At 39.1% G+C, this 72,089-nt stretch overlaps 2 protein-coding genes and 2 long non-coding RNA genes across 11 annotated transcripts; 3 read left to right on the top strand and 1 right to left on the bottom strand.

Annotated features, from left to right (window-relative positions):
- The first annotated feature begins 10,399 nt into the window (after positions 1 to 10,399).
- Positions 10,400 to 11,694, top strand: LOC136675445 (uncharacterized). Its single transcript, XR_010796200.1, has 3 exons — positions 10,400 to 10,526; positions 11,260 to 11,394; positions 11,482 to 11,694. It is a non-coding gene; the product is annotated as an uncharacterized lncRNA (long non-coding RNA).
- Positions 11,695 to 17,525: 5,831 nt separating this feature from the next.
- Positions 17,526 to 19,609, top strand: LOC136675433 (salivary glue protein Sgs-3-like). Its single transcript, XM_066651983.1, has 5 exons — positions 17,526 to 17,582; positions 17,776 to 17,856; positions 17,942 to 18,115; positions 18,972 to 19,054; positions 19,474 to 19,609. The coding sequence occupies exons 1-5, from the start codon at positions 17,534 to 17,536 to the stop codon at positions 19,567 to 19,569; spliced, it is 483 nt and encodes a 160-aa protein (XP_066508080.1). The 5' UTR covers positions 17,526 to 17,533; the 3' UTR covers positions 19,570 to 19,609.
- Positions 19,610 to 20,894: 1,285 nt separating this feature from the next.
- Positions 20,895 to 59,023, top strand: LOC136675394 (uncharacterized). 2 transcript variants are annotated; one of them, XR_010796186.1, is made up of 4 exons: positions 20,895 to 20,994; positions 21,925 to 21,969; positions 22,446 to 22,725; positions 58,685 to 59,023. It is a non-coding gene; the product is annotated as an uncharacterized lncRNA (long non-coding RNA). The 2 variants fall into 2 exon arrangements; XR_010796185.1 differs by lacking the exon at positions 58,685 to 59,023 and adding an exon at positions 49,802 to 50,019.
- LOC136675393 (paired box protein Pax-3-like) lies at positions 29,240 to 63,318 on the bottom strand. Of its 7 annotated transcripts, none has more exons than XM_066651910.1 (10): positions 63,234 to 63,318; positions 61,251 to 61,486; positions 60,057 to 60,186; positions 57,668 to 57,815; positions 48,597 to 48,602; positions 40,294 to 40,489; positions 38,699 to 38,864; positions 38,172 to 38,395; positions 32,824 to 33,082; positions 30,886 to 30,920 (listed from the first exon to the last, which is right to left on the bottom strand). In XM_066651910.1, the coding sequence occupies exons 1-10, from the start codon at positions 63,316 to 63,318 to the stop codon at positions 30,886 to 30,888; spliced, it is 1,485 nt and encodes a 494-aa protein (XP_066508007.1). The 7 variants fall into 7 exon arrangements, with proteins under 7 accessions (XP_066508004.1, XP_066508002.1, XP_066508007.1 ...); XM_066651911.1 differs by having other exon boundaries at positions 60,057 to 60,183; XM_066651907.1 differs by lacking the exon at positions 48,597 to 48,602 and having other exon boundaries at positions 29,240 to 30,920; positions 32,819 to 33,082; positions 40,294 to 40,493; positions 57,672 to 57,815.
- Between the last annotated feature and the right edge of the window lie 8,771 nt (positions 63,319 to 72,089).

Raw genomic sequence — 72,089 nt, 5'->3', positions numbered from 1 at the left:
GTAGAACATACTTGTAGGAGTCTGTGTTGTGTCCCTGTAATAACTACTGAGATAGCTGAAAAAGACATACATTCTATTAGGAATTTAGTTCCACTTTAATCTGTTTTGCTTATATCTCTCTAATATTTCTTGGACTGTATGCAAGCTGCTCTAATGCAGTAATAATCCTGTGGGCATTCAAGACAATCAACACAATGTAACAGTGTTTTTCTGAGAGTGCATCATAATGTTTTTCCGACGAAAACACAGTGTAATTGCTAAATAATCGTTTATTCTTTAGAAATGCAATGACACTTACAACACAGCCTCTTATTTGTTAGTTCAAAAACATCATTTCAAACATAAATATTAAACAGAATTGAAGGTGAACACTAAGTGCTAGTTCTGTTACATCGCTCTACACATGCATCGTGTTGGAAAGAATTGTTTTTACTGATGGGGGCATTGATACTCTTTACTTCATAAAAAATTTATTCTCATTCATATGCAGTGAAGTTGCCTTAATAATGATTTATGTTTTTTGTTTTTATTCCGTTTTCTATTTTTTAATCAATTTGTCAGATGTATCAACAAATGCAACGACACGGTCACCTACAGCAGAGACTTCTACTGGTAAGTTTTTATGACTGATCTATCTATCGTTACACTTATATAGCGCCTTTCTAGATACCCATGACGCTTTACAATCCACACTGCTCAGAACACTCAATCCAAACACTGGGTACAGGACTGCATCGGGTACTAAGATTTCACCCAGGACAGAGTGCCAATCCATATCTGGGTGCACACACATTCACAGCAGGACAGAAGCTACCCTCCATGTTTTTGGACTGTGGGAGGAAACCAGAGACCCCAGAGGAAATGCACGCAGACACGGGAAACTCATGGAAATTCCACCCAGATGGGACTTGAACCCAAGATACCAGCGCTGGGAGGCGAACGTGCTAACCACTAAGCCACAGTGCCGTCCAAATGGAAATGTTCATAGTTCATAGTGCTACGATGTGGGCTCTTGTTGAATGAAGCTAGGACAGCCACTGATGTTTCTTCATTAGTGAGAGTTTTCATGCGTCCACATTTTGGCAAATCCGACACTGAACCAGTTTCATGAAACTTGGCAAGCAGTTTGTTAACTGTACCATGGGAGATGGGTGGTCTCGTAGGGTGTCTTGCATTGAAATCTGCTGCAATGACCCGGTTACTGCATTCACTAGACAACCTCTGTGACACGTCAATGGCTGTAAACAAAGAGAAACTTGTAAATAACTCATGAAAGAATAAAGTTTTGTTAACACCAAGAACACCATTGTTTTTCTTGTGAAATTCCAAATAAGTTTGATGTGTCACATGACCATCTTCCCATTGAAAAACCAAAAGTTTGATCTAAAACGGCCGACTTCAAAATGGTTACCATTGTCACCACCCATCTTGAAAAGTTTTCCCCCTCACATATACTAATGTGCCATGAACAGGAAATTAATATCACCAACCATTCCCATTTTATTAAGGTGTAACCATATAAATAGCCCACCCTGTATAGTCAAATATATTTTCTAGAGTAAAGAACTGGAATGGGGTATATTTCAGTGAGTTTGTTTTTAATAAATTAAATGTAACTTCTATTAAATAATGCACTCTTGAACTCCTAGCCACATATGGCTGCAGCATCATTCTGTCAGGTGGGGTGCAGTGGTGACCAGGGGGTGGAAGCATGTGTAGAAAATGTTTAGTGAATACAAAAAGAGCAAACATGAGAAAATAAAAGCGTAACAAAGGGAACTGGAATAACACTGAGCAAAAGTAAATACAGGAATATAAACACAGCAAATACAACAAAACACAAAGAAAATGGCTAGGGAACAGACTGAGACATGGCATGACAGGAAACAGAATTGAAACATGATCAAAAACTTAAGGACAAAACACAGGAGAACAGGCAAAGAACATGACACATTCTTTCATTTTCTTCACTAAATATTTCATTCTAATTTTTAGACTAATGTTTGATTGATTTTTCATGCTTTTTAATTCAACTTCTCAGATACAAAAACAAAAATGACTACAATTATAACAACACCATCTCCTACTGGTAAGTTCTAAAATATAATTTAATTTCAAAATGTTCTACACACTTGGAGAAGAATACTTGCCAGTTCTGGTACATCAGATAAGCAAATGCTCAGGATGATGGTCTTTGTCACGCACTCGTCCTGTCATGCCTGTTTTCCCCGCCATGTGCTCTCTCAGCACATGGCTCTGTTTGTTGTTGCCCTAGTCCCGCCTTTGTTCCACCTCCTTGTCTGTGTCTCATTTGTTACCCTGCCCCCTCGTTATCTGTACAGGTGTATCTTGTCTGTGACTTGTATTTAAGTTCCCTTGTGTTTCTCCTGTTTGTCGGACATTTCTCCTTTGTACTGTTTCTGGTCTGTCATGTTATCAAGTCTGTCTGTCTCTGCAGTTTCCCCGTCATTGTTTTCCACGTCGTCGTTTCATGTTGTCGTTTCATTTCCTTTGTCATTGTTTCGTTTTGTAGTCTGGTTGTCTTTTTAGTCTGTCTGTCCCGTTTGCCCTGTTTAGTTCCTCGTATCCAGTTTAGCCTGTTTGGCTCCCTGTTTGTTGTCTTTGTTTTGTTATATTTCGTATTATAGTACTGTGTTTTATCGAGTGCGTCCGCCTCCGTCAGTCCGCCCTCCACGAGTCCATGACAGTCTTCACTTTATGAGATTTTTTTCAGTAAGACCCTGTCCTGCGTAGTTTCTACACTAGCGATTCATTTAAGTGTTTACTTCGGTTTTTAATGATTTGCTAGATGCATTAGTTCAGTTCAAAACAGGTTGTAGAACATACTTGTAGGAGTCTATGAGGTGTCCCTGTGATAACTACTGAGACAGCTGAAAAAGACATACATTCTATTAGGAATTTAATTCCACTTTAATCTGTTTTGCTTATATCTCTCTAATATTTCTTGGACTGTATGCAAGCTGCTCTAATGCAGTAATAATCCTGCGAGGATTCAAGACAATCAACACAATGTAACAGTGTTTTTCTGAGAGTGCATCATAATGTTTTTCCGACAAAAAACACAGGGTAATCGCTAAATAATCATTTATTCTTTAGAAATGCAATGACACTTACAACACAGCCTCTTATTTGTTAGTTCAAAAACATCATTTCAAACATAAATATTAAACAGAATTGAAGGTGAAAACCAAGTGCTAGTTCTGTTACATCACTCTACACATGCATCGTGTTGGAAAGAATTGTTTTTATTGATGGGGGCATTGATAATCTTCGCTTCATAATTTCATTCTCACTCATATGCAGTGAAGTTGCCTTAATAATGATTTATTTTTTTTTGTTTTTATTCCGTTTTCTATTTTTTAATCAATTTGTCAGATTTATCAACAAATGCGACTACACTGTCGACTACAGCAGGTATTTCTACTGGTAAGATATTAAGGTTGATATTAAATGTAAATGTTCTGTTCTGTTTATATTCCTCTTTGGTTGCATCAGCCGACACATGCTGGTTTTAGCGATGAGGCAGTGGGAAATTATACAGCTTAGTTTATAGTATTTTGCTCAATAAAATACAGATTCATTGCTAAACAAGTAATCCATTAATGTTTTGGGTTTTTTGTTTCAATTTGTACGAAAAGTAGTTCACTACATACTGAATATAAATTCAATTATTAGATCATTCATGCAAAATAATTTCAGTGTCACCCAAATAAATAAAGTGTGTTGCCATTCTTACCCAATAATACCCCCTCTGTAACATGACACTTCAAGGGCAGCCTTGAAGGAATAGTTAGAGGTAACTGAAAAGTCAGTTGTTGTGAATAAGTGGACACAGGTTGGTTGGAGTAGTTCAGTAAGTGATTGTGTATGTGTAGTATGGTGGGTAATAATTAGATATGATATATCAGAAATGATAAGGAGTAAGTGCTAAAAGCTGACTTTGAATTAACAAACTAAAAAACATAATTCACATATGATCTTCAGTTTTATAAATTAATATTGAAGCACACCCCACATCATCATTTTCTTCATAAAATAAAATATTATTTATGGAGTATTACTCAATTGTATTCATCTCTATTCATAAGAAACAACCTGATTTTCCCCATTCATTTTCTACTGTAATGTTTTGTGTTTTTGTTTTCTTACGCTTTATAACAACTTATTAGATACATAAATAACACTAATGCCTACAAGTAAATTCTACGCAGCTTATGTTAAATTCACTTGAACTCATGACCTGGTCATTTTCATGCCTTTGTTTATTAACACACTTTTATTGTTACAGAAATAATTTACTCATGTCTTTTTTTCCCTTTTTTCAAAATTTTAACTAATTTTAAATAATTTCTGATATTTCTGATAAGCAAATGCTCGTGGTTTGACCAGCATTGTTATAATTTAAAGTGGGGGGATGATAGTCTTCAGATTATGTCTACAGTATTCTACCCAAGAACAGACCTAACTGATGGACGTGCTTTTCCAGGGCTTTTTCCTTAAAGGAACTCATAACAAATGCAGCAAGAAATATTTTCTTCTCATATGCTATTTTCAAATTTTTAGATTATATTTTGAAGAAAATACAATTAAACATATCAGAGTCAATACAGTTACTACAAAATGACGAGTGGGAGAATGCTTGATTTCTGAATTACAGTTATATATTACACAAAACCACTTTAATAGATATTTATACATGTAATATTTGCTAGAGTATGAATGAATGGTTTGGTTTAAAATTTGTTGTAATCTATTTGTTTGATACACCATCTGTTGTTCCTACAGTAACATCTACACCATCAACTCCTGGTAAGCTCTTAAACCTGCTCATTCAATTTTCATTTTGTTCCAGAGTTGTCATGATTAAATTCTCAGATTTATGAGAAATTAAATGATTAATACTGCAGATCATGTGAAATAAAATCAGCAGGAGAGTGTTTGAATTTTTAATTACAATTTTATGTTACACAAATTTAAGCTTTTTTACATGTAATTATTGTTAGAATAATAATCAGTTGATGTTTTGTGTTTTATTTTTTATTTTTTTGTCATTAATTTGTTAGGAACATCAGCAGTTAGTACTACACCTACCCCACTGACTCCTACTGGTAAGTTCCAAAGCCTGGTTTTACATAAATATATTGAAACGCATAAGGTACATAAAATCTTCACAACTGATCACTGTAATTTTTTACGTTTTATAGGTTTGAGGCCTGTTGTGGTTTACGGGGAAATTACAAAAAAAAAAACTAATCTAAAACAATAAAGAATTGAATGCTGATTTGTTGTCTCTACTCACAAATATATATTTTATGAATGAATTAATAAAATGCACCTTCATATTCATTATCTGTAACCCTTAGCAGTTCAGGTTCTCAGTGGGTCCAGAGCCTACCCGAAATCATCAGGGGGCGCCAGTCCTTCACAGGGCATCAAACACACACACACACACACTTTTGATTCGCCAATCCACCTACTAAGGTGTTTTGTTTTTTTTTTGGAGCGTGGGAGGAAATCAGAGCTGAATGAAATTCAAAATAATCAGTAACAGCTGAACAACTGGTTTATGTTTTTGTGATGTTGTCTGTGTGTTTTACAGGTAGTACAATTTATATAATTCAAGTACGTGTTTTATCTGGAGCTGAAAAAGATATGGTACTCCAGGATCTAAATACAGTAAGTGTCTTCTACTGATAGTGTTACAAGACTGGAAATAATAGTATACTATTCTCATAACTTAAAAATTTGATTGTCACTCATTTGCAAAATTACAATTTCATTTGTGAATATTCATGTTTCTTATTATTCTCATAATTTCTTGTTTGCATAAACGAAAGCTTTTTTCAAAATATTGCTTTAAAAACATCTTTGAATTCAGTTTTTAAAAATAAACTACAAACCGGATTCCAAAAAAGTTGGGACACTAAACAAATTGTGAATAAAAACTGAATGCAATGATGTGGAGGTGCCAACATCTAATATTATATTCAGAATAGAGTACAAATCACAGATCAAAAGTTTAAACTGAGAGAATGTATCATTTTAAGGGAAAAATATGTTGTTTTAAAATTTCATGGCGTCAACAAATCCCAAAAAAGTTGGTACGAGGCCATTTTTTACCACTGTGTGGCATCCCCCCTTCTTCTTACAACACTCAACAGACGTCTGGGGACAGAGGAGACCAGTTTCTCAAGTTTAGAAATAGGAATGCTCTCCCATTCATGTCTAATACAGGCCTCTAACTGTTCAATCGTTTTGGGCCTTCTTTGTCGCACCTTCCTCTCTATGATGCGCCAAATGTTCTCCATAGGTGAAAGATCTGGACTGCAGGCTGGTCATTTCAGTACCCGGATCCTTCTCCTACGTAGCCATGATGTTGTGATTGCTGCAGAATGTGGTCTGGCATTATCTTGTTAAAAAATGCAGGTTCTTCCCTGAAAGAGATGATGTCTAGATGGGAGCATATGTTGTTCTAGAACCTGAACATAGTTCTCTGCATTAATGGTGCCTTTCCAGACATGCAAGCTGCCCATGCCACAAGCACTCATGCAACCCCATACCATCAGTGATGCAGGCTTCTGAACGAAGCGTTGATAACAACTTGGGTTATCCTTGTCCTCTCTGTTCCGGATGACATGGCGTCCCAGCGTTCCATAAAGAACTTCAAACCGTGATTCATCTGACCACAGAACAGTCTTCCATTTTGCCACACTCCATTTTAAAAGACCCCTGGCCCAGTGCAAACATCTGAGCTTGTGGAGCTTGCTTAGAAATGGCTTCCTCTTTGCACTGTAGAGTTTCAGCTGGCAACGGCAGATGGCACAGTGGATTGTGTTCACTGACAATGCTTTCTGGAAGTATTCCTGAGCCCATTCTGTTATTTCCTTGACAGTGGCATTCCTGTTTGAGGTGCAGTGACGTTTAAGGGCCCAGAGATCACGAGCATCCAGTAGAGTTTTACGTCCTTGACCCTTACGCACAGCAATTGTTCCAGATTCTCTGAATCATTTGATGATGTTATGCACGGTTGATGATGTTATCTTAAAAGTCTTTGCTATTTACGCTGGGTAACACCATTCTGGTATCGCTACACTATCTTTCTCCGCAACAATGGTGGAATTGGTGATCCTCTTACCATCTTGGCTTCAGAGAGACACTGACACTCTAAGAAGCTCTTTTTATACCCAATCATGTTGTCAATTGACCAAATTAGTGTTAATTGGTCTTCCAGCTGTTCATTATATGCTCAATTTCCTTTTTCCAGCCACTTATTGCTACTTGTCCCAACTTTTTTGGGATTTGTTGACACTGTGAAATTTTGAATCAACATATTTTTCCTTTAAAATGTTACATTTACTCAGATTAAACTTTTGATCTGTCATCTATGTTCTATTACGAATAACATATTGACATTTTCCATCTCCACATCATTGCATTCAGTTTTTATTCACAATTTGTTTAGTGTCCCAACTTTTTTGGACTCCGGTTTGTATTTTAGTTTGAAGACCCTAGTTGAAGACATTTTTTAAAAAATATGTAGAAGGTGCATTGTAACTTGCAATAATTAGTTCTATGTAATAAAATATTATTATTATAATATTTTATAATATTATAAAATATTAGTCTATGTAATAAAATCACTGAAGATTAGATGGACACAGTCATGCATCAAACCCACAAAGCTATTAAAAAAATAAAACATTTTCAATTAATATTTACAAATATATTTTCTCTTGTGTTTGTGTGTGTGTGTGTGTGTGTGTGTGTGTGTAATTTCAGTATGCGCAGTATTTGAAAAACGAGTATCTGTCTTCGTTGTGTTCCAGCTGTACACTGAACATAGTAAACATCCAGTAAAACTGATCCAGGTGCTGAAGCATTCCTGAAACTCAAACCTCACTCCTCCTGTTCTGCTTTTTTCTGGATTCATATTAGCATGGGAAATTAATTATTTTAGGGTGCTTTATGTTTAAAATATGGCAGGTGCACTGTATAATCTTATGTATTGTATCTTTTATCACAAAAAATGTTAATAAAGAGTTAATCGAATGCAAAATAAAATGTATTGGTGGGTCCAGTTTACATAACATATGAAAGCTATGTCATATGTTTAAAACATGTGTAGACACCCCATATAATTAATGAAATTGGCTACTTTTAACTGCACAATCTGAACAGTACCAAAGCCCTGAAAGTCAATTGAATAAAAAAGTTCAATGTATGTTCCTGAAACTAAGTTTCACATTAGTTATTTTGTCCTGCTTGTTATACACACCAAAACCATCTGAAAAAAAATAGGGTTAAAAAGTAGGGTCAGAAATAGGAAATAAAATTGTGGAAGGAAAACAAAATTATGCTTCTGATGGCTAAAATTGATACTAGAAATATTTCTTCAAATGTTTTTGGTGTATATCAGGCAGAAAAATATAAATCATGTATAAGAGTATCTCTGCAGGCCGGAGGCACCTCCAGCCTAACCTTTAGGGTTAGGCTGTGAAGACTTTCACAAAGTAATTCCACCTACCAACATATGTGCATTTAACCTCTCATCCAGAGCAACTTACAGAAGTGCCTTATATATATAGAATATATCCTCACAAGAGGCAATAAGTTCCGGTCCAAACTACCCTTGAATTAAGAAATTGCTGAAATCAGGTCCTTGCAGTGAACAGCGAAGTCTGAAATAATGTCATTTAGTGTAATTCTGTAACCGAGGTTCATGAGGGTTCTACTAAACCAATGTATTCCAGGACATTCACTACATCCCCCACATTCAGGAAACTAGTCTGTATAAAAGGCTGTTACACACGCTTTGCGTATGATGTCAATCATAATAGGGTATAAGACCCAGACCACTGTGACGACATACTTTACACTTGTCAGTACATGTGCAGTCGCTACACTAGCGGACTCTGACACATTTAGCATACCTATCAAGATTCAAAGAGGTCAGAGCAGTAGCACTGGGTGGACACACATTAACTAACACCAGCGTCTCATGTATTAGCCAGACAAGTATTACAGCACTCAGGGTTCAATTCTGCACTCTCCACGAGGGGCACGCAGGTGTTCCTCAGCTGTAGCACCCCCAATTCAAAATCTAGCCGAGTGTGATAACTCATTAGGAAATCTAAGCCAAGGAGGACATGAAACGTATTCACCACTGGCATGGTGCCCAGTGTATCCAGCATTTGTGCATTTACAGATGTGACCTAATGTAGGTTTGGTCAAAGGCCTTCACAGGGCAACACAGACACACACACATTCACACCTACGGACACTTTTGAGTCACCAATCCACCTACCAACGTGTGTTTTTGGACTGTGGGAAGAAACCGGAGCACCCGGACGAAACCCACACAGACACAGAGAGAACACACCACACTCCTCACAGACAGTCACCCAGTGAGAGTTGAACCCACAACCTCCAGGCCCCTGGAGCTGTGTGACTGTGACACTACCTGCTGCGCCACCATGCCGCCCACTGTCTTGGCTCATGTTGTTGGATATTTAGTCTAATATTGCTTCTATGTGAAGGCATGCTATCTGGGGAACAGACTCTCAGAGCTTCTAGGTTCACACCAAACTGTCCCACAACAAAAACGCAGCTTTGTATAAGCGAGTAGGTAGAATTCTCACTAGCTCACTGTTATACCCATCGCTGCTACCAGTGAGTGCCTTGACTGGGACTTCATGCTGTCGTGCCCAGCTGAGAAAACTCTGAGAAGATCAACCCTCACTCCACTGCGGGGAGCACCGTCTCTGGTTCCCAGCGAGCCAAACTTGCACGTGTTGTCGTCTTCTAGCCACAGGTTACACAGCTCTCCCATAAGAGCTAATTTCCAATACGGTGCACTTTGGTTTACAAAGAAAATTTAATCCCACCACTGCCACCGATATCACTAAGCTTCACGAAGGTTCTACTAAACAAATGTATTATTGGAGGAGGGAAGTAACACCTGGACACCAGGGTAAGCAGTCAAGAACTCCCTTCCCTTTATCTTCTCTCATGTCTTCCTACAGCGACCCCTCCATGACATTCACTACATCCCTCACATTCAGGAGACTTATAAAAGTCTGTTACAATTCTATATAGAGAGCTCTTTTTAATAACAGGTGTTTTCACAAAGCAGATTTACAGAATTCCAAGAAGCGAGAGTGGCAGGAAAAACTCCATCAAACCATTATGAAGAAACCTTGAGAGGAACCAAGACAAATAAGGGGAATCCATCTTTTTTTTTTTTTTTTTTTTTTTTGTAACAGTTGGCTCTGGCGCTAAACCGTCTGGCCACTAGAGGGAGATGCCGCGCCATCCCCAGAGTTAATCAGGCTCAGGCCCACAGCTGAGCAGAGACCATTATGAGCCCAAAAGACACGGAGCACAATGCTGGATCTTAATGAGAAACAGCTGGTAAAAGTAGTGGACTGAGTGTTCCTGCACTCCCCATAACGTTTCCTCTCCTCAAGCTGTTGAGTCTCTGTTTGTTTAAAAACATAAAATGAAAGGTACATTGAACTCTTGACGGCTCACAGAGAAAGTAAACTGAAGGTTGCTTGAGTCGCTTATGGGTCACTGTTTGTTATATCGAAATGGGGAAAATGATCATAGTGTTTGTCTGTTGCAGGATTAGAGATGGAAACACAGATAATGGACAGTACAAAATTGTGACATGGGACCTCTGTTTTTCTAGGGACATTATAATCTAAACTAAAAAAAATAACAGATGGCACACAGACCATAGACTTAGACCAGTATGATTGAAGGATTATAGGGTTATAGTGAGTGTACAGTAGTCTATAATACCATGTTCTAAGTGTGTAAACTGAGGTGGGTGAACAGTGAGTAGTACTGTTTAAAGCCCAGTCTCATCTCTCATCGGTTAGTTGTTAGGTACACAATGCCAAATAAACACCATACAAACACCAATAAGTGCTGATGAAAACCCACAATTCAACACACTGCCACACTGTTCAGGTCATTGAAATAAGTTCAGAATTAATGATGGTTTAAATATTCTCTCAAAATTCTCCCCTGTATCTTGAAGGATGTTGGTTCGAGTCAAGTCCTGCTTCAAGTCACAGATCAGGTTTGGACCATTGCTACAACATGATCCTTCCTTGAATTCGTAGGTGGACATCCGAGTTTTTGGAACCTGGAAGTCGATTAAAGGAACAGGGTAGTGGAGTAACATGAGTGAACTTCAAAAGGCTGAAGACAAATTGTACTTCTGTGTTCTAGATCTGTTGCAGTAGCTTTCTGGACAATTGTGGAAGACCAGTAAGAGGAAATTACAGTAGGACTGGCACCCCCCCTTCAGTGTGTGTGCCCGCCTGATTCCGGGTAGGCTCCGGATCCACCGCGACCCAGAACTGGGTAAGTGGTTTCAGACAATGAATGAATGAATGAATTATCTCCAGGGAAATTCCTTCTACATGTTTTCCATTACTGTGGTTTTTAAAGGTTTTGCTCCTGGTGTCATTAGACGTCTGCTAAACCACAGTCACCTGGTGGAATGTTGGAAAATGAGCTACAAGGAAATAATGCAGAGGAATATAAGCCGTGTGTTTCTGAAGATGCCTGCATTTTTGGTGACACTCATGCAGGCACTTATTTAACTGTTTGCCAGTTAAAAGAATGAGAGTCATGGGATTTTGGATTCTCTTGCTACTTCTTTTCAAAGAGGGGAACCAGGCAACATCAGGTAAAATTATTATTCTCTTCCAGACATAGCTATAATATATTGGAAGTTCATTTGAAGACATCTGCAAGCATCTGTTTCTGCTGTACAAATAGTGCCAGTCATCATAGTGCAGTATGAGTTATTTTTAAGAAACAATGCATGAATATCAAGGTTCCACCAAAATACACAATAACCAAGTAGCTTCAGATTTCTCATGGAACACAGCAAGTGTTTATCTTTATAGTTATTACAATACTCCTTTTAATTACGCAATTATTGAACTTGACTGTGTTGTATGTGTTGGACCAATATTGTTACACTTTATATCTGTAACACTCAATGTACATCAGTACTTACATTGATTTTGCATGCGTGTTTTTGTACTTTTATAACCTATAAAGTTTTTCCCCTCAACCTTTGAACATATCAAGTGTTATTCATGACATGAGACAAATTCGAAATAGATGGATCAATAAAATATAATTTTAAAGTTAATCAAAACATTAACATTTGACAAGTTTGTTGTATTCTTAAATTCATTCATTATCTGTAAGTGCTTATACAATTCAGGGACGCAGTGGATCCGGAGCATACCTGGAATCATTGGGCGCAAGGCGGGAACACACCCTGGATGGGGCGCCAGTCCTTCACAGGGCGACTCGCACACACTCACTGTTTGAGTCACCAATCCACCTACTGAAGTGTGTTTTTGGACGGTGGGAAGAAACCCACGAGGACACGGCGAGAACACACCAAACTCCTCATAGACAGTCATCCGGAGCGGGACTAGAACCGACAAGTTTCAGGTCCCTGGAGCAGTGTCACTATGACACTACCTGCTGCACCACAATGTCACCTTTTTTGTTTTATTGTTTTTTGCATAATTTTTAAAAATACCAGCTGCTTTTTAGGATCAAATGTTCATTGCAAATTAACCAGGATAATGGTTTGAAATTATTTGAAATAAAATTTCTCTACACAATAACCATTGATCAAATTTAAAAATGTTTTTATCCTAGGTGTGTCTTCTTCCTGTTCTAAGCTGATAGGCTGATAGGCCCTTCTGCACTAACAACACAGTCGAGACCAAACATGAGCAATTAAATTAAACCTGACACCTTTCATCTAGTCACAGACATAGTGTCTAAACTGTCAGGGTCTGCCCACACAGACAAAACATGAAATATGAGTAAAGCAAAAGTGAACACCTCTGACAATGGAAATCATTGTATTGGCCTATGACATATGAGCAACTGGAAATAACAAGAGAAACTATTATGCGGGGGTTGATTTTCTTAGGTATTTGCTTCACCACTAATCATTAACATTTAGATGGAAACTCACTTTAAAGGATTTTTTTCCAAAACTAGTATTATTACAAATACATAATGAATCTGATGCAATGCTAATGTTGACATTAGGTGCCATTCACAACCAGTGACAATGTATATCTTTTAGTTAGAAAATTGATGTGATTTTTAAGGTAAAGTAAAAAGGCAAAGAGCGGCCTTGAGTTACAGTGATTTATTTTTATTTTTTTGCCAACAACTCTGCTGTGTAGTCTATAGCTGTGTTCACCTGTGTTGTGTTGTAGCTGGATGTTCAGACTCTCCAGTACTGTGCTGTAAGGGGTTAAATAGCGCCTGTTTTCGAGGATGCTACTGTGACGAGTCCTGTGTGAACTTTGGAGACTGCTGCCCAGACTACCAACTAACCTGTGTACAAAGTGAGAATAAACTCTTACAAAATACCTCATGCCTTTGGGTGCAAATCCTATTCCTTATATCTAGTGCCTAACACTTTTATCTGTCAAATCAAATTAAAAGGTTTTAAATGAAAATTAAATGGGGAAAAAATAATGAATAAGGTATTGAAGTATGTTTGACTAAAATATATTAGTAAGAAAAAATATTTCCTCAGAAACATCAACTGCTTCAACAAGTTCAACAAGTGTCACTACAACTACAAGTGCAGCAAACCCTAGAACACAGATCACTGTCACCATTCCACCGAATACCAGTACTACTACATCGCCCACTTTAACATCTACTATTACAACAGACCACACTCCACCAAAAACCACATTCACCCACACTACTGAAACATCTAAAATTACAACAGGCAACACTTCTCCAACCGTTACATCCACTGATACTACAACGTCCTTAACAGCTACGAGTTCAACACGCAACACTTCTCCAACAGTTACATCCACTGGTACTACATCGTCATTAACAGCTACGAGTTCAACACGCAACCCTTCTCCAACAGTTACATCCACTGGTACTACAACGTCCTTAACAGCTACGAGTTCAACAGGCAACACTTCTCCAACAGTTACATCCACTGGTACTACAACGTCCTTAACAGCTACTAGCTCAACACGCAACCCTTCTCCAACAGTTACATCCACTGGTACTACAACGTCCTTAACAGCTACGAGTTCAACACACAACACTTCTCCAACAGTTACATCCACTGGTACTGCAACGTCCTTAACAGCTATGAGTTCAACACGCAACACTTCTCCAACAGTTACATCCACTGGTACTACATTGTCCTTAACAGCTACGAGTTCAACACACAACACTTCTCCAACAGTTACATTCACTGGTACTACAACATCCTTAACAGCTACGACTTCAACAGGCAACACTTCTGCAACAGTTACATCCACTGGTACTACAACTTCCTTAACAGCTACGAGTTCAACACGCAACCCTTCTCCAACAGTTACATCCACTGGTACTACAACGTCCTTAACAGCTACGAGTTCAACAGGCAACACTTCTCCAACAGTTACATCCACTGGTACTACAACGTCCTTAACAGCTACTAGCTCAACACGCAACCCTTCTCCAACAGTTACATCCACTGGTACTACAACGTCCTTAACAGCTACGAGTTCAACACACAACACTTCTCCAACAGTTACATCCACTGGTACTGCAACGTCCTTAACAGCTATGAGTTCAACACGCAACACTTCTCCAACAGTTACATCCACTGGTACTACATTGTCCTTAACAGCTACGAGTTCAACACACAACACTTCTCCAACAGTTACATTCACTGGTACTACAACATCCTTAACAGCTACGACTTCAACAGGCAACACTTCTGCAACAGTTACATCCACTGGTACTACAACTTCCTTAACAGCTACGAGTTCAACACGCAACACTTCTCCAACAGTTACATCCACTGGTACTACAACGTACTTAACAGCTACGAGTTCAACAGGCAACACTTCTCCAAAAGTTACATCCACTGGTACTACAACGTCCTTAACAGCTACGACTTCAACAGGCAACACTTCTCCAAAAGTTACATCCACTGGTACTACAACGTCCTTAACAGCTACGACTTCAACACGCAACACTTCTCCAACAGTTACATCCACTGGTACTACAACGTACTTAACAGCTACGAGTTCAACACGCAACACTTCTCCAAAAGTTACATCCACTGGTACTACAACGTCCTTAACAGCTACGACTTCAACAGGCAACACTTCTCCAACAGTTACATCCACTGGTACTACAACGTCCTTAACAGCTACGACTTCAACAGGCAACACTTCTCCAACAGTTACATCCACTGGTACTATATTGTCCTTAACAGATACGAGTTCAACACACAACACTTCTCCAACAGTTACATCCACTGGTACTACAACGTCCTTAACAGCTACGACTTCAACAAGCAACACTTCTCCAACAGTTACATCCACTGGTACTACAACGTCCTTAACAGCTACGACTTCAACAGGCAACACTTCTCCAACCGTTACATCCACTGGTACTACAACGTCCTTAACAGCTACGACTTCAACAGACCACACTTCTCCAACAGTTACATTCACTGGTACTACAACATCCTTAACAGCTACGAGTTCAACACGCAACACTTCTCCAACAGTTACATCCACTGGTACTACAACGTCCTTAACAGGTACGAGTTCAACAGGCAACACTTCTCCAACTGTTACATCCACTGGTACTACAACGTCCTTAACAGCTACGAGTTCAACACACAACACTTCTCCAACAGTTACATCCACTGGTACTGCAACGTCCTTAACAGCTACGAGTTCAACACACAACACTTCTCCAACAGTTACATCCACTGGTACTACAACGTCCTTAACAGCTACGAGTTCAACAGGCAACACTTCTCCAACTGTTACATCCACTGGTACTACAATGTCCTTAACAGCTATGAGTTCAACAGGCAACACTTCTCCAACAGTTACATCCACTGGTACTACATCGTCCTTAACAGCTACGAGTTCAACACGCAACACTTCTCCAACAGTTACATACACTGGTACTACAATGTCCTTAACAGCTATGAGTTCAACAGGCAACACCAGCCCTACATCAACAACCCTGACATCTATAGTTATAACAGACAGCACTCCACCAAATACCACATTCTCCGGTACTACTGCAACAACTTTATCATCTACAAATACAAAAACAGGTAAGAATAATAACTACTGTTTTATAGTAGTAATGTCTTACATGTGTTAGGGTTATTTTTTAATACCCAGTGTTACGCCCCTACTATTGGGCTTCAGAATCTAGGGTGGTAGTAGTAAGGGAAACGTAACAATATGTGCAAGTGAAAAAGAGAAGCCAGCCAACAGCTAGAGACCAAGTAGTTCAGGGACTACAAACATTACTTTAATACAAAAGATCATACCACAATAACACATAACAGGTAGACAAACCTTAGGAGGGAGGAACATGGACAGTACCAAAGAAATTAAAATAACAAAACCAGACTAACACCTAAGCTATGTCAATATCCTCTGTAACTATATTCTGTAAAGAAAATACAATGGGTGGTACCTGCCCTCTACTCTGGTGTATCTATACAATACAGAAACTATGTGTGCACCATGTAAGTGTGCGCACGTCTAGCACGACAGAAACAATTGGACAACTTGACAGGACTAGGACACGGGTTCAAACACAACTCCAAGACAAAACAAAACTAACATAAGGTAGACATCATTAAACTAGTTTTAAGACAGTCCAACACACAAGATCATAAAACTGGACAGAGTCAAACATTGGCCAACCAAAAAAGTGAGCCAAAAGATGGCTGCTTTTCTGACTTCTTGGTGTCGCTTAAAACATTTAAGCCCCACCCTTTTAGGAGCAGTAAGCTGTTGTGAGAAAAAGAAAGAACCAGGAAAGAAAACAAGATAACAAACACATGCACAAAATTGTTACATGTAACACCCAGTATTATGTTTAGACTAGTACACACTGTACCAGTGAGCATACTGATCACACCTGAGACCACTATCAGCATTATACCCTCGACCATTACCAAGAATGTTACAGACAAATCCTCAGCCTCTAGACTCCCGTGTGTCCTTGGGTCTTTGATAGCTGTTTATGTAGTAAATACATGTTCACTGTAAATCAAATCCTTTAACGTTACAGTAATATTCTTGCAGATGATATACCAATAAATTATTAATATACTGTAATGTAGTGTACAACATTTTACAGTAGCTTACTCTAATTGTATAACATTGAAATCAGTGTCAGCCGTGACTACTATCAGGCTCTAAGACTACCCCAGCAACACTGACCCAATTTCAGCTTCACTCTGTATATACTGTAGTCCCCCACAACCGCCAATGTACATTTTGTTAAAATTAATTTCCTCTGTTAATGCTGAATGTTTTAACTGGTTTTATTAAATTACTAAACATATAGTGTAATATCTATCTTGATTTTACATACATTAACAGCAGCATCAACTAAAGCACCTACTCTAGCTACTTCCCCAAGTACCCTGATGACATCAAGGATGACTACAAGCACATCAGTGAAAACTAGCACCATTACAGATGCCCTTGGTAATTTGCACTTCTTATTAAAATGAAGTGGAATGCAATTAATGAGGTAGAATTTTTATGAAATATACTGATGAATAATTATAATTTCTACATTTCTTCACAATTTGCTTTGACTGCATATGGACTTATGAAATGTTGTTGTTTTTTTCCTTTTCTGTCTTTAAAATATCAACAGTCAGTTTCTCCTTTACAGTGATAACTGCACTAAGGACAACTCCAGCAGTTGATTTTACTACAGATAAAAGTTCAACATTCAGACCTCCTAACAACCTTGGTGAGTGATAATTTGTGTATATGTGTAATAGATAAAAACATTATGTTCACAAGCTCCAGTCAATTTGAATCCATTTTCACATCAGAAACCAGTTCCAGCTCAACAGAACCCAAGGACACCAGCAGAAGTGCATCAAACCCACAACTGTCTACAACCTCATCACTGAGTACTGGCCACACACCTGTCCACAGTACAGCAACCACAGATCAAACATCACGCCAGAAACCCACGTCAGACAAAGCAACAACTCAGGATAGAGGTACAATCCCACCGTGCTGATTCAAGTCTATTTTATTGCTAATATATATATATATTAGCACTATACAGAATCTTTCAGAAGAATATTTTACAGAGGTGCCCAAGAATACTCAAGGTTTTTCTTCAACTTTAACCACGAGTGAAGAGATTCCAAATTACCTTAGATCTTAGATATTCCTCCAGAGGGCAGCGTTCACAAGCCTATGTTCACCACAAAGTCATCCATCTCTGATATGAATGAAAGGTACTGAATAATGCGGAACTGTGTAACACAGACACCTTATTGGTTAATAATAATGATTTATACAAATATCTGTGCATGTTAATACAGATAGGAAAATAAAGGTGAAAATAAGAGTATATCTTTAAATATTATTTGCATTATAGGCTTCACATAGAGTTTGACTTAGGCCAGAACATCCAGCAGAAAAGTTTGTAAGATCAAACAGTACTTACCTCTTTTTTTTAACACAACGCTCCCCAGTTTAGTCTACAACACACAAACTGATCAAAAATCAATGTCAATAAAAACCTGAATGATGTGTAATAATAATGTGTGCAAATTGTACACCACTGGTCGACTGATGAGTTAACGTGTTCTTTTAAGTGAACAATCTTTTTAAAATAGTATTTTCCTGCTCATTTTACTGCCTGGATAAAATAAAAAGTGGAAGGTAAAATGTGCCATACATTTATCACCACGGTTACGTATTATACCTTTCACTTTTTGCTGTATTTTGAATTACAATATTCAGTAGTAGGATATTAATTAATATTCAGTCAAAAAATTGTGCACATGATATCTTCCGTTAATATCTTAACTACAACAATCTAACGCCATTCTGTTTCATTCACAGACACAAAAACACTGATATTAGACTTAAAGGTATGTACAATGTTCACAGCAAGTAAGGCGGAGACACTGGAAAGTTTACAGAAGGTGAGTGAATTCTGATCAACAGTTTCACACCAACAGAATCAACCAATTGAGTTACATTTGGACAAAATTAGCTATTTTAGTCCAACAAAAATGCAAGAGATTGCTGGAGTCAGGTTAGAATAATTGCTGTCCTAATAAAAGATTTAAGGACACAAATCAAAACTCATATAATGTGTTTAAATAATAACTTGATTCAGTTCACTTCAAAGTTATTAAAATGTTTTTTACAACTGCCATTGTCACAAATTTCTTACAAAATCATAAAAATACAAAAAAAAAGATTCCATAATATACAAGAAATACAAGGTGAGGCAGGTAAGCTGGTAAACAATTCCCATGAATAAAAAATTATATCGATATAAAGTGTATAGGCACAAAAACTAAAGTAATAAATAAAAAATGTCTCCTTCCGATTTCAGATTTTTCAGCAGGTCGAGGAGATGTTAAGGGAGAAACACTGCAGTGACTGCACACTGAAGATCATAAACATCCAAATGAAAACACAGAAACCCTAACTTCTACCACATAATGAAATCTACCCAATCTAATCAGTTCATCACATCTTTATTTACTCCGTGATTTGATATAACACATTTACCAGAGCTGGCATCACATCTCTTGGATTGGCGGCTAAATGCTTTTTTAAATTCTTGTGGTTTAAAAAAATACCTCTTACTGTAAGGCAAAACAATTTGTGGAAAGATTGTAAAATTTTATTTGCTAATTATTTTTAGATTATTGTTGACTATTGATTATTTGTTCATTACATTTTCACAGAAAGCTTAGTGCTCTAATCATGTAGGAAAATGAAAAATTTATTTTGTTTTTGTTTTGGAAAGCAGTGATATCAATGATATGAGAAGAATGACGGTTTACAAGTTATCTCATATGGCAAAATATATACAATACTATGCAGGATCTATATTTGCACGTTATATATATAAGGAGACATGATGAATTTACTTAATACTAACTGATTGCAGACAGGTAATTTTCGATTGTGGGTATACAGCAAGTGAAGTGAAAGATAAATTTTATACTACACTATTGTAATCTATTAATATTCATTTTTGTATATTTTTTTCACATATCTGCCTTGGTATTTTACCACCAATTTTTAAATATAATGTGCATTGGATATTCATTTATATTATTCTCATGATTGCACACATTTTTAACAAGAGGTTCTTCAAGGGTTCTTTAGTAAGGGCAGTTTCCCAATTTAGAACCATGAATTAATTTGCACTGTAAAAAATATTTCATCAGATTTGGTTCTGTATAGCACCAAAAATTAATTTGCTTGTTGTTACAAGCTGGATATTGTAACAATTCAGGAGCCCATTTTTGTCCTGTATAGAATTCAGCATATTCTCCATCGGCATAAAGAAACAGTTTACCATGCAACAAAGTTAGAACCATTGCCTATACTACAATACCCTGAAAAACATTTGTTAAAGAGTCTTCATCGTCTCAATATTGAGAAATAAAATTGACGTTTTAGAAAAAAAATGTGTTTATGTCATCGAAAACAGTGACAGTGATTACAAACATTTTAACTGTATATAAAGGCAGAAAGTCTGGCTGTTTTTTTTTTTGTTTTTGTTTTTGTTTGTTTGTTTTTTGTATTTTTCACCCTTATCTATAACTTTTATTTATGTGATTATTCCTTATCCCATTCCTTTCTAATCTTTACTTCACATTAAAATAACACAATAATTTTCATTCGTATGTTTTGTTTTCTTTTTTACGAAAAAAACCTGCATTGTTTCCTTTCCCGCCTATTTTCCGACAATCCCCACTTTCTAAACTAGGATTGGCTAAGACATCATACTTGCATGTGAACGATCTAAGAATTAACCAATCACAGCGCAGTGATAGCGGCCTACCTGAATACAGCCGGATTGAACTAAACGTCCAACACGGAGGGACTCGATAAGCACGTACGAGTTTGCCCATCAGTGTTCTGGCCTGTAAATACACATATTCGTCTTCCAAAATCTTATTTTAAAGTTCTGGACACTCACCGGATCAGTCTGGTAAATGTAAACGTGAAAAACTCGAGTATGCCTCGTGCCAGTCCGTCAGCAGGCTAATTTTGTAGTTTTAATGTTGCCAGAATGCAACATTAGTATATGGAAATTAGTAGAAAATTGTTGTATGTTTCTCACGACGTAAATAATGTGCATACTATTTTTTTTAAAGTTAGCACCACAGAGTTATGTTGTTGAGGCTGTTTGAGTTAAAAAACTGAAATCTTTATTATGTGAAAATAAACATTCATAGAAGCGTATGAATTAAAAGAGTACAAAACAAATATGTGTTTTACCTAGAACTTTATTATATTCTGTAAATATAAGCTAATTCTGAAATTGATGTCTTCTGCACCTTCCCAAAAAAACAGCTAATTTAGTACTAGGAATACTGTTCAGACAGCATTTTAAGCATGTAGTCTAGTCATGGCTAGGCATAAATTAAATATCCATAAAAAGTGTAATAGTGTTAGAAAAGATGAAGCAACAAAGTGGCATTGTGTGTCTTAAGACAAGACTTTTGTCACATTTGGCGAATACATGCATTAGCTGTTGAACAGTGACAGATCACAAAAAAATTGCAAGAATTAGTTGTATCCTCAGAAGTTTCAGGCAGGAATCTCTGAGTGTAAAATGCAAGCTTGGAAGCCCCAGCTAAATGCCAATGAACTTCAAATTCTCAAATGGCACTGCATTAAAAACTGGCACATGAATGTGATGAATATCAAAACACAGGCAGCTTTCAGAATTAGTTGGTGTCTCCATTCCCCAAAATATTATTCCCACAGCAAGCATGTTGCGGTTTTTTCCCCTCTTTTTTGTGTCTTGCAGTTCTTGCAGTCACATTAGAGTGCACCTATATTTCCAGGAAATTCAGCATCCAAGGTGAGATATCAAATATCATGTTTTCATATTGCTTGTACTGCTCCAGGTAAATTCTCAAGACAGGATTTACAAAGCAGTCCTTGCTGTTTCTCTTAGCAATTTACATGCTGTCTCTTTTTGGATGATAGTCACAATAACAAAATGTATGATGATGATAAACTATTTTCAACTCATATGTGGTTGACTTGTACTTTATGTTGCGTTGAAGTAGGCTGAACACTACTTTTGTCTTAGTGTAAAATATAAGCTGTCTTCCTCTTTGAGCTATTCAGTTTAATCAGTTCATATTTTGAAATGATTCCTGAAAGGGCTAAGCTGTTTAATTTAGGCTCCTGGTTTTAGGAATGAGAAACAGGCTATGGATGTGTCAGGTTTTATATTGGAATTTGTGCTTTAACGAATCAGACAGGAGAATTTTGGTTTTTCATCGTGCTTCATCTGGTTTGTAAGTGACTCCGTGTGGTTCTGTGTTACAGGTGTTTCATTCCAGTCAGAGGGAGATTTGATCCCATCTGTCATTATGCGCCAATCATTCGGAAGCGCAGTGAGCTGCACGCGTGTCTGCTGGACCCATTCCAGGAGCCTGGTTTGACGTACTGGCCCCAGAGGAGCTTCGACCCCAGGTTTCTTCCCCCCCAACTGCTACTATCAAGGAGCAGGCGCAACCATCGCTTGATTTGCTACAACTCCATGAAAGGAGATACTTGCACAACACTCTGGGGAAAGAGGAGGGGGAGTTACATCCATTCAACCCAAGTAAGTTACCTCAGATTACGCCGTCTTATTTGCTTTCTTCTCCTTCTCTGTCTTCAGCCTCTGTTGCGTGAGCTCAGCGGCAGAATATCGTTGAAATGAAAAGCGCATGTTCTCATTAGAGACATCTCTGAGATCCTGCTCCGTGCAATTGACGTTAAATCACAAGGCCGATAAAGTCTAGGGTTTGCTCTCTCTCTTCCCCCACCACAGCCCTGCTTCATTTCTCCAACCTGAGATCACGCGGGGTCAACGACAGGCCAAAATCGGAATAGCCTTTTTTATTTTTTGCTTTACATATTGGTCGTGAGCACGGTTAGTCATAAAGGGAATGACCTCCTGGCCCATGGCCCAGTGTTCTGACTCCCCCCGATTAAATCTACCCGCCTCCACATCAAAGCCACAGAGAGGCCACCGTATTACTTTACTTTGTAATTCCGATTTTTTTCCCCCAAACAAACGAGGCTCCGTTTGTTAATTTGTAAATTTACCTTGCAATTGCATGGAACACAGCAGCCATGTGAAGGTCACCAAGTGCAAAACTGAAAAAGTGCTCTCACATTTGCACAAATAAACTTCGGCCTCAAGCATGTTAAGCATAAGCTGTAGGCCTCAAACTTAAGGAGCGTCACTGAAACGTTGGCAAGGGTTTTAAAATGTTTTGCTTTAATAAATTAATTTACATTTTTGTATATGTTTGACATTAGAGACATTCAGGAGTTCCAAAATGTTGGGACATGTTTAATATCTTGTGATATTACCTTTCCTTTAACATTTAATAATGGTTTACAGAGGGATGACGCCAGATTACATGCTCTGTTACGCATCTTCTGCTGCCCTGTGACATTTATGTAGCATGGTTTCTCTAGATTAGGTTTCTCTCATCAGGTTAAGTTTTATATCGCAGAGCGTGTTCCTCCACCCACCCACCATTTTGCAGTACTTGCCACTGTCCAAACATTTTGGTTTGTGTCAAAATGGATTTGCCAAATAATTTTTGACTAATTTTTTCCCAACATTTTGTGTTTTTATGATAAACATCATGGAAACTTAAAAAATGACAACCCAGTTACATATTTTTACATATATTTACAAAGATATTGCCTATTATAAATTTAAAGCTGTGTAACATGCCTTAAGTTATGTGAACAAGCACAAAAAAAAGCACTGCAAACGTTATGTGACATTGTGGGTCCCTTGAACTGGAGTTGAAACCCCCTGCTGTGAAGCATGACATAACATGCAATGGCATTTTCCATATGGAAACAAACTGTCTTCTGTAGTTTGTCCAAAAAGAACATACACAAGACATGATCTAACAAATTCAGGACTAGGCTTAAATAGCTGCTAGCTGAAAAATCATTAAAAACAAACACAAAAAAGAGAGTAATTATGATAATCTATGTTTAATCTATGTTCTATCTATCTTCTGCTGAGGAGCTTATTTGACCTTATTGGTATTGTAGGATCAGAAGCCAATGTCATAGGAGGCAGGTCTTCATTCAGGCCAATAATGGATAGTAGTCTATATTAACCTTTTGTTGCCCAAAAATTGGTTTGATATTTTTTGCTTAAAACTACTGTGTTGTAATCTGGGATGGAACAAAATGTATGTCGCCCTCGGGTTCCAACAAGTAATGAAAATGACATAATCCAATATAATAAAAATAAGAAATGTGCACTGGTAAACTTAACATATTAAACTTTTGTGTCAGCAGTAGGTGCACCTTAAATAAAGGGAATTCGCACATTATAAAGGTGGAAATATATAGGAAATATAAACAAACACCCAAAGAAACAGTGCTTCTCTGACTAAATAGAACATCTATGATGTTAATGGTTCTTTGAGAAGGGTTCCATTATTATGAATCAAAGAAAGCCTTTTGGTAGTAAATACAACCATTTTTGTTAAACGTGTAGATTTTTCCCGTTTACACAGCAAAAGTAGGACAAAGTTCTAGTTATACTGAGGGCTTATACATTACGTAAGGCTTGAAAAGAATTGTTACTGATTTTCCTGTTCTGTTTTTCCACTGAAACCCAGATTTCTGGCACAAGGTCTCCTGTTGACATGTTTGCATCAGGTTTCATTTCTTACTGCAATAGAAGGTCAAAAACAGAGCAATTTTAACTTGAAAGTAAGAATTGAAATGAACAGTTTCCAGTGCGTAGCGTTCAGCATAATCACGCTTCTGTGGTTCTTTTCGGATTTGGTGTTTCTACGTCTTTCAGATAATGTTCTCATCGTCAAATTCAAACTTATCTGTTGCAGATCCTTCACTGTATTTATGTGCAGTGGCGTCAGACGTGCCCATAAACTCCTCATATGGATCCTTCTTGGGTTTATCGTAATGAGCAAAGCTCCGGAAAAGCGTGAGAGCCAGGAAGGAATAGAAGAACATCACAAATAAGATATAGAAGTAAGCGTTGTCGTATGTTTTCCTGGCCGAGTTGTGCCCACTGAAGGTTGTCTGGGTTGGGGCGATAGTTGTTGTGTTGCCGCTGGTGTTCTGATGGTCGTATTCAAGTTCATCCAAAAGAACATTCCTGCACCTTGTTAGCAGAGCAAGTAAGATAGTCTTATTCATGGTCGTCCCACCTATAGACCAGAATGGAGTTGTTGACATAGGACTCAAGCACTTTTTAGCAGCTTCTTCCTCTTTTCAGTTAGACAAGAGTCATTTGGAGTTGAAGATCCTTTCAAGAATCAGTCTGCATACAGATGCACCCATCATTTGTCAACAGTCACAGAGCTTCTATAACACATAGAGGGAGGGTGAAGAAAAAAAGTCCCTTTCTCGTGTTATCGCATCCAAATCAAACATGTAAGGGGTCCTTACTCCAGTACGCATAGGTCATATTAAAAATCACACTATAGTCCAAGTATCTATGGTGAAGCCAGTAGTAGAGTAGATTTTCAGTCTTTGTCCTGAGCACATAGTCTCTCTGGGAAATAAAAAAAAGTATTTGCAGAGACTGTTTTGGAAAGGAATGCTGTCCCTGCCTGTAGCCCCTCTCCAACACCCAAGATAAAGTAACATTTCTGAGATAGTCATGCGCCAGCCTTTCAAAAAACAAATGGGTCACCCGCACTACTCTGTTGTCTTCAAGGCCCACATTTGAGACCTGTATGCAATGCTAATTGCAGACATAAGATATAAGAAGTGAAGTATGTTAAAGGGGATGTGTCGTATCCCTTTTTTCCACAAGTGAACACAGTTCTGGGGTCTTAATGAAGCGTCTGTGACATGCTTTGGTCAATATACCACAAGGATCAAACAGCGCAGCACTTTTCTTACTCTATTATAACAGCCCTGTTCAGAGCGACCGGTTTCAGCACCTGTTGAGAATGAGAGGTGCCCAGAAGTGAGGCAAAAGGAGCACTTTATCTTGTCCTAATTTTTCTCCATATTTTACCAGTGATCTTATTTCTCTGCAATCATTGTTTTTGTTTTGCTTCGTATTAACCTCGTCTTTGCGCTTTTATTTGGGTAATGTGGGTCCACGGCTGTGATTGGAGAGATTCAGAAGGCGAGGCATGACATCCCTGAAGTGCCTGCTATCTACGTAAGATGAAGCACAAAATCAGAATCACTTTGTGTGTTGGTATAGTTTCAGATCCCCAAAGTAATATGCTAATGCGCCCCAAAAAAAATGTCCCCTTTTAAGTAAAATTTATTTTGACATTGAAATCCTTTGTGGGTTTTTTATTTTATTTTATTTTTAGGTTTAAAGGAGTTCTATAGCAAAATTCCAGTTTTAAACTCTCAAGAGCCATGATTTTTATATGTTTTAAGGTGGAGAGTCAATCCTAATAAGACAGAAATTGTTCACGACCCTGAAAGACTGGATATGTTTATTTCCTATGGAATAGGACTTTGAGCCCCCTCCAGGGTGTATTCCCCGCCTTGTGCCCAATGATTCCAGGTAGGCTCTGGACCCACTGCGACCCTGAATTGGATAAGGGTTACAGATAATGAATGAATGAATAGGACTTGAGTTGCAATTGCAGTTATTATATTGGTGAGGAAATAAAATGCAATTAGACATTTTTAACAAATATTCCAGCCATAACATTAATGGATTAGACAATAAATTAGAGGCTACGTTTCTGGATTAGAAGCTAAAATGTCGAGCTGCTCACTGGCTTGTGGCAGATGCAATTCTACAGTTACATGAACCCAGAAGCCTTTCTGTCTTTGGCTTTTCTCTCCCAGACTTTCAGTCTCCTCTTTAGGTGGCATTTTCTTCTCAAGACTCCGATACAGTCCTTCTCTCAACTACTGGAGCCTGTTTATTCTGTTCTTGTGAACTCTTGAAAGAGATTCTCTGGTCTCCACTCTCATTCTTTTGTACATCCTATCTCTTTCACTCTCCTTTTTCTCTTCTCATGTCCCCCCTTCATTCTCTTTCCACCTCCCCACGCTCCCCTTTCACCTCTCTCCGTCTTTCGGTGATGTGGAAGCCCCCGTAACTCTTGCTCTGTCATCTCTGTTGGAGAGCTCTACAGATTTCAAAGAGTGTGGAGGTCAAAAGTTAAGTTGTCTCCAATGTGTGTTAATCTAGCTGCCACTCACATCGCTGCCAGAAGACAGAGTGAACACTCACTGTTTTCCACTGTTGTTTTTGTAATGTACTTCAGCTCAGAATAACAGAAATATGACCAAATGGGCATATCACTGTATTTCGTTGTCTCAAGATATTCGTAACCATGGGGAGCTGGCGAAAACTAATGATACAAACAAGTGTGGGAGTGCACAGTATTAGCGACACGAAAACACGTTAGAGTGACAGGACCAGCTGCAGGCACCTGATCTAAGAACAAGAAAAAATGTAAAAAAGGGAGGGCACAGACCGAGGGGAGCAACAAATTCTTTCACATATCGGTGTTTGAAGTCTTTAACTACTGTGTGTGTGTGTGTTTGGATTTGTACATTCTCAGGACTTAACATTGTACAGTAAATACAGGGGCTAAATACATTATCTATAAAGTATTTCATTGTGTAAACAACAGACAAAACAGTTTCTTCTTTAGGTTATAGTTAGGTTAGGCTTTAAAAATCTCATTAAATATACACGAGTACAAAACTCAAACACCACTTATTACATTTCTGTTACTCAAGTAAGTAACTCACATACAGACTTCACTAGAAGACTGCACTGATCCTACAGACTCCTTTCTTTATCGTTTGTCCTCTGAATTGTTTGACCAGAGGAGCACGGATCCCACATTTGAACCCTGGTTCTTCCCAAGGTTTCTTGCTCCAGCTTCGACGGAGATTTACCTTGTCGCCTATGACTCACTCACTTTTGTTTTAATATTTGAGTTCTCTAAAGCCACTTTGTGACACCACCAACTTGTAAAACATTAAAACAATGAAATTAATATGACTTGACTTGATTTATCAGTAATTTACACCGAAGCCTTTACATCTGAACCTTCTACGTGTGGCTGCTATGATCAGTATTGTATGTATATGTATTTGTATTTGTGTGTGTGTGGGTGGGTGGGTGGACTATGGACTATGGACTATGGACTATGGACTATGCAGTGGACAGTGCATTGAATCTGAAAACTGCAGCATATTTTTTATTTATTTTTTTTTGTTCAGTTGTATTTTACATATGTTGTTTTTCTCAGTAATGGATTCCTAATAGCTCCACATACTTTCAGACTCAGAATTGAATTGTTTTCTCACAGTGTAAAGGTGGATAAAAACCTAGGAGTTGTGTTTTCATTTATAAAGTCAAATTTATTTTGACTTTCCTCTTCCTTATGAAAATAGATTTTATTGTCGCTAATATTCAGAATTGCTTTTTCTTTTCTTTTTTTTTTAAAAGGATGTTTCTGACTTTTGCATCATGTGTGTGTATGTGTGTGTGTGCTGTAGGGGAGCAGTATATAATGTCACCTCATGAACCACAGAGCACAGTTCTCAGTGGGGAGTGTCTCCCCATCCACTTTGTGTTTAGGAGGCTTTTTACAGGTCTCTGCTTTACTCATTAAGCACATTAAACGCTCCCCTGAGAAGAGGAATTTGTCAAGAAAGAGTGTTTATGAAAAGAGATATATTTATGTATTCTCCTTAACATTTGGAGGCTCGGTGGTTTCAGGCGGTACAAACCTGATAGCTATTGTTCTAGGTCATGCCAGTTCTCGGTTAATTCGCAGTACAATGACAACAAAGAAGAAATTTCATACGCAACCAATCTGGACTTGGGAGCTAATCGATGTTGATGTGAAACAAGATCCAACAAAACTAAAGCAATGTGTTGTTTATTCTGAACAGAAAGCCACAGGTCGGTGAGGGAGGGAGGGGGAGAAAAGGAAAATAAATGCATAAAATAAAATAAAAAATAAATAAATAAATAAATAAAACCAAGCTTGAATGCATTTCAGTTTTTTATTTTTTCTTATAAATAGTAAATAGTGCTGCATTTGACACAGGATATTTTTACACCAACAATTGTATGCAATCGTCAAGGGAAAAAAAAAACAATACAGGTATAAAAAAACATGTAAAAAATAACTGGTTCAGCATGGCATGTAAGACCTAAGTATAGATGGGCATCATGTTCCAGATGAAACATAACATATAACATTCTTATTTTCATGATCAATGAAGAAAAGTAAATGAACATTATTTATTTTGCATGTCTCTCTTGTCGAAAGACACATACGGGGCTAAGGTTTTGACATTTTGGGTTCTTTATCTACATTAGAATAAGTGAATGCATAATTTCCATGTTGGAAAGATGACAGTTTATTGTAAGTTTGAGAAACAACAAGCTCGTGATATGCATTTTTGTTTCAACCACTGCGTATGGTTTTGCGTATTACAGCTCACGTGGAATTCCTCATACTACAGTTTGTTTGATTTAATCCATTGCTCCCAATACTTTGAAGAAGTTATGATTCAAATACTGAATATATTATAAGAGATATGCTTTTTTTAATTCTAAAAGTCGTTTTCGAACACTGAACACTGTTGAGTTGTGTAGTCTGAAAAGTAGCATATGTCAAAAGGGCTTTAGGATGTAAACTGCATTGTGGACCTAACCACACTCAGACTGAAAGACAGAATGTAATTTTTCCAGTTCACAACCCAAATCCAACATCTACTACCACTGTGATGTGTTTTGTAATCGTTGCCTCCTTTACAAGTTGTGTGTTAATTTTTAAGTTCAAGAGATGAGTGTGTATGAGGTATAGATTGTGTATATTGCACTTTCTTTGGGTTTCAGTTTGTATCCTTTCCTTCTGTCTCCCTTTTCTCCAATGTTGAAAGTTTTGTTCTCCTCAGCCTCATAGAGATGGTGTCATGCTATCGGAAATATTGCTGTCCAAAGGAAACCATGTATCTCAACTATTAGATGGAAAATATAGGACAGTGACAATATTATATAATTTTTTTTTTCAGGTATTTGTCTGTGCTTTAGTTTTCTCTCTCACTCACACTTTTCCTCTCATTCTGGCTTTCACTTCTGAAGCAACGCAGAGATGTTTTGAAATGTAGGCTTCTTTCAATATTGCTATAAATCAATTATCGCGACATGGATGACAGTGAGATTGCACCTCAGCAGAGCCCTGTCCCCAAATGCACCAATGAAAGAAATGAAATACTCCTATGGTGACATCACGTGATGCCACACACAAAAAGTGTCTGCTGTCTGGCGGCATCCGTGTGGGAAGTGGTGCTTCTGAAGTGTCATGACTGAAAGGTAAAGGCAGGTGTTCTATGTTTCCCTGTTGTTCATTACAGGTTACATACATAAGTTCATCTCTCATCCTTTTTGTCCTTTTTATTTTCCCCCTTTCCACCTCTGTTCTTCGTGCTGCTTGCGTGGCGTTCTTTGGGAATGATTAAGTGTAGTTTGGAAATGTGATGTGGATTTCAGAGCACGGTAAGCCTTTGGTCCGTTATTGTTCACACTGAACCCAAATCACGATCCAGTCCCTTCAGCCCTGCATAGAACCCAGCATGACTGGGGAGGGGGGACCCAGAGCTGGATCCGAACTGTCCCGGAGCTGAGGGGGTGGTGGGTAGGCGATGCTGGAAGTGGAGATCAGAGGTCAGGGAAAGAGCTGAAGAGCAGGTGGTTTCGCTCACACTGTTCAGAGCTTCCCTCCTTTAACAGCTCTCTTCTGCTGCTGTTTACTGCTCAGCTGATGTTGGGCTTCAGATAATGAAAGGCACCTGAGAAACAGAGAATGCGCATATCAGCTGTCGAGCATTTAAAACATTTATCCTCGCTCTCTCTCTCAAACACACAGTCGCTTTAAGGTTTTTTCCTCCTCCAGTGAATGTCTTATTTTAGAGATATCTATTTGTCTTTGGACAGCAGTGATGTTTTTATTTGATACACATTGTGAGGCGAATAATACGTTTTTGAAAGCTACAAGGGTTTATATTATCAGCATTTAACTCTTGTGCCTACAGCAACTCTTGCTGTTCTTGTAAACTTTAGGTAGGTGGAGGTATGTGCTGACTGAGAGATGTAGAGGGCGCTTTAGGGGGAGTTATCAGGATGGGTACCAGTGTGTATACAGAGAGTTTTGGCCTGAGCGAAGCTACAGTACACTGCGCTGCTCCACCCAGCCAAGCAGGGAGCACAGCCAACAATCAATAATAGCGCAGGATCTGACCTCTGACTCAAACACATGGTTCTAATAGGGAACTGCCACAGGCTATTTTACTCCTGCTAAAGCCCTTCACAAACCCCTTCAATACACACACACTGACACTCCTAGATTCCCCGATAGGAGACACAGTCCAAACTCCCAAAACAACACATACACACCAAGATAGCCCAATACAACACATCTAACATTCCCTTCAGCATACACACACACACACACAGCATCGTGTACAAGGGCTGGCCCATACTAAATTAATGACATCAAGATGGCGATGGATGGGGTTTTCAGCATGTGGTCTCTGCCTTCAACTATTCTACCCCCTCGTTGATTCTGTCAAACATACTTTGTGATGGCTGCGCCTTTCTTTTCTGCTTTCATGTCCTTATGTATGTGTGTAATGAGCGATATCTTCGTTACCCCAGAGGTCATTTCATGGCTAGCTTACAGACTCCTGAGGTTGACAGGTAAGCTCATCACACAGGGTCATGAAAGGTCGTAAATGCAGGCTCCTGACCCCCGTTGGCGTCTACCTGTTGGCCGCTCATATCATAATCCAAATCACTGGCTGTTCGGGTTCAAGTGCAAGTCGAAAATAATTCCCTTGACTCTAAATTACCCTCAGCCGGAGTACTTTCACTAAGGGAAATCCAATCAGGGGTCCACGCTGCTTTTTGCTTAGTGCCTCTGGCTACAGAGTTTCACAGTTGGGCCCTATGTGCATGGCTATTTGCCTTTTTGACATTTCTTTCCCTTTTGACAAACCACTGAACCATTCATAAATACATACTCAGTGTGGTAGAATACGATGCGAAATGTATATGTTTTTGTAATTCTGAATTTTAACAGCCTCTAATTCAGGCCACAAGTTCCAGAAAAGTCAAAATGCAGCTATATATCACGCATCGTGTCTTAGTATGATTTATAAAGGTGAAGTGACTCAGAGCTGACTGGGTCTCTACCAGTATCACAACAATTTGCCGTCTGCTTCTTTATGATTGGCTGTCTTTATTCTAGCCTCCTTTCAATGGAGAAATCCCAATACAAAATGCTGTACAGCCCAGGTCTAGTCTTAATCCCTGTCTAGAAAACCATCCCATTGTGTTCTATTTTCAGCAAGGTACATCATGTGAGCTGGGAGTAGGCTAAACATTGATAGCCGCTGTTGATAGCGACATAAGGTATAGTGAGTGATTGCTATGAAAAACAGTGATAGAGTCTGCTGCATCAAGTGGAGGGGGTTGATTTTAGAATAAAAAGTGGTGCCTGCTCTTTTTATCAATAATAATTTATACATTCTCTGGCTCATGTGTAATCTTTGCTGTCCAGAGATACTTCACTGTATTTTTTTTTTATTATTTTTCTCATCATTGTAATGCAATTCACATTTTGGTGATACTTTATTTTTCTGACAGTAACAGTATTCATACCATTTGAATAGTAGCAGTAAATATTCACCTTACTTTGTCCATACTGGCTGTACTGGTATGGGGCCACATGGTCCACGGTGTATGCTGGGGAGCTGTAGCTGGGCGGGCAGTAGGACTGAGAGTTGGGCAGAGAGGGCATGCTGGCCAGTCCAGACAGAGGCTCCAGTCTCTGTGATGAATGGCAGCTGGCAGCCATTCCTGCACTGGGCTCCAGAGTTCCAGTCAGTGGGGAGAGAGCAAAGTCCCCCTGCGGCTGATGAGGCACTCCTCCAGGGTTCAGTAGACCCATCACCTGCAGACAGAAGAGCATTTAGCTTTTATCAACATCAGCATAAATAAATAGTATTGGTCTAAAATGCATTTTCATTAATCGTACATTGTAAGTATTTCTTCCATTCACATTTGTTCATTTCGAAAATAAACACACCAAATTAACTTAATCAGACTGACCTCTATCACATTGGTAAAACTGGAGAACACATGAATCAGTAAATCACCTCCTAAAGAACCGCAGTTTAATCGAAACTGGCTAAATGTGAGATTCCATTATGAACTGAAACATTTCCTGAAGAATCCTAATCGAATTGAACCACTGCGAGGTCAGAGCTTACACCGCTAACAGCTATTTCTATACGACTCCAGGGACATTACTGAATCATCTTGATATCCACTTAAGTCGTTTAACACAGTGCCGGGGATTTTGAGAGAGTTAGAACACCGACTACGGCCTTGGTTCAGTGTTCGTGGGCAGCGCCGATGAGCCAAACTCAGCCTCCAACACTGCTCTTAGAGAGGTGCTGTCTCTCTCTTGCTCTCTCCCTCTCGCTTTCTCCCTGCTAATCATTAATGAAAAGCAGTCTAGCCACAGCACACACTCACTTGCAGCCCATAAGACTCTGATTATTCTCCATCCTCACATACACATGGTCTTGTTTAAATCATTTCCCATATGAGAGAGACAGAGAGTGGTTAGGTTTGGGAGTTGTGTTTCTCTGTCCTGCTAAGATTTTCCTAAAAATGATCCTTTGTGTGTTTGTTAGTGTGTGTGTGTGTTTGAACTTTTAGAAGACAAAAATAGGAAAAACAGGAAAACAGCTCTGATCTACAACATCTTGACTTTGCTTTATGTTTCATTATTTAATGAAGCACAAATCCATTTTGAGGTTGAGGTGGGGGTTAGATTTAATGTTGGACTTAATAAAATCTTATTACATACAGGTAATCGCATACACACACACACACACACACACACACACACATCTAATTGGGAAAAGTTTGTCTCCAAAAAATTGTACTTTACAATGGGAGGAATGTACATTTTTTAATTTGAATGGATTCAGATTGAATTCTACATCATTTTAAAGATTTCTATTGCTTTGAAATATTGTAAAAAAAAAAAAATAATATTTTTTCAAAGTTTACTTCCAACAGAGGCGATTTTATATAGATATAAATTACAGAACATAAATATGACCCCCTGACACTTTATAAAAACAGGTGTGTGGAAGTGTATATTCTGAGGGAATTGAACACTTGTGGAAAAAGGAAGAAGGAAAAAAGTATGAGACAGTGAACTGCTCTGATAGGGTCAGTATGTCTGAGAAATACAGAGCCTGGTTTGTGTGCGTGAGAGAGGGAGATACAAATGTGTGTGTGTGTGTGTGCGTGCAGTCTACACGTCTTCTTGAATGAGTTCATGTGGTTAACAGTTTTACAACTTCTGTGAAGGATAGTCAAATCCCTTCAGTGATTCATCATAAAGAGCTGGACACGGCCATTCATCAGAGCAGACACACACACATTCACACACATAAGAGAGAGTCCGTGCATATACACACATGAAAAACTACTGGTTATTAGTATGTGTTTATTATAATATTTTTATTAAGTTAAATTTAAACTATTTTTTAAATTCCATGTTCCATTATATCCTTAATTGTTCAACACATTCTATTCTTATCTTATGATTTATATTATCAGTCACACACTTTTGCCAATATTAATTTTTTCAAATAATTTTTAAATATAGGCCCTTCACCTTAAAATGTCAATTTAAAGATATTAAACATCTCTGATACAGATGTGCAATAACAGTAGTGTAGGGGCAACATGTTTGAAGTAGTGTGTTTCCCCACCTTGGAGGCCACACACACGCGCGCACACATTCTGACAGTAGGTAATTTAGCAGCTGCTGGTCAGAGAGGTCCAGAGTGTGTGAGAGGAGCATGCTGATGTGTTATGCTTTACAAATGGAAACCACATGTAGGTTAAAAAGCCTCGTTCACCTCACCACAGGGGGGAGATGTGTCTACATGTGAAGTGAACATTTAAACACACACTCCATAGACCACAGACACAGGCTGCTGACATACAGCCTCCACACTGATTCTGGAAAGATAAAGATAAAGAAAAGCTGTCTACCTTGTACAGCGCTGTCGTAAATAGTTCCTTAGATATCTTTGGGGCTTCCGAGTGGTGCAGCTGTTATGAGCCCTGTCTTATGAGACTGAGAGTTTGATCTCTGGCGATGCATCAGCCATCTGAGGCTGGGGTCATAAGGAGCACAGTGGACCTCACTCTTTCTGGTTGTGTATAATGGCCCTCGCTCTCCACCGTAAGTGCTAGTCAACACAGAGCTGACATAACGTACAGAGCTAAGCTAGTGTTCTCCTCCAAGCACGTTGAAAAGTCTGACGTTGCATTGACAGAAGTTTGAAAAGAAGTGGTGGCTGGTGTCTCGGAGGAAGAATGTAGGTGCCTTCAGCCTTCCTCCTGGCTCACGTTTTGTGATTGAGGAAAAACGGGATTGGGCAAGAACTAAACTGGGAATGCAAATGTGCAAAAATATAAATAATGAAATGACTGAACCAACAAAGAACATGGCAGTAAAAGGTTTCATGTGTCCTAAAACCTTTTTGACAGGGCTCTGTGTGTGTGTGTGTGTGTGTGTGTGTGTGTGTGTGTGTGGCGCTGTGTCGGTGCATGTAATAGCATGTGTTAAGTGGGACAGTCACACGCTTGGCCCCATTGCCCCATGGGTAGAAATCTCACACGTCTACTGTCTGATCCGGCACATACCAGCGCTGTGTTCACACCAGAGCTGCAAACACCAGCCGCATTCTCACCCCAGAGCCCATAAGCCCCGGAACCACCGAAAACCAGAGACAAACACGGCATGGGAGTGAGAGAGGGATTACACACACACACACTCTTTCTCTGAAAACAGAATATCATACGTATACATTGCTGTTTACTATATAGCAACCATCTGGTAGCTTCATTTAAATAGTTTTACTGTTTTCACTTATAGATTTGTACAGTGTAGAAAACAGACCTGACTACGTAATCAAACATAATTAATGGTGAACAATAAATATGTTTAAATGAAATGTATTCAATAAGAAGAAGCTCTGCGATATGAACTGGACCAACCGCTCCTTAAACGATTCCGTAAATGAAACAATTAAGCAACAAAGTGAGTCATTTGCATAAATTACACAGCGCATTATGAAGGATAAATTCTCTCATTCCAATCAATTAAAAGTCTGGAACATTCCATAATTAGAATCCCAGACGTGGACTTCTGCCATCGTCATGACGACCAGCGACCAGGCAGCAGAAGGCCACTAATTGACCCTGGCCTAAGGTCATTCGCTCACAGTCTGATGGCAATACCATATCCTACAAGGCTCTGAGTGACACCTTAAATGCCTGAACCTTAAAGCTGGGGAATGGAATTTTAAAGGAAAACACTGGTGATTTTAAACCTGCTTTATATCTGTCACATCTTTGACATATTTTCAATTACAATACACAGTAATACATTACCTTGCTATATACTACTCTATATTATTCTTAGTAAGCAGATCCACAGCCATTCTCCCAATACAATGTATACATCCCCTATCAAGGTCCTGTTTTACTGATTTTGTATGTTTATGTTTTATTTATGTGCTTTTCATTTATTTATTCATTTATTTTGTGATATTTTCATTTACTGACCTGTTTATAAATATTATTTGTCCATTTAGAGTGTACTCTAAAGGTACCACTTAGTGTTCACTTAGAAATACAAATTCTGAGGGTGCTCAAAATCCGTGTTTCTCCATAAACAACTTAATTCTCGTGAAATTCTTAATAGTCTAAAGTCCAACAGTTTCATCAATGGCACAAACCCAGACACTGCGACGTTAGATCAAAGAGCAACAACATTCTACAACAAGTCTTTTTAGCTCTTCCATCTGAGATGACAGCCTTTAAGTCTATTTCTAGAGTGCTATGTTTAGATATAACTGTGGCCTTTGACACTCCATCTTGCACATAATAAAGTCCCCCAAGGCTGTTCTATTGTTCTGCATAAACTGAATCACATGCAACAGCCCCTTCACCCCCCACTGCAAGACTTTACTGTCGTCCTTTCTTTCTTTCACTTCATCAAGACCATCTAGGGCTTCCCCAAATGCGCTGGTGGAGAGGCTACCCAGAATGCCATGCGGGTGGCACTTTGGATGTGCTTAGCAGCTCATTTTCCGCTTGTTACCGAGGACGCACACGTCGGTCGCTACGCGAGATAGCAGCCAACGAGTGTGTAATCACGCGTAATTGTCTTTTCACTTCTAATTTTCATCACCATCCCTTCTGCCACTCCTCCACTTCCCCTCAACTCTCATTCCTGCAACCTTCAGCTCTCACTGCTTCTGTTAGTCTGTAAAAGTGACTGCAGTCAAACAGGCTTTAGGTTATCGTCACTTCTCCAAAAATGGAACTTAACTACAGAAGCAAACACTTATTAGCTTTCACTGCTAACGTTAATGTTGCGGTATTTTATTACCAGCCTATAGTATTACAACAAGCTTCAGCTGTCACAAGGGCTGCTTTAATCTATTTCACCATAGAATCTTTTGTGGCAGCTGCCATTTGTTGGATAAATCTTTATAGCTGTTTACATAGGTTTAATTAAGTTAATGAATGATCACCTACAGTAAAGTGTTCTCCAACATGTTTTGCTAGTATTGCCCATGTACATAATTTGAGGCATATGAGTGGAACAGCTAGGGTTTCCTTTAAAACTGGTGCACTGAATGGTTCTTCAGAGAACCAATAAAAGGTGCCATTGTTGTAAAGAACTTGTTTTTGTGCATTTTTTTTAAGGGCATATATTAAAAAACAATTTCTCTACAAGTTTCTCTGAGTTTGTTACGCTCATTTAGCTGGTACCATTCACAATTTTAACTGATGAATACAGATGATACAGTTGTACCATTAGAAGTCTTGCCCAAAGACTATTATTCAAATATTGTGGTGTTCCTAGTCTGTCATTTGTAGAAACACAGTGTTTTCCACTCTTCTGTCCAAGCTGCTACCTCAGTGGAAGCACTGACCTGTGATGAAAGGCCGTTGCCGATGGTCGGGTTGACTGGGTTGGAGTGGCTCGGTGGGGGGACGAAGCTGTCTGAGTAGCCGGTGAAGCCGTGACGCCCGGAGGAGAGGCAGTAGGCCGAGCCTCCGTCCTGAGCCCCCGCTGCTGAAGCGAGCCCGCTCTGGTGCACCGAGGTGGGAGGGAGAGGCTGGGGCCTGTGCACAGTATTGGGCTGCTCAGACACTGCTGATGGAGAATGGAGAAAAGAGAGGGGGATGGGGCAGAGGCAGGGGCAGAGGAAGCAGAGAAAACATATGCTTTACTTATGTGATCATTCTTGCATCAAGGTCATAGATCACGGTCAAGAACAATAGCAAAACTGGCACAAACAGAAATGGGAGGAAATAGGAGAAGGGTGAATGGTGGGTGGGAGATCAGTCAGTTGCTTTTCTGTGCTACACTGACACTATATACACGTATACGCCTCGTTATTTTCTGATGTAAAAGTGCTGTGTTAAAGCAGTGAGTTTCACTGCGATGGGGTCCTACCTTGTGAGATGGAGGAAGTGGAGTATGGACTCTCTGGAAGCTGATAAGGCTGCAGGCTTGACATTGCTGATGGTGGGAATCCTCCAGGGATCAGGTGATTGAACGCCATCAGCTGATTGGCTCCTGCCTGCTTCCTCCAACGAGCTCGTCTATTGCTAAACCACACCTGGAAACAAATAATCCAGCTCAAAATAAAGGCAAGAGTGTGGTCATCTTATGCTGGGGCTCTTGTAATTGTGCATATTATTAAATAAAATAATCAACATATTAGTGATAAAGTAAGTAAATCCTGGAAGTGAATAAATATTAGGGAATAAATCTATGCAAACATTTATTGAATGGATTCAATGAAAACAATCCACAATTACAACTCTCTCTGGGTGGGTTCTGATTGTGTGTAGGAGCAGGGGTAGACACATGAGCGCGTGTTAATGATTTTTTTTTTTTTTGGGAGGGAGGGGGGCACAGAATGTGTTTTCTTCTGAATGTGATTGCTTTAAAAAAATCAATTTTAAAATATGACATCATTTAAGTCATGAGTTGAAGCCACTGAGAATTGGTCTAAAAGTGTTAGAATAAAGGCTTTCAATGAGCTGCCCTATTTCTGGCCTCTTTTGGGGTTTGGTGTTCTGAAAACCGGAGGAGTAAAAACACAAGGTCAGGGAAGACACAAAGAGGCCTGTGTGTGTGCATGCGTGTGTGTATGTGTGTGTGTGACAGTGCTTGAGGGCAGTCAGAAGTCTAAGAATTGCTCAAATGAAAAGAGTTAAAAAAAAAAAAAAAAACTAAAAATGTGCTGAAAAACAAGTTTGAGACTAAAGTATGTGTGCATTTGAGCGTCTGTCTGTGTGAGTGTGTGTACCACCTCGACTGTGTTTGTCTGCACGTCTGTCAGTCCTTCTGTTTTGTGTGTGTGCGTGTGTTTAGAGCTACAGAAGCTAACCTCACCAAAAGCTAAAGTGCTTTGTAGAAAAAGCATTCCATTTTTTTTTCTAAGCATTCCAAGCATTCCAATTTTTTCAACATTGAACCGGCAAAGCCATTTTGGTTTGATTACTGAGGTTAAGGTTACAGTTAGGATCAGGGTTAACCCTAACAATTCACATTACATGTATAAACATGGGACATTTCACTTATATCACACATATGGGACATATTACATAGGTACTTTAAGGCAGTGCTGTTCAAAACTCATAAGTTTAAAGCATTTATTTAAAAGGAAAATTCTACAGGATCTTCTACAAAAAAAAGTAATGTGTATAATATAAAGGTTGCATTTTTTTGTTTATATATTTGGGGCCATTTTCAGCAGGGTTTGAGTATTTTTTTTAAAAAATCAATCTGCTTTTTATGGATTCATCGGTCCAGTTTAATATCAAATGGTTTGGGGAACTAAAGCAACTTTCTTCTTCTTTTTTTGTCTAGTCCCTTTTTCTCAGTAACACTTTGCTTAACAAGTACCCATCCTTTCATACTCAGCACTGGGGTTCAGCAGAAACACCTGTGGATATGCTCATATCTGAGGGAAGCACATGACTTTCCCCTGTATAAAATATATATGCATCAGGGGCTTATTATGATTAGGTGTGTGTTACCTGTACTCTAGCCTCTGTGAGTTTGGCTCGCTGGGCGAGTTCTTCACGTGTGTAGATGTCTGGGTAGTGGGTGCGCTCAAACGCTCTCTCCAGCTCCTCCAGCTGTTCAGCCGTGAAGGTGGTACGACTGCGTCGCTGCTTCCTCTTCAGTGGGAGACCCGGCTCCGAGTCCACATCAGAACCCTCATCAGAGTGACTCGCTGAAAACACAAACACACACATTTTAGAAACGGAACACCGGAAATCCTCATTCACAGCTGCTTTTAGAAGGAACGGAGGAAATTAACTGCTCAGTTTAGTGTATGTTACAGATCAGTTATATATACACAGCGAAGGCAGGAAGCCACTATGCTAATCAGGGTGAAGGAACTACAGCACCCACAAGGCACTGTTCATCCAGTAAAGTGTTTCTGCAGAAACATATGGACAAAATTGTGCATAATCATAGTTATGTAATGCTTTCACATGCTGAAAACAGTCAAATCACGATCAATCTAGCAAATATATACTATTTCTCATTGTGCGATTATTTAACGTTTCTAAACTCTTGTTTATTTTATGTAATATTATCTAGTGAAGCTGCCCCATTTGAAGCAATTTCAAGCATTAATGTGGAACATTGCTTGAAGGAATTAAAATGCCAGTGGAATTAGAAACTTTCTAGCTATGATCACGTTAAAATAAGTGAAATTGCTTGGAAATATGCTCAACAGCGATATAATGTTCTTGGAAAGGACTAACCTGGGTAGATCTTTCAAAGGGGATATTAATATTGCTCTTTTCTTAGAGACTGATAGATCTTTATATCTGATTACATATAAGAATGTGTATGAGCGCACACACACACACACACACACACATATCTATGCATGTACGCACACATGCGACCGTACCATGGTACCATGGGGAGTTTGTTGGGGGGTGGGGGAGTTAAGGTGCTGTGTTGTTTTACGGGTCATTCATCAGTGAGCCCAGCATCTCTGAGCAGGAGAAGGAGGTGGTGGTGTGGGGTGCTCTATCAAATAATGATTAGGCCTCTCAAACTAGCGTGACAGCCAGCTATTGTCCAATAATACGCCTCGAAATCCCCAGTCCCCAACACGCAAAACACGGCATCTGTTTCGTCTGACACCATCCAGCTCTTTTCTCTGTCTCCTTTCTCTCGCTTGCCCTCTCTCTCCCTGCGTCTTCGCCGGGCCGTCCAGAAGGGTGAGAACAGCTGACCCACACAGGCCCTATGAAGTCGAACACTCCACCACTTGCGGTATTCAAACCTTTGGGCCAAACCTCTGGTCAAATTGCATGTATTGGCAGTTTTGTTAGAGAAACAATGTTGATATCTGAAGAGAAAATATTGTGAGGAGGAATAAAGTATTGAAAAAATGCGGAATACATTTTTATACAAGCTTCCTTTTATGTTGAATTATTCCTATAGGTTTAATTCAGTAAATACCATGTAGTTCTGCATTAATAAGTGCAGAAAGCCCTGCTATGTACAGGATGTCTACTTTATTTGACCAGGGGCAAATACACACCTGTCCACTATCATGAATTTTTAAGTGAATCTTTGCCAATAACCACCAACATCAGCAGAAGCCTTGGGTTAGAGGTTGCACAATGTTGTCTGCAATACAAATGGGCTTAGTTTGACACAGCAGTAGTGCTAAATGATTGCATTCCTACAGTTCTGCAGGTGAGGGGTGAGAGAGAGAGAAAATGAGAGGAGGGAAACAAATCATGATTTTGATCCTTAATTAAGGAGGAGTCACTGCTGTGCCCCTGTAGCTGCACAGGAAATGTTGCTTTCAGCTTGCATGGGTTTCTCTAGGCATCTCAAAAGGATTATAGTTGGGAGGAGTAAGGGAAGAGAGAGCGAGAGCTTTAGAGCCCTCAGTTTTGATATTGTAAAAGTTAAAGCATGTAAGGCCTATAGCACAGTAGCTACAGTAAGAAAGGCACTACAGCTAAAGAAGCCCTTCCTCTCACGCCACCTAGTCCTAAATTGTAGTGCTATTTTGAGATGTCATAACATGTAATAAACACTGGCCAAGAGCCCAAGCCTGTTTTTCTAGAATTCCTAGAATGCTGAAAATACTAGGAAGATTCACCCAGGATTTCACATATCTCCCAACAGGACGAAGCATTTTAGTGCAAATATAGCCAAGACGTTATGTAACCCTTGCAAAAACAAACACACAAAACCAGATGTAAAAAACAGGTTTAACCATTTAAAGGGGACGTCTACGATCGTGGGGAATGTCCGGACGTCTGAGTCTTTTAAGGTGGAACAGTATGTTTGAAAAGAAAAACAACTGTTGTTTGACTGTGACTGAAGGTGAACTTGTCTAAGTTTTCATTCACTGTTTGAATCACCACAGAAACTCGTTTGTAACTCGAGTTGCAGCTCACAGTTTACCTTTAGTGATCTGAAACAGAAAAAAAGGCAATATTACCCACCTATGGAGCAGGGATTAAGCAACACCTCATCTCAGTTCATGCTTTTAAATGTTTAGAGTTCTCTCTGTGGTCTAAAAAGCCTTTTTTGTCCCATGAGCAGAGAGAGAGAGACAGTGAAAGCCTGGCATACCGGACTGAGACAGTTTGTTTTTTTAGTAATTTACAGACACTGAGGTAAGCTTGTTTTCCAGCATGTAAACAGACCTGATTACAATCGTGAACATTGCTTTTAAGGTAGTACCGGCATTTGCCATCATCTGCTGCATCTAAATCTTTTGATCCATTACAAAAGAGACTATTTTATACAGCGTGTCCTTGTTTAAAAAGTCTTAATAGAAGTCAACAGGAAGTTGCTTGACTGGTTTCCAGGATTTTTGTTTGTTTGTTGCTAAGTGCTGGGAAATGTATCAGAATTATTGTCTATTAGAATGATCCATTATTCACCCTGGAAAATGAATTCTTCTTAAAGGCAGTGATGGCATTTAAATCCACACACAATTTTATTATTATTTTTATCATTATTTTTAATTACAGTGCATCAATTGTAATTGGCCTTCTCTGAAATGTTGTATATGGAGGTTTTAAAAAATGGAGCACTACAGCTCCAGAAAATTACTGTTATGAGTCAAAGAGGGCCAAGTAAATCGAAGAAGTTACCACATAATTACATTTACAATTAAAAACTGAATATTATGCCTGCCTTATTTGGGCTTAAGGAGTTTAGATTAGAGAAGTGAAAGAAAGTAAGAGAGGGAGGGAGGGTGAGAGTGCATGTTAACTACAGAGCTGGATGCACAGTACTTGTGTTCCTCTCCTCCCTTTCTCTTCTCGCTCTTTCTTCTCCAAGGTTTTATTATCAGTGTCTATGGCGAGAACCCTCCATCACGGACTCTGAGTTAATGGCAAATGACACTGTTACTTTTGTCATCGTCGCTTCTCTCCTTCCATCTCTCTCTCGCTCGCTCTCTCTCTCTCTTTCTCTCCCTCTGTCCCTCTCCTTCTTCGGGAGTTATTTTGGAAGCCTTTTGTTGGCCTATGGTGGAGAGGCCTGTGGCTGAAGGCTTTGGATTCTGATTTCCACGCTCCATCTGTAGGATCCATCAGAGCCGGGCAGCCCGGCATTCAGGCCCCTGTCACCTGCCCGGCGGGAGGGGGTGGGGGAGGGGGGGCACAATGGGGGCAGGACATGGGGCCAATGGGGGCTCCACGGGGGAACAGCGGGGGGCTGCCCCCGATCCTTCCTTCACTGCCGCCAGGGGGTTGAGGTGGGGTGGGATTGGGTGGTGGTGTTGGTGCGGGGGGTGGGGGGGGGTGGAGGTAGAAGTTTCAGGAACGATTGAGAGACCAAAAGAGAATGAGAGTAAGAGAAAAAACGTTTCTCTTCCTTAACTTTTTAAAAAATAATCGACTTCAGATTTAATGACCGACGTTTCCATCTTAAGAGTCCATAGTACCTAGTGCTAAACCTTAAGTGTGCCCTCTGTAAAAACAATCCGAACAATGTTTAAATGAACGTATGGAGCCTCGTAAGTGCCAGTTATTATAGGATAAAACCTACGCTACTAATAAAGCAGTTAATAAGCACATTTTTTCCAACCACAGTGTATCCAAGTTGTATCACTCAGGCCAAAAAAGAGAGGCCTGAATGAGCCTAAAGGCATTTGAGGAATGAGTCGGCATTCATTGGATTGGTCATTCATCCTGCTGTTACCTATAGTGCCAGGCCTCATCCATTATGTCACTTTACTTCATTGACAGAGCCCTACAACGCTACTCCACCCAAAATGTAACTCCTGTTTCTGCCATGTATTGACCAATACCAGTTTAGCTTTAGGATCCGAAGCTCTCCCTTTAGCATCTGTTCCTTTACAGGCTTGTTTCATCCTGCTGTGTCTCAGCTCCAAAATCATACTAGCCAGAGGCCTAAAGCAGCACCCAAATTAGAACCGACTGTGTCCCCAAATGTGTAAGTTAAAATGATCAGGGCTGGCAAGACAGTTTGGATAGTCAGTAAGAAACCTCTGATTCGATAATCACACTGTTCCACTGCGACGTACTTTCGTCACACCACCGATACAGACACCAGTAGAAATTCGGTCCACAAGTATGACCCAGTTTACCTCACTCTGTTTTTTTTGTAGGATGACTGTAACTAAAGAGCCTTTAGCAGCACATGGAAAAAATCTCCTAAACCCCAAACTAACATCAGGTTTTTAGGACAACTTAATCTTCACTGGTGTGGCCTCAGGCAGACAGCATGTGTGTGGGATGTGGTGGAAGGATGGATAGATGGATGATCTGAAGTGTGTTTGAGTATCTTTTTGATGAACAATGCTTCTCTCTGTTTGTTTTAAAGAATTAGCTTGTATGAAACACGTTTCACTAAATGAAATATACAGTATATAGAAATATAAAATATATAGTAATTATGTGGCTGGGTGGGTTGTTGACTGAGTGGTTTCTGATGGAGCTGAGTGGCCTTGTGGGATTTTCTTTGAGTAGGAGGTTTCTCAGTGATGGAGGAAGTTCTAGCTGGTTCCCTGCAGATCTCCAGCCAACTTTCAAAACCAAGAATGTACCACCTCCTTCAACTTTGCCGCAGATCCAGAGAGATCACTGCGGGTGTCTCCTTCTCATCTCCTATACCTCATTCCTTCTATCTGTGTTTCAGACTCCTTTGTCTTTCTCAGGCAATGAATGCAGTCCAGCACTGACAGCTCAGTTAAGGAGCAAGTGGCATTTCCAGCCTGACTTTTAGAGGAAATGAGGCTTTTAAACAAAGCAGCTGTCCTGCCACAGAAGACTAGATTTCATTCCTGATTGGAGGAGAGTCGGAGTGTACAGTTATATTGGGCCTGTGGCTGCAGATGCTGTGTTTGTGAGGGCAATAATAACAATACTCTTTTCCCCCGCTGCTGCGGTTCAAGGCTATTCATTAATCTGACACAAGGTGCATGCCTTCTATTCTAAGAGAGCATTTGTATTCAGAGCAGTCGCTCCTGGAGTGTACACACACACACACACACACACACACAAAGGGCAAACACTGTTTAAAGCCTCACAGAGCTAAAACCAGCCTTACAATTTATCAGCCCTCCTTCGAATTGGGAAACCAGAGAGTGAGCGAGTAAGGGTGAGAGAGAGAGAGACTACCCTGTTGAATGAGTTCCACCTGCAGACAGAAGAATGCAGAACAGGGGCAAAGAGAATTCCACACTGATCCCAACTGCCAAAGCAAAGAGGCAATGCAAGGGGCCCAAGCACCCAGGCAACTTTCTGAGAACAAACCCAGCATAGACGCAAACAGGACGAGACTTTGTTAACTTTTCCATGTTAGGCTTGGACACCAGACAGGAATGCTGGCTTTTCACTGTTTAATCAGCATTTCGCTGCTAGCATGCTTCACTAACATATACGCACAAACCCATACATATAATATGTTTACGTATACACGCCGATAGCTGAGACCCGGTGTCACACTTCTTTATAAAATATGTTAAGGAAGCGGGGGTAAACCGCACTTGTAGCAGCAGAGCCAGTAAGAGGATGTTTGAGTGACACAGCAGATTAGGCCAAACTGGGGGGAAAATGAAGAGGAAAAAGGACGCTGAAAAGAGGAAAAACAGTGGGAGAAGTTGGGGCAAGTAAAGCTAAATATAAAGCAGAGGGAGGGAAATTGAGAGAAAGCAGGGGGGAGAGACACTGAGGGAGAGAGAGAGAGAGAGAGAGTAGCCATCTGCGCCGTTTATAGCTCTTAGTAGGGGGAGAGCCATCTCCTCCTGAGGGGCAGTTAAATGGCGGGGTAATTGAGCTAGTGACATGTGTTCAAGCTAACGAAACAAAAGGCAGAAGAGACAAATGAAGCATTTATTTGCACAGTGGAGGAGTGCTGGCCCTTTGGGCCCTCGGCCCCGTGCACCACTGCTGGAGTGTATTAAGGAGTATATAGAGGGCCAGCAGATGCAGAGAGAAGAATGGTTAAGAGACTGATTATGAGTCCATCTGGGGCTGGCATTTAGTTAAGAGGGTGGACCAGGGAGGCACTTGACTTGCTAAAGAGACGACCTCTCCAGCTGCCATTGAGAGAGAGGCAGAGAGAGAGACTCTGTGAAACAGAAAAGACATGAAAGCAACAAGATACTGCGTTGGTGCACAACCAAACCCAAACAAGTCCGCTAGTCCCCCAGCATGCATTTTAAAAAAAAGTGATGCACTGAATTTACTGAATTATTTCCACCTTAATAAAAAATATTTCAGCATCACAGGGAATAACCGTAATGTTTTTCATTCAATTGAATTTATATTCTGATACATTATTTTAACAATTTTCATATAACTTATTTATATTACACAAAAAAAATGTATAATATAATAATAATAATATAATAATTAAAAAACATACTGTACTTATAATTGCTTTTAATGAAAGTTAACTTAAATGCAGTTCATAACATTTCTATTGTTCATTTCGCCATGAAACATTTACACAATGCAAATCTCTCCCCAAACACTCTAAAATCACTCTGTTTCACAGTAACTCATTAACTCACTGTACACAAACAAGTTAGATCACCAAACAGTGGGAGTGAGCCTCACTTCCATCTACACACTCGCTCTTACACATTATCCAAGTCAACCCACAGAACCTGTGTTTGTCTCTCTTCAGCCAACACAAGCAATATATCACTGCTGTCAAAACAAAAACATTTATCTCTACCTTTGCAGTTTTTTTGTTTGTTTGTTTGTCTGTCTGTTTGTTTGTTTGTCTGTTTGTTTGTCTGTCTGTTTGTTTGTTTGTCTGTTTGTTTTTGTTTGTTTGTCTGGTTTGTTTGTTTGTTTGTTTGTTTGTTTGCTTACACAATGTGAAAACACTACCTCCTCTACACATCATGATTAACAAACCTATACAAATGGTCCAAAATAATTTGGTCAAAATCTTTGGCTTAATAAACTCTCATTGAAATTTAGAACCATTTTGGCCACTTGTTTAAAGTGACACAATTATTGTTTGGTTTTTTTTCTAATGTTTCTGACCCATTTTATATATAACTTGTTATCCAATGTATTTAATTCAGCAAGTTAACCAGTATTTTTGTTATGAATTAAGAATATTTTATTTTCACTTTTAAAGCTCGTCTTAAAATGTAAATTGATTGCAGTTTTATATAGCATATGCCTTCTGGAAATGTCGAATTAAAAATTAAAAACACATTGTTCACCTATTTGTTTGAATCAAAACTATATTTCTAAACACCTAAACAAACCACGTGTTATTCCTCCCACAAAGCCTTTATTCCCAGAAGCACATTACCTGTCATTCATTTTCTGTGAAACATTGTCTTAACACTCACTTCCAGCAGAGAAGGCGTTTGCTCAGGCAGTGACCCAGAGCTCCCCTCTGACCCAGGACCAGCTCACCGGCTCTGGTTTACAGAGCTAAGACTCTACACTGTCCAGAGTGTTTCCATTTATGGGCTTTAGCAGACACTTTCATCCAGAGCAAATTAAAATGACAATCGTGTTTCAGATGAAAGGGTCACTCAGATTTAGCAGTCGTCTCCTATGACTTAGTCGTATACCGAGATATATCCTGCGCAAGCTAAAGATCAAACTGTCGTCTGCAATGTGGAGGAGAGTGATTTCGTCCACTATGCCCAATTCCAGAACTTTAATATGGCTTCCAACTGTGCGGTTTCAAATAATATGTTTTGACAATCTTATGCCTGGTTTGGCTAACCCACTCACGCATGGTACAGGATGATTAGCTGCTGATATCTGTGTGTTGGCTGAGGGCAAAGGAAAAGTCACGAACCAAAAGTTGGTCTTTAAACCAGTGCCCAATATACGGACTACTTAGGAATCATTGCTGCTTACTTTACTGTTCATTATGCATATATTTTAATTTGTAAAATTAGAATAAAAAGTGGCTTTTTCACGTGTGTCTTTCCAACTTTAATACATGCAACAGTCCAAGTCATTCTAGACCGCTTCTATTGGCCGATTAGTCATGAAATTGTCACAAGGTAAAACTCACCACTATTTTTATTTGATGTTAAAAAAATTACAATCAGCTACAAATAAAGCTTCAAAGACCCAAGTGTAGAGCCAAGTCAAATCAGTGCAGTTCAGACCGTTTTAAGGAATGAAGTAACTCTAATATGAACCACTGATGCTTAGTAGAATTCTGTTCAGATGTCAGTGTAAATTATTGTAGCCATAATCAAATATGAATATTTATAAAACTAGTAATAAAAAATGTATTCCTAAAAGTTGACAAACAGCACGTATTTATCTGTTTCAAACTGACTGCACTGTAAGACACAGCTCATGTTCTGTAAAGTAGTTTTTTTTTAACTAAATTAAATAAATAAACAATTCAAACTACATTAAGTATTGGCTCGTACAAAAGTTGGAATGAATTAAAAACCAAGTCTTTAACCACTGCAAGTTCTTTGGACAAAAATCCAAAACCATGTATTAATTTACACAGCCAATCAGAAAGGCATATTGAGTCTGGTTGGAAATAATGAAAACTCTTGCCTAGTTTTTGCAGTTTGACCCAAAGCCCACTTTTTTTTTTGTTCAACTACTTCTGCCAACACTGTTTCAAAACAGCAGAGTTGGTTGTTTATTTCAATTTTCCCTTCATTTCCCGAAGTGCCCCCACCCTATCTCTGTCTGTCTGTCTGTCTGTCTCTCTCTCTCTCTCTCTCTCTCTCTCTCTCTCTCTCTCTGTCGCTTGCCCACTCTTTCTAAGCTCAAGTTCCAGAATCATTTGAAGGAGTGAGAAGTGAAGTTCCCCGAGTTAAGTGATTGACAACGTTGTCTAGCTTTTCTCAATTAACCATCGTATTGTGTGTGTTTATAGTCTGGCCCCCGCCCCTTCGACCTCGCCTCTATCCTCCTTTTCATCCATGGCTCACACTAATACTTCCAGAGAGAGAGGGAGAGTGAGAGAAAGAGAGGGAGAGAGTGAGAGAGAGGGAGAGAGTTCTATTGGAAGAGGAGCGCCTATTCTCCTTGACCTTCCATTGCTCACTTTCTCTTTCAGCCACTTCAAACTGTCTTTGAGCAGAGTTGGAGTGAAAGAGTGGAGTCCATCAGCTCTCGGGGGCTGGACCCGGGCACAACCCCAAACCCCCACTTCAAAGATGCCCTGCATTCATTAATTGTCCTTTGAATTAATATCGGAGGATCACAATGCTGGTGCCACAAGAGAAAGAAGAAGCAATGAAGCATAGAGGCCAGCATTCATTTGCAGATAAGCCAGTGAGCTTGCAGTGTGTGTGTGTGTGTGTGTGAGAGAGAGAGAGAGAGAGAGAGAGAGAGAGAGTTTTGCTCAAAGCCTTCAAACTTGTAGCTAAAAAGTAGCATTTTTCTTAGAGAAAGTTTAAAGAATCAGTAGCACTTTTGAGAGGTAAAGTACATTATAATGGAAACAGTTATGTGGTAAACTAAATACATTTTTAATGATGTGAAAAGCTAAATTCTTGTAATAATGAATGTGAATCTGTTAAACTAAGCGTTTTACACTGTCAACAAAATTAAACCCAAGAAATCTATTTTAACATTTGTTTTATTCATTGATTTCATTTCTGTGACGAAAGTTGACCACGTCCTGTTTTCACAACGATATGATCAGCGGACATGCTCCAAAATACTCGTTCCCTTAACTCATTTTCAAAGTAAGAAGGTTCATTGCTTTTGTTGTAAAATGAACTTTTTGGAGAGAAAAAGGCTTGTTCCAACAAGATTTTGAACTGATTTTATTCAACAAGTTAATTCAGTTAATTCATTACAATTTATTTGTTTTTTTTAAAAAACCTGTTTAACTGACTTGTGACTGTACGATTGCAAAAGGTTCATTAACTACAAATGTATGTACAAACCCGATTTCCAAAAATGTTTTTTTTTTTGTTTTACTAAAAATGCAATAAAAAATTTAATCTTTAAATTAAACATTTATTTAAAGACAAAAGGACAAAAAAGTTTTTCACTGTTTTTTATGACAATCTTAATTCTATTGGTTAAATATAAAAACATTTTAAAATTGATGCCTGCAACAGACTCAAACTAAGACAGTGGCATATTTACATTTAGATGACATCACTTTTGCATTTAACTGTACTTTTTAATCGTTTGGAAAAAGAATATACTAATCGTTGCAGTTTTGCCAGTCGTGTTTTTGCTCATTTTTACTGTATACAAGACCTGAGCTGCTCAACAGTCTGTGGTTACCTTTATCAGACTCTTCTTTTCATGATGTGTGATACAATAGGAGACGGATCTGGACTACGCAGACCAGTCAAGTACATGCACTTTATATCTACAAAGTTAGGTCGCTTTAACTCGTACAGAATGAGACCTGGGGTTGTCCTGCTGAAATAAACAAGTTCAAAAAGATGTCATCTTGATGGCAGCATACGTCTCTACAAAATATAAGTATACGCCTCAGCATCACTAGTATCTACTCATGTGCAGATCCCCCATACCGTGGGCACTGATTCACCTCAATACCATTACAAACGCTGGTATAAACTTTTCGTAGGTTATACTCTGGATTATCTTTCTCATCTTAGGCATGTAGAATCCAAATCGGCAGGTATAATTAGTTTTGCTCAGAAACCACCTGAAACTCGACTGACCACACCACTTTTTCCACTGCTTTTCCCACTGTCGTTTGCTTGTATTTATATGACACCGTCAAGTTGTTTGTGAAAACACTGGAAATCTACATTTTTGTACATCTTTCCATTAAATATAGCTTCAAGATTAATTAATAAATCACAAATTCTTTACATGTACAATATGTCGCAACTTTTCTTGAAATGGGGTTTTAGTTACGCTGTACACCGCCAGAAAACCTGTCACCATGGCGATACCCTCAAGGGTCAATTTCATTTCCAGGATTTATATTATATTCTTTAATAGTTCTTCTATTTTACACAGTTTTATAAGACAATCTTTAAAATGTTCACCTCTCCTTCTGGAGAAAGAATACTATGTAACTTCAGGGAACACCACTTCTGTGCCTTAAAGTTATATTAACACTTTTTGTACCTTTAGGAACAATAATGTACTTGTACCATACCTTTATTTCTGAGTGTAGTTATTATAATAAAGGAATGGTAAACCCAGGCCCTCGCCAAATGTGAGGACAGTTGAATAAGAGAGAAAAACCCCCAAAGCTCCTTCTATACGGCTGTAATGACAGAGAGTTATGCAAAAAGGCCTGGGCAATCATGTCATGTTCAATTTAGTTCAATTATGGCACAACTGTTCAACCATCCTTGGGATACATGGAAAAGACTCTACATGTCAACTTCGCTCTTTTTTGACGTCTAGAAGATTCCACATGCAGAGAGGAGAAAAAAGAGAGAGAAAGATGGGAGAGAGACTGAGAGAAGAGAGAGGACAGTGGGGTGAAGAGAGGCCAACTTGCTGCTGCATCCCCCTGCCTTCAGGGCTTCAGAGTCATGACTGGGAAAAGCATTCCAGAAGGAAGAGTAGGCCCCTTGTTTATTGATAACGGAGACAGTCTCTCTCTCTCTCTCTCTCACTCTCTCTCTCTCTCTAGAATAGATCATGGACAACATATTGAGGAATATACTACAGAACACAGAACATTGTTTTTTAGCTTTTCTTAAAACTGGCAACTTTACAGGAGAAGACCAAATCTGTCGTGTTTTAATGCAGGTTTATGGAAAGTGGTTAAAAGTATCATTTTGGAGCATTTCTGTAGGTCCTTCTTTTGTAAAAGGTTCACACAAATTAAAGATCAACACACGTTCAGAAGGAGATACTTGGCTTTTCATTCTATTTGTCACTGCACTGTGATACTCTTTCCAGCTCCAGCAACAATATCTCTCTGTATCACTTTGTCATTATGTTGTCTGTTTTTATTCCTTTCTATCTCTCTCTCTCTTCTCTCTCTCTCTATTGAGCAAGCCCCTTGCCAAAATAGTGGTGAGCCAGCAACACCCCCCCCCCCTCACTTTATTTACACAAACAAAGTCCTCCTCGCTTTCCTGAACAATGGCAGCTAAATCTTTCATGTTTTGTTAGCCGTTGATTCTCTCTGTCTTCCTGGCCATTGGCCTGCTCCGGGGGACAATGGCCCCGGGAGAATGGCAGCAGATTGTTGGAATGCTCCTCAATGAAACTAATTATTACATGTTGACTGCGTTCACCATGGCACGTCTGAAGGCACTAAGCTCATTCAATTGGCCTCCGCGGGACTCCCTTTCAAGGGAAGGGGGGGAAAAAAAGACAGAGGGGGAAAAAAAGAGGAGAAAAAACTTGATCCCTTTGACTGTTTGTATTTCTGAGTTTTCTTTTCTTGCCCCGCCATAAATGAAAGTCTGAGAGAGCAGGAGAGGAGGGAGGGGGGGACCAATGCTCTTTGATGACTTTAGTTACTTTTAATTAGCTAAATGAGGCTCGAGGATTGTCCCTTTTCCCGAAAGTTAATAGTATAAGAGGAGAGAGAGCGGATGCACTCATGCGAGCCTCCCTTTTGTGCAAAAAAAAAAAGATTTTTATTGATTTACACATCACAATTCCCGGCTGGTCAGGGAAGCACCGAGCCCCTGCTAAATTCCCTCTCTATCGTTTTTTAACTTGCCCTGCGCATGAGCTGCTGCTCAAATCAGCGTAAATAGCAAAGAATAGGGTGAGATTTTTATCGGATTTTAAAAGCTATGCAGATAATGTCTAAAAGTATGTAATTAAGCAGCAAATTCAGATCGGGTTTAACCCCTGACTAAGACGTATCATTCTGTCATTCATATTTTAATGTAATGTAGGGAAAATGTTAATAATAAAACTAGCTAATAACTAATCATGTCGCTATTAACTTGCACTTATGTAATTACAATGTTATTACTATATTAACACTTGCAATTTGAAACTGCAGAGGTATTATTTTGTGATTAGTCTTAACACTATTATAGTAGTGTGCTAAATTGTAACGAAATAATATTCGTAGTAATATATTTTCAATTAAACAGTAACTACTACTTAATTAACTTGTTACATATTAACATAGTAAAAGTATATATAAATATAATGATATATGTTTATATATAAAAGTAGTTATAAGACTCAACACAAATTACAAAATGCGACACTAAAATTTTCCTAATTTTCCTCTTAAAATTTTGCTAACATTTAAACAAACAGTACTCGCTGCCACAGTAGCACCTTCCAGAAGATACTTTAACTGTTCCACAACTGACCACCAATGCCATGCTAACTCCAGCTAGCCCACTGCTCCAGCTTTTCCCAGACAAATAAATCTGTGGGCGCTTGCTTTGATCTCAGCACTTAAAGAGGCCCAACAATAGGTTTCAAGGAGTGGGGGCCCCGGGGCCAACAGGGCCTTCTTACCGACAACTATAGACTCAGCAAACACCTACTTAATCAATATTTGGTCAGAAACACTCCCTCTTGATACGGAAAACACCCTTTTCAGATTTTAATTGAGCGTCGTAAAAGGGGAAGGAGAAGAAGAAGCAAGCAGAAGGCTGACGGAAAGAGACAGAGGAGTGAAGTACTGCCACAGTCAAGATGCAGTAAATAAACCCGAACGACAAAAGAGAGGAGGGAAACTTTACAGTGTGTCAATGGAGCTCAGGACCCAGTGGAGGAGCTCGCCAGTTTTTTATGATGTGCTCACATTAGCATGAAGACAAAAGCCTGAGTCAATTGTTTGTTTGTCAGTCAGTCAGATAAATACATACAATGAACCTTTTAATGTTGTATTCGTATTCGTATTCGTACAAATCTTGCCATCTTTAAGTAAGAGACTTGTTCATTCATGGGAACTGTGACTCAAGGAGGATCCAAAGTATCCTCCAAACAAGAAACTCTACCAAGGTTTTACACGCAGCCTTCTTTAACGTAGCATCACACGTTCCTTAAGCGTTCTTCTAGTCTTTTTAGGACTACGATGAAGTTAAAAGCAAAGCAGGGCTTTATATTTAAACTCATTAATTAATCAGGAACCTACATGCAACTGTGTGTAACACAGTTTTATAAGTATAGTTATTACTATTATTAACTAGATACGTGACACTATAACTACTTATTCTGTTAGAAACTATATTATTACATTACTGCACAGGGTCCGTTTGTGATATTTAAATATATTTAGCATATTCTTTGACTATATATATATATATTCTATATTCTAGACTTAATGCCTGACCCCTATAAGACGCCTTCTCCACTGAGACAACTGAGGCACTGCAGGAGTTGTCATTTATCACTTACTAAATGATTAGTATCACAATAAGCATCAATAAACATCAATCAATAAACAAAGCTATCCCTTTAAGAGCAAACAGTTTTGGTCCTGACTCTATTTCTCTAATCTCTGGAGGATCAGGACTGCAAGAGTGTGTGTTCTTGGTTTGGGTGCGTGCACACACACATACACACACACCACGGCCCTGGGCTCTCACACAAACTCCTATCAGCTCTGTATCCGAGAAAAAAAAGGAGAACATATCGAAGGTGGGTTGTTAAACTAATTGTGAAAAGAGAGAGGAGAGAGAGAGAGAGAGGAGAGAGAGAGAGAGAGAGAGCCCCGGGGAAGGGGAAGAAGGGGGCGGATTTGGGGTGGGTTTGGGGGGCTAGGGGTTGGGAGAGTTGGTTGAGATGAAAGTGGAGTTGAATAAAGGGCTGGGTTTAATCTACTACAGGGGTTTTTCAGCGTCACGGCTCAGGGAAACGTGGGCTCTCCGGCCCTGACGACCACAGCAAACTTCCAGAAGTCTGAGGTTACAACAACTTAGGACCCCGATCGGTTTCACTGTTTAAACACAAGCAGGTCTCAAGTGACAAGGAATACTCTCCGAAACTCTCATTTATTCCAGTTTCAATTAATATTCACCAGTGTGTGAAAAAAAAGACTTCTTGGCCTGCTGCCACAGAAGAACCACTTTTGGTTTCTGTAAAAACAAGCTTCTATTGTAAGTGTGTTTAGAGAAATGGCCATGAACTGTTGCTCTTATAAAGTGACTGTGTTCAACAGGTTGATAAGTGAAAAAAAATAATAATAATATTCAGCTAACAAAGAGTGCCTTTGATACAAGGAAAGCAAATGCATCCCCTCGTGTGTGTGAGTCAGTAAAGGGGTCAGTGAGGGAATGGGTTACAGGTGAGTTCCTTGAGGTGCATGGCATCTACAAAGATTTCAGTTTAGTATCATTTTAATCGGATATTTTGGATATAACCAATATTTTAGATTATTTACATAAACGCTACCACCCCAGTCTCCCCTGACAAAGGATTTCAATAATTATGGGATGGTGTGGGGTACTGTATTGAGTCACTCACACTGTGTATGAAAAATAAAATAGACTTAAACACTGAGACACTATTCTGTTGGAAAATACCAAGTTCCCTTTGTTTCTAAGTGTATTAAATCCTCTCGTTTTGATTTTAAAAATGGTGTCTGTAAACTAATCTCCAACAGGTCTGTTCATCAACAAGTGCTCGTCGGCTCTCTGACTTATTGTCCCTCTGGGTCGTGAATGGCATTTTTAGCTTTTAGTAAAGTCTCCAAGGAGATTTTTTGCAGATGAAAATGCCCTAAAGCTTCTCTTTTTTTCTTGAATAATTCATCTCTCATTGTCCGTTCATAATGTTGGTTTTTTTTTTTTTTTTTTGCGCCTTTTGTCGCCTCCTTTTCTCTCTCGCGAGCGAAGCCCCGGCAGCGCGAGGCTCTTTTGTGCGTCATGGACTCGCGCGCTTTTGTCTCCCAAGTTCATCCGCGAGTCGCGCGATTGTGCACCGCTTTTAGCGCGAACACATTGCTGGACAAATGTTTGGTTAGTGTTTGGTTGAGCTCATTCACGCGCGCGCGCACACATTCACACAGTTACACTAGCGCGCGCGCACACACGCACACATTCTGGTCTCAGCACATCCTTGAGGACAAGAATATATATATATTTTTTAGTAAAAATCGTATCCAATGTGAATCGGCCAACGTGTCCCCACTTGAATAAAAACGTATTTTATCTGATGTTTGAGACTACTGGTCCTCACGTGGTTACCAGAGGAGTACACACGTAACTACAAACTTTTACCCAGTGAGGGTTTATTTAGTTCACTCACACAGCACGGAAATATCATCGCTGTCCAAAATATGTTTTATCGATGTTTATTTTCTGAATCATATGAATATCAGTGGACTATCAACATGTGTTTTTTGGACTGCGGGGACCTCGGAGGAAACGACATGCAACGGAGAACACAGCAAACTCCTCACAGACAGCGACCCGAGGATTGAACCCAGGACCCCGAGACTCTGGAGCTGTGTTTCCACGATCCTACCTGTTGCGTCACTGTGACAGGTGAACTGAAGTCTAACAGACACTCGAAATAAACCCTCTTCCCAATAACCTGCCTTAGACGCATTAGAAAAAGGTTTTCTCTCCTTCTTCTAAAGTCAGGGCTTCAGTGGAACAGCACCTGCATCTGTTTAACACGTTAACAGGAAAAACTGAGGCAATAACACAATAACAATAATAAAAACAGCGCCACAAATGTTTTTAAACGACAGGGGATGCCCTTTTGCGTCCATAAATGTGATTTTTCAATTTTTAAAGTGGTTCTCTAAAGAACCGAGGTTCTTCTACGTGGTTCCTGAAACAAAACCTAGAATCTGTTTTTTTAATTAAAAAAAATACGGGAAATAAATGATTGCAATTAAGTCATATATATTTAAAACATATGTTGGAATTTATTATCAGTTATTATTAGTAATAATAGTAATAGTAATGTATGGTGGAGATATCATTGTTGTTTATCACCACCCACTTGCTGCACAAGTCTTTATAAAACTCACCCCGTTGACTTTTTTCTTATTTAAAACCGCAATAAATGAATGAATTAAACTGATCATAACTCACATCTGTCTCCCAGAATGCCATCGATGCTGTGTTTGGCTCTTCTCTCATTTTCCTCCATCTCTCTCTTCTCGATCTCATCATCGTCCTCTTCGTCTTCTCCGCTCGCGCCGAACTTGCAGCGCATGATGCGGCTGATGGAGCTGACTGTGCAAAATAACCATAAAGTCGTTCAAAATTAGTACTGCGGCATTTTTTAATAAAATAACATCGTTGCGACGTTGTTTTTGTATGAAACCCACTGCAAATATATTTATTTTAAGTTTTCTGTCATTCCATTGTTTACCCATTGTTTGAGTCACTGATTTACATTAACGCGTTTTGTTTGTTTGTTTATTTTTGTTAATGTTCTTTTGAGATTTTTAATTTGGTTTGATTTTTTTCATTCAAACACATTCTGTAGGCGGAATACTAAACTTACTAAAAAATAACAGCATTTCCAAAAAAGACGTATCATTATGTATGCATTTGTTTGTTTTTTGTTTGTTTTCTTGTTGGTTTGTTTATTTATTCTACTTTACTGTTGTTATTTTCACAGTGATCAGTTTTCAGTGTAGTGCTAGAAATAGTTTTCTTTCCACTGCATCTGCAAATAGCTTCTTCAATTCTACCCTAAATACGGTTATTTTTAAAACAACCCAATTTCTTTTTCTTTAAATGAAGATGTTATTTTATTGTGGAAGCCCACATAGATTCTTATTTTCAAAGTAAACCTTTGTAAAAACTATCCCAGAATTCCCTGCAATTCTACACAAGAAAACATGACAAGACTGTTATTTCATATTCCACAACATTAACACACATGCAATTTATAATAGGTCCTTTATCTGTTAGTAATAATGTTTAGAAAAGAGGCAGATTCAGATTGTATTGTTGTGGCTTTATCAGTAGTTACAGTAAATCAGTAGGTTATTGTGTTTTAAATGGAGCCATAACTTTAAAGTGAAGTAGATGCATGTCTGTGATATGAGTGTGAAAGGGATGTACAGAGTCAGTGAATCCGTTTGTTGTTGTAGGTGAATTGTCATCAATCCTGGTCCTAGCACATTGTAGACATCCTTCTGCTCCAGACTCACCTGATGCAGCTAACAAGCTAAATCTACACTTTCCAAAGTTGAAGTGGTGTGGTGAAGTGTGGAGAAAACTACAACATGCAGTGAGCAGTGGATGGCCAGGACCAGGGTTTAGAACCATTGTTGTAGGCGGAGCTACAGAAGACACTGAACTGAATGGGTTTTATTATAAATGTGATTACACTTTCTGGAAAAAAATGGTACAACAGTGGTTTTAAAGACCTGTTATGTTCTTTAAAGCTACATCACATTCTCTTCTTCTGAAGCAGAGGTGAATATTTGTAACTTTATTGTATGAAACTGTGTAAAATGAATGAACAAAACATTCGTTCAGGAGAGGAAATAAACACAATTTTAAAATCCACGATTAATGTAAAATATAAGACAAATATGTTCCCTAACTAAAGAGTATTCAACATGTGTCCTTGAAGGTACCAGAGTGGGGTGGGGTCCCTGTTGTGGGTGGAGCTATAGCAAAAGTATCTATACTTTGAAGGAAGTTAGCATATAATTATATGATAAAAATGTAATGTGTAAATGCTTTACAAACAACAGAATAGTGAGACTGTAACCATGAGGTACATGAGTGTGTCTCTGACGGTGTAGAGGTGGTGTCAGGGTCTGGTGTTGTTTGTCTGGGTTTAACTGTTGTCAGTGTGAAAAATAATAGAGTAAATTCCTATAAAATGCTGTTGACTTAAGGTATTTGCTGCTAACTGAACTGTCAGAAATGTATTGTAAATTAGATGTAATGTCTAAGAACCATTACAAAACTGTTACATATTAATGGAGCATGCACAGTTAAAAAATTATCGTTGTTTACAGCCCCTGTCCATTACTTTTCATAATGATCTTCTAACAAAGATTTATAGATTTTGACACAAATGTGCCCTGAGGGGGAACAGAAAGAATACTGTGGGATTCTGGTGAGAGATTTTTAAAAATATTTTCTATAGTTCTTTTTGGTGAATTGGGAAGTGTGTGTTTGTGGGGGGGTGGGGGGGGGGTTACTGGCAAAAAGAAATAAAAGTCAGACTTAGCAATATGTTTATGTTGGCACTACAGTTCAACCCTGCTCTCAACTAGGGGCTGTTCATGCCTTGGTGGTGCCCATTATAGGAGTACAGCTTTGTATAGTTCTATACTTCTATACACTGGTGAGGTCAAATGCACAGTAGACATTAACTACAGAGTGTGTATGAACAATATCTATAGGATAAAAAAGGTATTATGAGACACATTAGTTAAGTGTGTGTGTGTGTGTGTGTGTGTGACAGAGAGAGAGAGAGAGAGAGAGAGAGAGAGCTAGCTCTACCTGAGGGCACGGTGTTTCTGTCACACACTCCGTCCTTCAGTAGTTTATCTCGAATCTCCCAGCTGAACATCCCCGGGTTCTCGCGCTTGTACTCCTCGATTTTCTTGTCCACATCGGGATTAGAGTTCTGCTGTAAAATCAAAACCACCACAAAATAAATCTCACTTTAAATATATATATATAAATAAATGACTGAATAAATAAAAAGGCTATATTTGAAAAACGTCGATTTCCAGTCTGTCCTCAAAAAGTTAAAAGTATTTTTTTCCTTTAGAATTAAATATATTTTTTATAGTATATATTTTTTAATAAAATGTTTCATATTTATTTTGTTTTAAATATATACGTAAATATATACGTAAAGATGAAAATATATTTAATAAAATATTGTTTAAGAAATGTAGATTTAAAGAAATATGCTAATTTGTGTAAACACAAGACATAGTTTAAAAAATAAGTAACACTTTCGCTCTGAAAGAACTCGTACAGGATTTGTTTGTTCTGGACATAATCGAGCTCTGCAGGTGCTCATTCATTTCAGTGGACCTTAGTTCAGCAACGGACACTGCACGTGCACTAAACACTGCCTCGTTTAACTCACGTTATTTCACATGGAGCCGATAAAGCCCAGACCTCCAGTTCTCAGTCCAGTCTAGTGCTCTTGAACAACAGCAATAAAATAATCAACATAATAATAATAATAATAGAGTTTTTTTGAGTTATTTTAAATTGCTATAGGACTATTTACTCGAATAATAATTGATATAAATATCAGACTGTAACCTGTTGCTGTTAACGGCTTTAGTTAATTAATTTATTTAATTAATTATTACAGACTTCAGTGTCTCATATGTTGTATTATTATTCCCTTTAACCTTCCTACAACCATTGGTTTCCTGCATCAAACTTAAAAAATACGTTTTAGCTGTACATCGATATTCTAATCGGACAAACGTTAAAAAGCAGAAATGTGTTATTTTCCCATTCAACAAAATATTGTAAGCAGTCAAACGTAATAAAGTAAAAGAGAAAAAAACTCCAAAAAGGTCCAAATTCATTGAAATGGCCAAAGGACGTTGTTTTAGATTCCTCGTCTGAGCTCTTGTCTATTACAGTAACAGTTTTCATTGTGTCGTCACTGTATTTTTACTGCGTTATTACAGCAAAAGCGTCTGCGTCGGTGTTTGGCGCTACCTTGGGCTTGCTTCCCCCGATGGCCCCGGGTCTAATGGACCCGGTCTCCTGGTACCTGCAGAGGATCTTGGACACGCAGCCATGAGACACGCGCAGCTGGCGCGAGATGACGCAGGGCCGCACTCCGTGGTGCGCCATCTCCACGATCTTGTGGCGGATGTGGTTGGGCAGCGGCCGGCCGTTAATAAACACACCGCCGAGCTGATTCACCCGGCCCTGACCCAGAGGAGTGGACACTGCAGGAGAGAAAACCGGGCACATGATGCTCTACAGTGTAGCTGAAACATAACGCTGTAAAGTACATTACATTAAACTGATTAAGTCAGGCAAAATACGTTACAGTAATATTAGCGGTTAATAGTATAAATATTCAGTCAAAAATTTTACTTATAAAATGATGCTTCCTTTAAATGTGAAGTGTACTGAAATGCAGATAACGAGTAAAGATAACATAGCTTCTGGTTACGTTACTATTTGGTGTTCAGTTAAAGTTTAAGAAAGTCTGATAAGTTAAATTATATATAAATCAAATTCATATTTTTAAAGCCTATTAATACCCAGCTAAGCAGAGCAGGCAAACTCAACAAAGAGCAATCGTATCCAATAATAATAATAATAATAATAATAATAATAATAATAATAATACGGGAGGACTATTGGTTGTTACTAAACAAGTAACTCATTAATATTAACATAGTCTTTTATTTGATCTATTTTTAATATATGGCAGTTATTTTTTTATTAATTTCTAATTAAAATGTCCTTACCCAAGAGCGCTGTATTTCAGCGATAACATTTTGAGGACGTCACTCCTTGTGGGGAGTTCACTTTTACAGTCTTAAATGGTAAAAATCCAAATCGTGCTGCCTTACGCGCTGGTGAAATGTTTACGGTGGTGCGCAGTGTAGTGAAAGCGGCCAAACAAAAACACTGTAAAAAGTTCATGGGGCACTGTAACACGTTTCTACTACAGTATATTCACAGCAGTGGAAATGGCTTGCACTGGGCTTGATTCAGCTGTACATTGTTTCCTTATGAACCAAACACATCCACACTATCTGTACATACTCTATTTGTTTATATTTGTCGCACCATATCGCAGCAGACTTCATTGCTACTGAGTGAAATTGAAGAGTTCTGATCTGTGTCAGCTTGAAGAAAGCGTGTTTTATACTTAGAATTAATGGACTACATTAACATTCTTAGCTAAATTAATTTTCAATGAGAATTTGACGGAGCAAAAGTACAGATTATTGTTTTGTCACTTAACAAAAACGAAGGTACGTTAAACTTTAATCTCTAAAGTGTACAGCGACTCAACTTACACTGTAGAGTTTAAAAAAAGTTTTAACTAAATATTTTCCCTAATGCTTAGAAGTAGAGTAAAATTACAAAGTCACGCTAAGTGCGGAAAACACGCTGTTGTTTTGACAGATTCCGAGCGTTCTGTGTTCAGTTTTCAGACAGCTGAGTTTCTATCATGAGTTGACAGAACAACATGTGTCTTAACTCTAAAGGCCTGCTCACTATTTTTAGGAGGAAACACCACGGGGTAAAAATTTAAAATTTTGATTCGAGTTAAATTAACCTTTAAGAGAAGGAAAAGTTGTTCGGAGGAACTTTACCTTCTCTTATTTTTCTAAAACCGACAATGAAGTAACGGGTACTGAACTTTTCAAACGGTTCTGTAGACACGTCATGTGCTTAATTTCTCTTTGTTTTACAATAATTGTTTGACTTATTTTTGTTTATTTTGTTCATATTATTTACACTTTACCATTTCACTGTGTGATTTTTCCCTCGGGTTTTAAAATAACCTATGATTAAAAGTTCAGCTCCAGTTTTTATTAAACTATTTTAATTTAAAACTACTGATGCACAGTACAAACACGGCGCTGTGGGTTTTACACTGGAAAACCTGTTGAGTTAAAGACGGACAGTTTGAAGTTAGATATCAAATGCAGCAAATCTTCTTCCTCCTACCTTCCAGAGAGTATCCTCCTCTCGGATAGTTCTGAGGCGGAGTGGGGCGCATCATTCTGGGAATGCCCCCTGCTAACGCGGCCATAACTCCTGTTTCTATGTCGCTCTCTTTTCGCTCGGTCTTTCCTCGCTTAGAAAACAGAAGGAAAGGTGGGAGACGTTTCTTGAAAACTTTGAGGGTGAGAGGGGGGAAAGAGCTCCGCTGACGACCTTGTGTGCTTTCTCCAACTCGCGAGAAGACGCTTCAGAAAGAGTGTCACGTCCCCGGAAAGTCAACGTTCGACACCGAAGCGAACACAAACTTGAAGATGCGAATCCTCTGTAGTGAATATAGCGGGGGTATTATCCAGTGCTTCCGCTGAAAAGAAGCTCGCGCTCGCGTCGCCCTTGTTGACACGTTGAGTTTGAGTCGCGCGCTCCGTCGCTAAAACATTTTATCAGTTGTTGAGTTGTTGAGATGTGGCTTCCTCCGGCGCGTCCTGACTTCTGATTGGTCAACGGAGTCACCCCAAGGCACGCACTGATTGGTCCGCAAGCTGAAAGTTTCTCGCACTGTGACCTCGAGGGTTCAAGGCGATGTGTCAGTTGTTTGTTTTTTCTTTTTTAGTTTACTCTTTTTTAAACTCAGTTTTATACCGTCAGCAACAAGTACACGGTACAGGAACAGAGAAGATAAATATAGACTCAAATGTACGGTTTAAATATGTTTTTAAGGAACTCTCCATCAAAGGAAATGTTGAAAATATTCTCATCAAAAGATGGCAAAATGAGGTCATTCATTAGGTCAAACACTGGGCCTTTCACCATCTACTACTGTGAAAAATAAAAAGTCAGGAAATCCAGAGAAATTTCGTTAATAATAAATAAAGGTTAGAAACAACTTTTGAATGTGTGACCCTTGAGTCCTCAGACAAGGTTGCACGAGAATCCTTCATGCTATATACTATGACAGCCATTATAATGTTCTGGCTTAGTGAAAAACAAAAGATAATCTGTTTTAAACTATCTAATATATTTCTAAATTGTTTTAACGTTAAAATGTGGATGTAAATTAAAAACCTATTGTGACGTCATAAAGAGTGTGGAGTCCTCGTCCTTGTCCTGTATATTTTCATTTTAAAACCACAGTCCAACAATTTTTTTTGATATTCCCTGGACTACTCTCACTCTGTCTTTTTTTTTTATTATTATTATTTTTTTTTTTTGTGGTGTTTCCTACTTTATTTCCTCTTATAAAATTAATAGCACGTGTTTGTTTGACCGGGGCGTTCAAACGTTCGTCTCGTGTTTCAAAACTTAAGTAATGGAGGTAAAGGATGATTGTATCACCAAAGTGATGTGAGGAATATCACCCCATTGGCCCAATTACTGTTTAGTGCCAGTGTACACTAACACTTCCCACTGATTTGTTTGCTTTCGTTCATTTTTTTCTGTATCGTTACAGATAACGGTCCTCGTTGAACTTTAAAGTGGGTGGCTCTCGGCGATAACGTGTAGCATCCGAGAGGAAACGGACTCAGTGTCAGCGTCTGAGGGGTTTGGTTTGGGAGGTTAGTAGTTTTGTGTCGTTTGGAGAGAGCAGCACCGCTGAAAGGAGCAGAAGTGGAGGCTCTCAGCAGGGGATGACGCCGACAGAGCTATAAAAAGTGTCTGTAGAAAAAGGGATGCGATTGTGAAGAGGTTTATTTATAACTCTGTGACATTCAGTGGCCCATACACCTTCCCTCAGCTCTTCACTGCTTCTTTATAATCTTTCAGTCAAGAGTAGACTACTCATAGACTCTCTTTCTTTCTCTCTCTCTCTCTCCCTCCCTCCCTCTCTATCTCTCTCTCTCTCTCTCTCTCTCTCTCTCTCTCTCTCTCTCTCTCTCTGGTTCTCACTGTTTTTGATATCTCATTCAGTGCTCTTATCTCTTACAAGCTTTCTTACGTAAGATGCGTATTTCATTCATAAGCCTACGTTCTCTCTCGCGCTCTCTCTCTCTCTCTCTCTGTCTCTCTTCCTCTCTCTGGTTCTCTCTCTCTTTGGTTCTCCCTCTCTCTCTGGTTCTCTCTCTCTCTTCCTCTCTGGTTCTCTCTCTTCCTCTCTGTCTCTCTCTCTCTCTCTCTCTCTCTCTCTCTCTCTCTCTCTGTTTCCACTCATTTCATTCAAAGCCCTACAGCTCTCTCCTCCTCTATCTTTTTCTTTGAATCTCTTAGTTACTCATCTACTCTCGCAGCTCTCCCTCTCCGTCTGTCTGCTTTTTACACTCTTTCTTTCTGATACTCATTTCATTCATAGGCCTAACGACTACCTTTTCCCTTTCCCCCGTTACTTCTCTCTCACTCTTTCAGTGTTTCTTTGTATCTTTTAGTCGCTGGTCCACTCATACAGCTCTCTCTCTCTCTCTCTCTCTCTCTCTCTCTCTCTCTTTTCCGTTGAGTTCCTCTCTTTTGTAGGAGCTCATTGAGGCCCTCACGTCAGTCAAGTGGTTTCTGTTCATTGAAAAGCGCCTCGATCGATCACTAGACTGGAAGAGCGCTATCACACAAAACAAAGCTTCGACTCTTTTTATTCTCCTCCATCACAAAGACAACTGCAGCACGGGTTCACTAACACACCAACACACACTCACTCCGCGCGCCACTGAATACACACAGCATACACGGAGAAAGCTCTGAAGAACTTCATTGTTTGAGGGATTGCGTGGTGTTCTACTTTTTCTTGCTTTTTTGCGGGTGGGGGTAAACAACCCGTAAATAAAATCTTACACTGGAACTTTTGCTTTGAAATGAATAGCTATATTGATTACACAATAAAAAAAAGAACAAAATAACCGCCTTATGGAATCATATATTACATACAAACATTATCACGGGAAATAAATAGCTTTAAATAGCTTTGCTCCAATACCATGATTTGCTGATTTTTTACGTGAAAAAAAAAGAATTTTGGCGTTAATTTTAGTGCAAATTTTGTATATTTTTTGAGCGACACAAATAGTTTTAAGTACTGAAAATAGTCGCATAACTTTTTATGGATACTATATCATCATAATTATAATCGTTATCTATTGCTATTATTATTATATTTTTGTTGTTAAAGGTTTTTTTAAACCACAAAAAATAAAATAAATAAATAAAAAATACACAGCTATCTCTGCGGACGTGATAAACCCGTTGGCTGTCATTGGCTCATTGGCTCTATTCTTCACACGAATGGCTCCGGCTCTCGGGGGAACTGGACGTTAAGCGGGTGCGCGAACACACTCGCAAGCGCCGGTCCCAGGTGCTCTATAAACGGATTAGCGCTGCTCCATAGAGCTTAATACAGCACACTGTAACACATCATCACAGCAACTCCTCACATCTATCTAATGCACCGCTATGAGCGACTAACAGCGCCCCGGGATGACCGAGTGGAAGAATAAATACATGAAAAGTACGAGAATAAAAGCCCTGAGAAGTGACGTGACTAACACTAACCGTCTCGGTACAGTGTCACCTGGAGGGGCGGGATGTAGGCAGCAAGTGCACAGTGAGCCATAGACTTGACGTGTTGTAAACAGAAAGACGGGGGGGGGGGGGGTCGGGATCAAATGTAAACATCTGAAGACTGAATTTTGAAGGCCCTATTGTTTTGGTCAGAGAGCATCCCGAAAACGGCAGAGCTTATGAGCTCTTCCCTGTGGTTAGTGCCTATTCCGAAACTGCTCCAAGAGTGGACAACAGGTGGCAGGGTCATGAGTGCGGGACTCACTGGTTTGTGAGGGAGCTAAGGGGTCAGCATGGGCATGCAGCCCCATATGCAGCAGGCGTTTTGCACTTTTTCCATCAGAGCCAGCAGCGTGTGCTTCAGTAGCTCTTCTGTCCTCTGATGGGGACACCTGGGCTACCCTTTGCTTCCTTCATATACCGTGGCCGGACCTTCCTTGGACCACTTTGGTAGGCACATATTTGGTAGAACACCCCAAGATCTGACTCTGCCCGCCCAGCCCTCACAATCTAGCCCTTGTGAAAGTGGCTCAGATAATTTGCTGACTGATATACTTTAATTTATGTCATTGTTACGTCATGTCATTCGCTTCACGTGTCGGAACCATTAATCTTTGTGTATTGCATTATTACTCTTGTTATTGTTGTATCTATTGAGGTAGGCCGGCTTGATGCACGCTTATTTGCGAGGCTCCTGTATTAAGAACCTCTGAGAGAGGCTGTGTGTTAAACGGAACAGCAGTGAACGATGGTAATGAGTTCTCCATTAGGCGCTCATTCGCTCCATTAACATCTTTCCCTCTTTGTGAAGGTGAAAAGAATCTTCAAATGTTGTGTTACCGCAGGGTTGCGGGGACAAAGGCGCGCGGGACGCAAAGCACACGGGACGCCTTTCACGTGCTAACGGAGCGCTTGTTCTTATTCTAACAGCAAACTTCACAGAGGAACTTCTGAGAGCGCTCGCGAAGCTCCTCCAGTTCCGTATCTCTGACAGATCTATGTTTTAAATCTGAGCGACTGTTGTGAAAGATGGGCACACAAAAAAAGCATGTAATATACTGTGCAGTAAGTGTTTCATTGACTTTAACACTCTCCGGGAGCATGGTTTTTATCGGCAGATTTCTCTCTTGTTTATTTCTGTTCGATTTGGTGTAAGTCATGGATCACAAACTTTTTTCATAAACCTGACACAATGTCCTGAGAATACTATTTAACCTACTGCCCTGCAACTATTCATCTTTTGTCTTAACATATATCCTCAATAATTCTGTTCTCATCGTAACAACCCACGACTATATAACATCTAATAAATGCAATGCACCATGTCCTAAAATATTGTATCATATTTCATATAAACCAAAGTCTTCGTAATACCTGCCACAATGTCAGATCGTAAACAAATGACAGTCCTATAATAAAGCGTCATATCACAACGTCCCTTAAAGGACTCTACCCACTGATATCTCTCCACCAGACAAGGCTTTTTAAGAATTCAAAACGTTGGTCTTGCTTTATATTAAGTGTCTATAATACACATTAATATACGTTCAATAACAATGTGGTTACTTCATTGAACTGTAAATGTAATCATTATTCGTAATTACGGTTACGTGTACATGTAACTATATAACAACATGTCAATATTGTGTAGGTTTTCTCGTGTATTCTTATTTAAATACTGTGCACTCGTGTCGTATTGTTGTGCACCTAAAGGTAAAGACGACTTGACTTACGGTATAACAATCTGTAAAAGTGTACGCTCATGACGTTCTTCACTAATAAATCTGCACTTTTAGGCCAAAGGTGTGCGATAAACCTGTGACTATCAAAAATAGGGAGCGTGAAACTGGATGGTTCTTCCTTTTTTTTCCCATTGTTTATATGTATTTATTGCAGCTTCTTAAAGACATTATAAATGCTGCTTATGATGTTTAGAGGCCGGACAGATGTGTTGAGGGAGCAGAGCAGGGGTTTAGCTGTAACTCAACTCCGGCCTAAACGGAGGGGGAGGCCGGGCTGGAGAGGCCGTTTGATTGCGCTTAAAGGGACACTGGATATCCATGTCCAATCAATTGTGGAGTGAAAAATCCGAGTCAGAAATTTTCTCCGTCAGTGGGAGGAAGAAAAAAAAAACATCATAAATAAAGAAGCGAATGTCACATTGGAGAATTCGCTTGGATCTAAACCTAAATAACCCCTGGGATGCTGGAAATACCTCTTTTTTTATATTATTCTTATTAAAGTCGAGCTTTAGACACTGCAAAACAGATCATCGCGCTGTAGATTAGACAAACACTAACACACACACACTGACCTCGGGAAGATGCCCTCATTTATATTCACACAGTGCGCTTTAGCGCCAACGTGTAGCTCCAATTGCGATCTAGGGGCCCAGGCCCCAACGTTTTTGAAGGACTTTGTGATTGTTTGTGTTTACATTGTGTCTGTAACTGAAACAATATAGGTTTTAAAGACGTAGGTTTAGATTATCTGAAACGTCTTCAGGCTAAATCACAGCAAGCCTAACCCTGCAGCCCTGAATTGAGTGTTTGAGTGGATTTTATAGGCTAAGCTTGGCGTAATTATTCCAGTAATTATTCCCCACCGCGATTCTCAGTGTAGAAATCAGTGCTTCGCGGCGAGCTGCATTCTGAACCGTTTTCTCAGGGAACTCTTGCTGGTGACGGCATTATCACAGCCCTAGCTGCCTGCTGCTTGCTTTTCATGGTGAGTAAATGATGCCCGCTGATACTTAGGTTTGTCCCTGTCAGCCCTTCTTTTTAAACAGTGTCGTGCGATGCATTTTATTTACTTAGCTTTTAGCCTACTGAGTTAATGCAGTACTTACCACAACTGAAAGATAGTATTATTATTATTATTATTATTATTATTATTATTTTATTATTATATTAGATTGATGAAGATATGTTTATTATATATTTTTTCTTGTTGTTGATGTAACTAATGTTGCACTAATGTCTGTAAATATAAATATAATATATATATAAACAATATAATAATAATAATAATAGATGTCAACTATAAAGTTGTCCTGTCCAAAGGCACTAAATTCAGTTTGACATTTTTTTTTACTTCATGCCCTATTTACCATATACACTGCGCGCCCAAGTCAGAGTCAGATGTGCACCCACTATTTACCAATTAGCCACCCCTTCGTTTCTAGGTGCCCTTTAATGCAGTGCAAACTGTGCCTTTGATGGTTTTAATCACGTCACTTATGAATGTAATTTACCTGTTGAGGGTCTGTCTGAAGCCCACTGACAGCGGCATTCAGAGGAAATGAAGACATAGAGACAGAGATATAGGGTCTTTTGGAGTTTAAAGCTAAAGTGTTGGGTAGCACGGGCCGCGGGGCATGCTGATAGATGGCGGGGATGGTGGGAGAATCTGCAGTTTATTGCCCCTGTGGTGAACCTTTGCCCCGGGGAAAACAGCTCGCTGTTTGGCTGCTGTGTTGATCCGCAGGTCCTCGAGGATATCGCGGCGTCCTACAGAGCTCTACAGGTGGTGGACATCACAGAGGGCAGGGCAGGGGAAACTGTATGTTGTAGCTTTACTCTGAATGCCATCATCTCAAATCTGTTTCATTTTAAAAGGTGACTTCAGTGGCGACTAACAGGCCTCGTTTCATTTCACCAAGAACCTGATTATTTCATCTGAGACTTAATAAATCTACCACTGAGTACAACAAACAGGTGGCACCATTAGGAGGCTTTTGTTTGTTTCATTTCATTAATCTCTTTATAAATATATTTTCAGTTCTTGTGTAAAACTAACACCAGCCTAACTATAGATTTATTAAAAAATTATGGCAAAGTTCTTTTTTGTTCTTGTGTTTTCACAAATAAAATCTTATAACGTGATTATTATCTTGATTTTATTACTATTTTTAAAACTCAAAAATTTTCTTGATTTTTATGATAATTTAGAACCAGAAATATTACCTTTCTTGAAAATATTTTATGAGAGCGTCACTCTTAAAGACTGAAACAGTATAATGCTTGTGAGTATAACTTTTCAAGGCCTCATGGAGTTAGCATCAACTAACAGATATATGTACTTTGCTAGTTTGCTGTGTTTGGCGAGAAGAACCCCGCTGTAACTGACATTAATAATGTTGGAATTAGCTGTGCTATTCTGGGTTGAAAAGCGACAAATATCTTTTAAAATCGCGGATTTCTCCACCATTAGCCAAATATAAACAGCAGGTGCTGGAATTAGTCTGTTTGTCCTTACTGTGTTAAACAACAATGAGCATGTAATGAAATATTGTATGTATTTTGTACTATCCATGCAGCAAGCTAACAATGGTTTGCTAGCTACTTAGCAGCTTCTGAGGGAACGCCAAAGACACTTTAATAAAGGACTTTCTAAATCAATTATACACAGTTACTTCGTTAAAGTTCGCTTTTGGAAGGTTCCTCAATTTCAGCATTGTCTTACAGCGCTGAATAATGAAAACCACAATGCTAACTATTTCAAAAGCTGTTCAAGGACATCCCCTCGCGCGGTCTCTGATTGGCTGTAAAAGTTGACGGTTGTAAATAGGCCTTATGTTAAATAGATTATCAAACTAAACTTCATAAACTCTTTAAGACTAAAATACTGTCTTACAACTCCCCATTTTTATTTTTTACCAGATTTTTTATTATTTATTTTCTTTTTAATCTGTCCCTAGAGAAATCGCAGTTCCACGAGAGGTTTATTGTTTATTTTATGAAAGCTAAAGTAACAACGTTGGACGTGAGATCTGCCTGAATGCAGTCAAATACTGACACTAAAATTCCATCTTTAGTGTGAAGTTTTTCTTGAGAATTCACTGCAGAAAAGAAAAGCCGAAATTATTTTATTTATAATTTATCAAAGTTATATAATTTCTAATATTCAAATGAATGCCTTTAATTTCAGGATGAGTAGATATCTAGAAATGTTTAAACCTAATATTGTGTCTGTCAGCTGTTTAGTGCAGGTGAAGTGTGGTCATCTGCAGGTGTTTAATAGAGCATTTGTTGGCAGCGTGTATTTTTAATGTGGCCACCAGAGGGCGCATAGGTAGAAAATACTATTAAAAAAAGTTTCCCTTCCTTCAAGATCTGTCCTCCTCGTCCTGGAGTATCATTGTCCTTGACCTGTATTTTTAAAGTTTATGTGCTCTGTCATACCCAATTTAACTCCTGATTGGCGTCTTAACGTGGTTCTTCCCCTCAATTCTTTTCTTTCTTCTGTCAAATGTTTTATATAAATACTAGTTGATTTATTGAAATATCCTGCTTTCTGAACTGTGCTGCGTTGCAATTTTTTACAGGACATCGATGTTTATGTCGCTTTCATTCCATGCCTCTCATTTCAGGTTTGAATTTA

This window comes from Hoplias malabaricus, chromosome X1 (genome assembly GCF_029633855.1).
Source record: "Hoplias malabaricus isolate fHopMal1 chromosome X1, fHopMal1.hap1, whole genome shotgun sequence".
NCBI lineage: Eukaryota > Metazoa > Chordata > Actinopteri > Characiformes > Erythrinidae > Hoplias > Hoplias malabaricus.
Note: the sequence above shows the minus strand (reverse complement) of the source record. Positions and strands in the feature narration are given on the sequence as shown.

Excerpts from the sequence above, each read along its gene's own strand:
- LOC136675433 (XM_066651983.1), top strand. The coding sequence starts at position 17,534 with ATGACTACAAGCACATCAGTGAAAACTAGCACCATTACAGATGCCCTT. Across the intron at positions 17,857-17,941 it reads CAGACCTCCTAACAACCTTG|AAACCAGTTCCAGCTCAACA; the intron begins GTGAGTGATAAT and ends TTTTCACATCAG. Across the intron at positions 18,116-18,971 it reads AGCAACAACTCAGGATAGAG|ACACAAAAACACTGATATTA; the intron begins GTACAATCCCAC and ends TTTCATTCACAG.
- LOC136675393 (XM_066651910.1), bottom strand. The coding sequence starts at position 63,318 with ATGGCCGCGTTAGCAGGGGGCATTCCCAGAATGATGCGCCCCACTCCG. Across the intron at positions 38,865-40,293 it reads TCACAGAGGCTAGAGTACAG|GTGTGGTTTAGCAATAGACG; the intron begins GTAACACACACC and ends ATTTGTTTCCAG. Across the intron at positions 38,396-38,698 it reads CACTTCCTCCATCTCACAAG|CAGTGTCTGAGCAGCCCAAT; the intron begins GTAGGACCCCAT and ends ATTCTCCATCAG.